General features: G+C 37.5%; 1 protein-coding gene across 3 annotated transcripts; it reads left to right on the forward strand.

Moving 5' to 3' along the window:
• Nucleotides 1-9,843: 9,843 nt before the first annotated feature.
• Nucleotides 9,844-27,160, forward strand: LOC102902947 (disintegrin and metalloproteinase domain-containing protein 26A-like). 3 transcript variants are annotated; one of them, XM_076553445.1, is made up of 4 exons: nucleotides 9,869-9,987; nucleotides 11,178-11,377; nucleotides 13,650-13,803; nucleotides 24,583-27,160. In XM_076553445.1, exon 4 carries the CDS (start codon nucleotides 24,721-24,723, stop codon nucleotides 26,998-27,000), a length of 2,280 nt encoding a protein of 759 aa, XP_076409560.1. In that variant the 5' UTR covers nucleotides 9,869-9,987; nucleotides 11,178-11,377; nucleotides 13,650-13,803; nucleotides 24,583-24,720; the 3' UTR covers nucleotides 27,001-27,160. The 3 variants fall into 3 exon arrangements, with proteins under 3 accessions (XP_042118393.1, XP_076409560.1, XP_076409561.1); XM_076553446.1 differs by lacking the exon at nucleotides 13,650-13,803; XM_042262459.2 differs by lacking the exons at nucleotides 11,178-11,377; nucleotides 13,650-13,803 and having other exon boundaries at nucleotides 9,844-9,987.
• Nucleotides 27,161-54,738: the final 27,578 nt, after the last annotated feature.

The raw sequence follows: 54,738 nt of genomic DNA on the forward strand, positions 1-54,738 counted from the left end.
AAAAAAATTAGATGTCCCTCAACTGAAGAGTGTGTAAAGAAAATGTGGTACATTTACATAATACATATAGTATTACTCAGCTGTTAAAAATGATATCATGAAGTTTGTAGGCACATTGATGCAACTAGAAAAAAATCATCATGAGTGAGGTAATAGGGACACAAAAGACAAATATGATATGTGTTAACTTATAAGTGTATATTGGTTGTTAAATAAATGCTAATCAAGATACAATCCACAGACCCAGAGAGATTAAATAAAGAGGAGGGCTCTAGTGGGGAGTCATGGATCTCCCTAGGAAGGGATAATAGAATAGATATTGTGAGTGGCTTCTAATCAGGTAAGTATGCAAACAGGAGGAATCAAAAAATAGTGGAAGGATGGAAGGAAAGTGTGTGGAAAGACATGTCTGCAATTGGAGAGCATCTGGGGGACAGTGTGGAAACCTACTGCAGCAGAAACTTCTTGGAATTTATGAGAGTGACCCTAGTGAGGACTTCTAGAAATGGAGGACATGGAGTCAGAACTATAGCTAGACAAGGCTTCCAGTGGTGGTATGGAGTTGGATTCAGTCAATTTGTTGGCTGAGGGAGACCTGTGGAGATCCCTAAACAACCCAGGCTCATTTTAGGGTAGAGAGTCACTCTCTGAAAATTGAATCTCATTGAATGTAGAGAGGTAGGGCTGGTGCCTGAATGGAGTCTTCACCACTATGTTCTAGTCTCCTTGATGCAGGACGATACTACAGACTACAGAAAGAGATACCTGAACACCAACCCAGCCACACAACCTTCGACCTACAATCTATCCTGCTTGCAAGATATGCTGGGGCAATGGTGAGGTGGAACTTTTGGGAGTGGCCAACCAAGGTCTGGTTTAGCTTGAGGCCTAGGCAACAAAAGGGAATACATTACTGAAGTAATTACTTCATGGATTGCCAGGAACCTAGGGTAGAAACAAATACAACTGGAAAAAAACCCCAAATCAATAAAATGATTTCTAATGATACTCTGCTATACTCATATATTGGCTCCTCTTCCAGGTTTCATCAGATAGGGTTCCTCGGGCAGAAGATAGGAGAAGGTGCAGTATCCAATAGCCAGACATATGTGGTGAGTGTCTAAATTGTAGGCCTATCAGATCCCTCCCCTCAGAGATTGGGGTATCCCAAACAAGACAGGGAAGAAAGATTAAAGGAGCCAGAGGAGTTGAGGACACCAGGAGAATACGACCAACCAATCAACTGATCAGAGATCATATGAGCTCACAGAGACTAAAGTAGCAAGCACAGAGCTTGCATGGGTCTGCATCAGATCCTCTGTGTGTATATTATGGCTGTTAGCTTCTTCTTCTTCTTCTTCTTCTTCTTCTTCTTCTTCTTCTTCTTCTTCTTCTTCTTCTTCTTCTTCTTCTTCTTCTTCTTCTTCTTCTTTCTCTTCTACTCCTTCTTCTTGTTCTTCTTGTTCTTGTTCTTCTTGTTCTTGTTCTTGTTCTTCTTCTTGTTCTTGTTCTTCTTCTTGTTCTTGTTCTTCTTGTTCTTGTTCTTCTTGTTCTTGTTCTTCTTGTTCTTCTTGTTCTTCTTGTTCTTGTTCTTCTTCTTGTTCTTCTTCTTCTTGTTCTTGTTCTTGTTCTTCTTCTTCTTCTTCTTCTTCTTCTTCTTCTTCTTCTTCTTCTTCTTCTTCTTCTTCTTCTTCTTCTTCTTTTCTTCTTCTTGTTCTTGTTCTTGTTCTTGTTCTTCTTCTTCTTCTTGTTCTTGTTCTTCTTCTTCTTGTTGTTGTTGTTCTTCTTCTTCTTCTACTTCTTTTTCTTTTCTTCTTTTCTTCTTCTTCTTGACTCCTAACAGAGGGAGCAAATGTGTCTCTGACTCCTTTACCTGCTCTCAGTAATTGTTTCCTCCTATTCAGTTGCCTTATTCAGCTGCAATATGTGTCTTGTCTCACTGGTTCTTGTTTTGTCATGTTTGGGGGTTGGCTCCTGGAGGTCTGCTCCTTTCTGAAGGGAAACAGAGGAGGGGTAATGGACCTAAGAGAGAGGAGAGATGAAAGGGTTCTGGGAATAGTGGAAGAAGGGAAACTGTGCTCTCAGTGGGTTATATATGAAAAGAATCTATTTTCAATTAAAAAAAAAGAAAATCATTGTCTTGTTCCTGATTTTAGTGAAAAAGCCTTCAGTTTCTCTCCACCTAGAATTATGTTGGCTGTGGGCCTCTTGTAACTTACCTTAATTATATTGAGATATGTTCCTTTTGTTCTTATTCTCTTCAGGGCTCTTATCATGAGTGGATGTTAGATTTTTTTTATTTTATTTTTTTTAGTAAATTTATTTTACAACATCATTTAGTTCAACATAATAGCCACAGATTCCCCTGTTTTCCCACTCTCGCCCCCCTCCCGCTCCCCCCACCCCACCCACCCCACCCCTCATTCCCACATCCTCCAGATCAAGGTTTTTGTTAAAGGCCTCCTGTTGTTAAGAGAATCACATGATTTCTGTCTTTAGGTGCCTTTACATGTTGGATTGTGTTCATTGGTTTATGTAAGTTGAATCTTGCCTACATCTGAAGGATCAAATCAATTTCATCATTAGATAGCCTTTTTAATCTTTACTTGAATTTTTACATCCTTGTTCACTAGAGCTTTTCCTTTTTGTTACTGAATCTTCAAATTTGGTAAGAGAAACTGTGGCTCCAAAAAAGTTGAAAAATATTCCTCTATTTTTTGTGTTATGAAATAAAATGAAGAGTAAACGTTAGTTATTTTTTTGAAGGTGACATAGAATACTGCACTAAATCCATCTAATCCTAGAGTTCTTTTAGTTGGGATTTTTTTTAATTAATAATTCTTTCCTCTTAAATTTCATGTGCCTATATAAATTGTTTCATTTTGCTTTCACTTTGGAAGATTGTATAGCTTGAGAAATTAATCTTTCATTTGTGTGGAACACACATTTTTTTTAATAGTTTCCTCTTATGATTGTCTGGATTTCTTCATTGTCTCTTATAATTTCTTCCTTTTGATATCTCATTCTGTCGATTCGGATCCTTTTTCTACCTCTTAATAAATTTGGGGAAAGATTTGCCAGTCTTCTTAATTTTAAAAGAAACAACTCTTTTTCATTGCTGTCCCTGTATTGTTTATCATTTGTATTTTATTAATTTCAGCATTGAATTTATATTTATTCCTATGTTTTATCTCTTTTTCCTAAAGCTTGCAATTTATATATGATCTCTCCAGTTTTTTTTTTTTTTTTTTATGTTGTCACTATATGCTATGAAACTGATTAACTGTGTCACTTAGATTTCAGCATACTGGGTTTTCATTTTTATTCATGTATACAAAATGTTTAGTTTCCTAAACTAAAAACATTTAGTTCAGTTTAATTTCTACCTACACCCAATTTTTTAGTATTGTTTTTTAGATTTAATGAAACATTACAATTTCTGTCACTTATTTTGTTGTTGATATCTAGCATTAATCTAGGTCAGATAGGATGAAGGATGTGATTTCAATTTTACACTCTCTGTTGAGTCTTTGTGTCGTAAAATAAGATCAATATGGAGAAATTTCCATGTGTTGCTGAGAAGAAAGTATATTCTTTAATGTCTAGGTAAAATGGTCAGTAGGTGTCTTGCTAGGTTGATTTCATTTATGATAAATAAAGTGCAGTGTTTCTCTATTTGGCTTTTGTCTGAATGACCTATCCATTGAAAAGAGTGGCTAATGAGTTCAACTACTATCATTGTATCACGATCAATATATGATATTATATCTAATAGTTTTTTATTTATGAAACAGGATGTTCTTGTGTTTGCCATGTAAATGTTTGGAATTGCCATATTAAATTCAATTTTTCTTTAATGATTAAATAGTATCCTTCACTATGATTTATGATTAATTTGGTTTAAAGTTCAGTTTGTTATAATTGCTTGAATTTATTTTTCCATTTTTTTAATCCTAAAATGATATTTGTTCTTGATGGTGAGATGTCTTTCTTGGAGGCAGCAAAAATATGAATCCTGTTTCTAATTTACTTTATTATTTTGTGTGCTTTCATTGGGCAAATGAGAACATTAATATTGATGATAGCATTTTAAAATATTAACTATTATTATATAAATTTGGGTCATATTTAGATTATTTTTGCCTAACTCTTTCAATATTATTTATTCCTAGTGTCTTCACGGGTGTAGAAAGCCTTCTTTTCAGACTGAAACAATACTTTCAGTACCCTCTGTAGAGTTGTCTCAGTGAGAATAGATTCCTTACATTTGTTTTCATCATGAAATCTTTTCTATCTCTTTGAATTATTATTGTCAGTAGTTTCCCTGGTTACATTTCCTCATACTATTTTCATTTGGCATCTATGTTCATTCAGAGCTTGTAGGTTATCAGTCCAGGCTCCCTTCTGGCTTTCAGTGCCTCAATTAAAAAGTTGGGTGTTACTCTAATGGGTCTGCCTTTTGTAGGATTTCAATCTCTCCCTTGGAGCTTTGAATATCCTTTACTTTTTCTATACAATTAGAGGCTTTGTTATCATATGACTTGGAGAGTTTATTTTCTGGTTCTGTTATTTGGTGTTCTGTAGAAGTCTCGAGTCTTGGTACATCTCTTCCTTTACAAACGGGAAATAAATTTTTCATCTATGATTTTGTTTAAAATATTTTTGTGCCTTTTACTTTGCTTTCTTCTCTATCCTAAACACTTATTTAAGATTTGCTTTTTCATACTGCCCCATACCTCCTGGATGTTGTGTGCCTGCATTTTGGAGCTTTTACTTAGTGATCCATTTATTCAAGTTTTCCTGTAAGATCTCGTGTTCTTTTTTCCACTTCATCCAAATTGTTGTAGAGTCTTTCCTCTGAGCATTTTGTTTAACTTCCTGGGTTTTCATTTCAGTTGAGCTTTTCTTCAAACGCTCTATCTCTTCATTAAAATCAATTTTAATATTTTGAATTGTTTTCCATTATGTCAACCAACTTTTTTCCCTCCCAGTCTTCATTTGGGCATGTATTCTTCCTCTCTGTCTTGAGCTCCATGAACATACTTATATTTGTTATTTTGAAGTCCTTGTCCTGAGCTTCAGCTACATCACTTTTCTAAAGAAATATTAAAAGAAAGTTGCCGGATTCTAGAAGAGGTATGTTGTCTTAAATGTTGATGTTTGTTTGGATGATGGGATCTAGGCATGAAGATTTAGAACATTTGTCATATTTCTTCATGTGAAAAGCTAATCTTGCCTATGTTGTGTTGATGTCAGATAATTATTTAAAATTACCCCAACATGTCAAATTGTGTATCAGCTAAATGATACTTGATTTTCAGTTGGGGGGACATACTGGGTTAATTTCAGAGTCCTAGGTGTCCTAATTTAGGACAGGAGGTCACATGGTTGGTAGAGGAAATGACATGTAGGAAGAGGATAAGCTATGCACATCTGTAACTGGGATTCTCGAGGTAGGTGGGCAGGCTCTTGGAGTTCCTTCCTGAATTTCAGGTTTAGACTCTAGATTGTATTCCAAACTACCCCAAATAGATGTGGTGGGTAGAGTTTGTGTGGTCAGCAGATGGTGACTAGGAGATAGGACTTTCTCCAAAGGTATTTTAGAAGGGTTCTGGAGAATACTTCCACACAAACCAGGACCCATTGGTGAGTGGGGTGGCTAACAGTAGGGTCAGTGAGGATTAGAACTAGAACTGTCTACAAAAAATTTCTGGTTTGAATTCAGGGTTCTGAAACCAAGCAGCCCCATAAGAGCATGGTAGGTGTGGTGCTGGGTAGGTGAACGGGCAGGGAGAAGGAACTGTCTCTAATGACCTCTAACGAGGCTTCTGAGTGTGGCTATATATGGTCTGATGTCTATTGGTGAGTGGGATGGCTGACAGTAGAGTGTCTGAAAGCAGCTCTAGAATTTCCTACCTGAGGTTTTGGGTTGAATTGCAGGGTCAGATTCCATGCATTCAAAAATTGCCATAGTGGGTCGGTGGCTTATTTTGTTCCATTATCTTTGATGTATCTATTACAAAATTTTGTAATTACCAGAAGCTTGCACAATCTCTTGGCTTTATCATGATCACTATATGGTTATAAGAACTTAATCTTTAAGAAAACCACACACTTAACATATTCTGTGTCTATGAAGTCACATTGATTACATTTAGTATGTATTCTTAGTTACTTTGTGGTTGCAATTTTGTCTAATATTTTTGTTTTTTACGATACAGTAAGTACCATTAATTTGTACAGCACCACTTAGTAATGATATTTTATACTCATCTATATATTTGCTTGCACCAATGAGATTTAAACATTCTTAAGCAAGTGTAATGTTGCCCAAGTGCATCTGATTTTGGTGTCTGGTAAAAAGTGTTCATATGACTCTTCTTGTTACAAGACTTTTTTGCCTAGTACAGCTTTTGTTACTATCATTTTATTTGATTCCCACTTTGACTAAAATCATTCAGAATCCCACTGAAAGTTTCAATGATAACCTTATGGAGTTTCCAGAGTACATAATGAGTTGCTTTTCTCTTATTAACCTCAAAATTCATTGTCTGCAACTTTTGAAAATATAATTATAATGTGTCTCAGCATAAAACATTTTTGGAAAATATCTTTTAGTATGCTTTTATTAGTATATTTGTATGATACATGTGTGCATGTGTTCCTATGTGACTGTTGGATGACATGTGGGTTATTCTTGAACCATATACGAGACAGAATCCTTTTGTTCACTATGGTTAGGGTAGGGGAGCTGGTCTTGGAGCTTCTGAGAAGGCACTGTCTATGCATCCCATTTACCTCAGGACTTTTGGGAATACAGATGCATGGCACGTTGCTGGTTTTGTGTAGGTTCTAAGGTTCCAAAAATTAGGTCCTCAGTCTTGAGCATCAGCTCATTCCCTTGCTAAGACATCTCTCCAGTGCAGTGTTGAGCTTTTAAAGACAATTGATTTACAAAACAAGTATCAGGTGGCATCATAATGCTATTAAGGCAAAGATGATAGAAAGCAAGGAAGGGAAAATTTACTTCCTAATTTTTATAGTGTTAATTGATCATTATGTAAAATAACTATCTCCCAAATTAATGACTTGAACTCACGTGTACATGACCTCAGCATCTCAATGAACCAAGAATTTCTTGGCATAACCTTGTTGAGTTTTTTCTCTAGGTCTCACTCAGCTGTAAGTGAGGTATTGTTCAGAAAATGGTCTCATGGAAACCAGGGCACAAATCCACTTAGTCACCTTTCCCATTCCTGGCATGACTGGTCTTCCGCTAGCAGTACATCTCAGAGTCTGGCTCTCTATTATCAGTAAACTCAGAGCCTACTACAGTTCTCTAACAACTTGGAAACTCAATGTCCTCTTATATTCAAGAGAAACTCAAAATATTTTTGCAAATTCAACACTAATGATTGGTTGAAAGACACAATGATGTTGATTATCATGTTAACATGATCGTTGCTATGTCCTTTAGTCAATGCTCTCCTGAACCCCATACATTTTTTGAGATTGTAATTTAATTACATTTCTTCTTTCACTTTCCTCCCTCTAAAGCCTCCCATATTCCCATCCCCACTTTCCTTCAAATTTATGGCCTCTTTTTCCCCTAACTCTTATTGATGCTTACAACCACTTTATTCCATTTAATGATGCTTGTATTTATGCTCTCAGGGCTGACCCTTTGCCACTGCACAATCAATCGATGTGATCTTCTATGGGGAAGATCACCTCTCCCTTCCAGTTCCCCTCCATTGCCTATAGTTCTTTCTATGGTACTGAGGCCTTGTGGACTTATCTCTGACATGCTTTACATGTTAACTGGTATCATCTTTCTTCAGCTCATATTTGGGCACTCATATGAACCCAGTACTTTTGTTTAAACTTTAAATCTTACACTCTTATGAAAAATTGTGAGTTTGATTCAAATTGGAATTTACAGAATGAATAATTTCTCGAGGAAATAAATACATTAAACTGTTCCTTTTCTCTCATATTTCAGAGACACAAATGCTTTATAGAAACATAAGCACTACACATACTCCTTTGTATAAAGGAGTCTTAAGAACTCCTAGAAGAATGCATTCTCATTAAGTTTACCAGTAGGAAAGTTGAGAATTAACAATCACCAGGTTAGTGGTCTTGTTACTGGATTATAAATTAGGAAGCAAAAATTAAATGTGAAATGAACACTTTGTAAGTCATGTAATATTTAATAGACTACACATATTGTAGTCCAAAAATTTAGCATACTATGTCTGATCAAGCTTTTCATTGCCATAACTGGATCTTGTATAGAATGTACTTTAAAAGAATAATGATATGGGATGAACAATGAATGACAGCAAACTATCATGGTACAGACAAATGAAGGTGCCACGATGAAACTTATTACTGTGAAACTAATAAAACTTGGTCAGATAAGATTGTTACTCCCTTACTAACTTTATGTTAATATTATTATGTATAAATAACTATACAAGGGAATATAGTAAATAAATTAATTCATAAGCATATAAAAATAAGTTAGTATCATATGTTAGCTATTTTGATTGCATGTTTGCTTCCTTTACATTTAAAATCAAATAAATTTATTTATTTTCTTTTACACACTGTAATTTGCTATTTTTATACTGACACAGAGTTGTACATCTTTTTGAGTATTCATGAAACCTGACACATTCATTTATAAAGTGTGACGACAAAATCTGGGTAATTTTCAATGTTATTCCCATAAGAATTGTTATTATTTATTTGGTACAGAAAATTTCTAACTCCACTAGTCTTCATAAAATATATAAAAATTATTGTAAAATCATTTGATATGGTTGTTCAAATTTGAAACTATTTGGCTAGAGGCTTTCTTCCTGTATATTCAATCTATTGGTGAAAGCTGGAGTTTTAAGCAACCTACATATATTAATCTGACAATATCTGCTTAGTATATGTATGTATCCTGATATATGATGTGTATTATGAATACATTTAAAGTTTCCCAAAATCCTGACATTTTTACCATATATGATTTTCACTGTTGAATTGGGATTTTCACTTATTTGTTGGCTCTTGTAAATGGTATAAAACTTAGAAACAGCCCATAGAAGCTGACAAATAGCATTGTGGTGCAAAGCCTGAACAACTATGAAGAGTCAAAGTAGTGTCCTGAAGATGGAAGGGTCAAAGAAGAACACTGGTGGGTGACAAGACAACTTTAATTAGTAAATAGACACGTTACCACCATATGTCCAAGTCATCCTGTTAAAAGCATTGGTTTCAGATTATTGTTTTCCCAAGAATCAGCTACTAATTGCCAACAAAATGTATCCATATTCTGCTATTTTATTCACGTCTCCTCTTCTAAGTTCGGTTTATGCCTTACTTTTTTATGACAGTTGTATGAACTAGATAAAGAACCTTGATGAGCAGATGCAGGGTCTGATGGGTCTGATATATTCATTGGCCATTGAAAGACAAGAAGTGACAGACACATGATTCCTTAGGCTATGCTGTAAAAGGTGTAGAAAAGTTCCTGTGGATTTGAATTATTTAAGAGTATTCCATAGTATTGTCCACTACTGAGGAAATGAACTGAGAGCAAGGGTATAATATGAACAAAAGGACAGAGTTCAGCTGATGTTTATGATTCATATATAGCAAAATAAAATGAATGTCATGAAATGGGGTTGGTCCATACTAGAGATACTGAAGGATATCAAATGACAGGGAGGAAGCAGACTTACTCACATGGAAGAAGTCCTAATAAGTTTGGTTGAGATGAAAAAGAACTAGATGAGAAGAACCTCATCAGTTGCCAGGTTCTGTGGACTAGGAAGCTTCTGTTGTTAGGCTCAGAATTCTAGAACCTTGTCCATGAGAGACAAAGGAGAGCCCTTGAGTTTCCTATATCATGAGTGGTTCAGAAGACACGTGTTACAAATGATTCCACAGCAGAGCCAGAACTAGAGCTATGGGCATCGCTCCATCATGGTAAGTCTTCTAGAGGACAGAAGGACAGATGATTACCAGGAGAATAAAAATACATCCCCTAATTCTTTGCCAATTTTTTAAAATTGGGGGGATGGCATTTCCTTTAAATATCTACTGCTTTTCTCTCTTTCTTTGATGACTCTGTAGAGTTTTTCTCATAGTTCTTGTTCTTTGTCATGACAACTGGCATTGTAGTAGATAGTTCTTCTCTAGGAAAATCAGCAATATTATTTTATCTGGTGATTAAAATTCATGATCATTTTTTTAAAAATATTTCTGCATTATATATGATGTTTGGCATTGGATACTTGTATCAAAGAAACTGCTAGGTAGTCTAAGTTTCACTAAATTCTTTTGAATTTTCATGGAAGTTCTTAACTTCATGACAGTATTCCGTCATTTAGCCAGAAGATGTTTGTTTTTAAACATGGTCTCATCTAGTTCAGGCTGGTCCTGTGCTTGCTATGTAGTTCTGAACTACTGATGCTCTTGCCTCCAGCCCCTGAGTGTTGAAATTATAGACCACAGAGTAAGAAGCACAGCTTAATTTGCAGTTGGTATATTGCCTGTGTAGTGTGTAGAGTGCTGCAGTGCTTTTAATGTGGTTTAATACTTTCTAGATAACGGAGCCTAAATGGTGAGTTTCTAGTTACTGATGAATTTGATGAAAATATAAGGGGGAAAAGCAATGGATAAAAGATGGTATTTTGGAGTTGCCTGGAAGACTCTGTTAATATCATTCTGCACCAGATTTTTAATGAAAATATTCAATTTTGTCAACACCTTTGGGCTCTAGAATCATTGTGTATGTAATTTAATGAATACAAAGTCAGACTTGCACAAGAATTCTTTCCAGTTTTTTTCCTGTTACATACTTTTGAAATATACTTATAACAGGGGATCTTGAGACTCACATTGACAGACCCTTAAGAGTGCTACACTAAAACACATATAATTCTTTTTGTTGTTGTTACAATACAAATCTAGGTACTCAAATAATTATGAAACATGAATCAAAACCAATAATGGGCAGAGACTTAGCATGTCAAATTTTTAATCACAAGTTAAGATATTGTCTTCAAAATCTGTTTTACAGAGAATATCTCCTATGGCCTTTTGGCACTATTGTGTTGCAGTTCTCTTCTCTTCTTAATTAGTTTTCTTCACCAATAGGACACTCTTGTTTCTAGGAAAATGTGCACACTGGATTGGAGAGAGAGCTGAGCTGGTAAAGGATATGCATCAGAAACTTGAAAACCTGAGTATGAACACCAGCATATTCTAACAGCAGGCATTAGCAGCATGTGCTTGGACGCCTAGCAGTGTCAGGAGGCAGACACAGGAGAATGGCTGGGACTGTCTGTCCAACCAGTTGAATCTTTAGTGAGCTGTAAGTCAATGCCAGACTCTATGTCAAAAGGGAGGTTGGATAACAACTTTGAAATGCTCCCTAAGATAGTCCTTGTCCTAAACTAAATACTAAATAAGTTTCTCTCTCTCTCTCTCTCTCTCTCTCTCTCTCTCTCTCTCTCTCTCTCTCTCTCTCTCTCTCTCCTTTTAAACACGCATAATGAATTGATACATTTTCCCACCTGTCTTCATGGCTTCCAAGTCCTATGTTGTAGCTCCCATACTGTCCAGTTGCTGACCTCATAATTTTCTACAAGACCATTTTGTTTTTCAAATCATGATTTTCATACCTAATATCTTCTCTGGAATATATTCATATTTTATAGTTAAATAACTACAGTTCCCTGGTATGTTTCACATTGACTAGTGGAAGTCAAACACCATTTAAAAAATAAGGGTCTTTCTGTCCCTCTCTTTGTCTCCCTCTCCCTCTCTGTCTCTCCCTCTTTCTCTCCCCCTCTATCGTACTCTCTCACTCTCACAAACAAAAAACCAAACACCCCCCACACACACATAGATACAATCTCACATACACACTCACACACATATCTAAATAAACACGCAAATATTCAAAAAACAACCAAAAATATAAAAGTGTAAAAAGTAAAACATAGAATCAATGTATATGCCTCCAGACAACCACCATTCTAGGATGAACTCCTTCCTACATACATGCAGAGAAGTACATGTACTATGAACATGCACACAAACCACAGAACTTTGGCATTCATGCCTAGAACACACATACACTAAAATCCAAATGAGAAAAATGTTTGTCTTGAAACAATTTCCTTTCTCCCATGGCAATAAAAAGGCATGGACTGGAATGAGCATCCAACCTGTACTTAATAAGCCAGAATTCAGTTTAGCTTTACATTGTAACTCACTGTTGTGGAATGATCTTTCTGTACACTGTGAAGATGTGTCTTTGTGAATCCACCTTCTGATTAGTTGGATAAAATGCTGAATGTCCACTAGGAAGGCAGGAAGAGGTGAGGTGGAAATTCAGAGAAGAGAGAAATGAAGAGGGGGTGAATCTTGGGGTGGGGTGGGGGGAGGACGACACCAGAGGAGCTGGAGAGGATGCAGGACATGCAGAAGGAGAGGTGAAAGCCACGAGCCATGTGACAGCAAGTAGATCAGTAGAAATGGGTTAATTTAAGTTATAAGAGTTAGATGCAAGCATATGCTAAGGTCAAGCTTTCATAATTAATAACAAGTCTTTGTGTCATGATTTTTGGACTGGCTACAAATCAACATGACAGAAATTCAATAATAAAAACTATAAACAAAAACAAAAACAGACAACACCCATTTTAGATGAGGATTCTTCCAGTTGTGGAATGTTATGAAATGATAACATTTAGAAACAACATGGAAAGGCAAAATAATTTTAAAATTGGGACTGTATAAAAAATGTACCTCTGGTCTGGAGAGATGGCTCAGAGGTTAAGAGCACTGGCTGTACTTCCAGAGGTCCTGAGTTCAATTCCCAGCAACCACATGATGGCTCACAACCATCTGTAATGAGATCTGGTGCCCTCTTCTGGCCTGCAGGCTGAACACTCACTGTATACATAATAAATAAATAAATCTTTTTAAAAAAATGTACCTCTATAGCAACAAAAATACTTTAATCAAACTTAACAGAAAATACAAGCACATGGTTCATATACCTTGAACTAATATCCAATCCATTTTAGTACATACTCGATAATTTTCTTCTACCTGACTTGCTCATACTTTACTCTACATGGGTGTGTCTTTCTTTGCCATGTGTCTTTTATTCATGATGCTCTGATATATAAACTCTTAAAAAATATATACCAGTAAAACATAAAAGGCAGACAATTTGAAGACATAGACTACAGGGATTTCTGCTCCTCATTGGTTCTCGCAAGGATATGGTGGCTCTGGCTAGGACACTGGTGCATGTGAGGATAACTTGCCTGCAGCTTTGGCTGTGAAGGTGGCTTTTCTTTTCTATATGGCTAAAAGCTTGATATGCTCAATGCAACACCCTCCCCCTAGTAGTGGTTATATATGCTCAAGGGTCATTAATATGAATAGAGATATAATTTTACAGGCTGGTTGTCTTATACCCTATATTTTGGAGGCCAGAGACACATTGTCACCATGAAGCCCAAAATATTCTTGATACCCAAATACTTCTCATGGTCTTTTTACACTGACCAAAGTTATGTCCTTGAGGAACAACCTAAGTACAGAAAGACTGCTATTACCATGACTAGGTGATGAAAACTCTGAATCCATGGTTGTTCTAACCACCCATTTGGAAGTTTTACAAGGCATGCTGGAGATAGCACGATTTATGACATCATGAAATCATGCCCAAGAACCCTTCTTCCATACTTCCAAAGTGAGGCAAAACAGTTATGAGAACCGGTAAGTTCATAAAAGGATTACTGAATATTTTGTGGTATTAGGTAATAAAAATTTGTTTACATTGGAAGTATTACATCTATCAGAATCAAGTATTTACAATTATCAGTGGAATGAGTGACTATTATGTACAAACAGATGTTTTTACTGATGTGTTTTTAGGCAAATCTTGATCTAGACTGAACAAAATATTGTATAAGTAAAAGGAAGTATATATCAAGTCTTAAAAGATTTTTGCAATTTGAATAGAAAAAACATGCAGCATCACTGGCATGATGTCATATATCTGTGGGCAAGACAAGGCTATCCTGGTTATTTAGTACTAGCCACTGTTGAAACAGTGTTCAAAATCAAAATTGTGGAGTCAACATTTTCCTCTCATACTCACTGGGTAATCTAGCCTACACTATAGTACTTGAGCTGGGTCATAATTTGGGCATAGGTCATGACAATAGTTATTGTAAATGTGGGAGAAAAACTGCACAATGGCCCCGGGGGGGGGGGGGGACATTGTCCAATAGATTCAGCAACAGCAGTTATGCTTGGTTATGGAACAACATTTTCAGAAGACATGTTTAAACAATTTAACAATTGAAGAAAGTCTACTGACATAGAAGCTCTGTGATATAGTTAGACTGAAGTCAGAGAGCAGTGCCTTCATGGATCATCTGAATCCTGAAAAAGTGACTTTTGTTGTCAGGAGGGCTGCCTTGGGGAACCTGATGCTCCCTTTACGGATGAGTTTGTTTATCAGTATCACGTTTACTGTGTTACCATAGCACTGTGGTTTAACTTAACATTGGGATTATGATACCTCCAGCAGGTTTTTGATGTTATTGTTATTCAGAATTATTTTGACGATATTTGGGTATTTTGTATTTTCACACAAAATTTAACATTGTTCTTCTAAATTTCTGTGACTAATTGCATTGAAATTTTGATGAGGAGAGCATAAAATTTGTTCATTGCTTTTTGTAAATTTAACATTTTCACAATATAATCCTCCCAATCCATGAGCATGGGAAGTCTTTTCATTTTCAAGTATCTTCTTCAAATTCTTTCCTTCATTGTATTAAAAGTATGTTTGTACAAGTGTTTTACTTCTTTGTTTAGATTTATCCCAAGATATATATAGAAAGATATAGAGCAGTAGATTAAGTTATTGTAAATGGTATTGTTTCCTTGACATTTTTTATGTGTTTGTGGTTTGTATATAATAAGTAGATCAAATTTTGTATGTAAATGAGGGGGTGGGGGAAAATAAAGGGGAAAGGATGGGGGATGAGAACATAAGGGAATGGGATGGACAAGATGGGAGAGGGATGGAGTGGAACAGCAAAGAAAGAGATATCTTGACAGAGACATAATGAGGGAAGGGAAAAACCTGGTGCTTGGGAAATTCCCAGGAACCCACACGGACACCCCCAGCTTAGACTACTATCAATAGCGGTAAAAGAGCCTAAACTGGCCAACCCTGGTAATCAGATTAGTGGATACCCTGTCATCATAGAGCCTTCATCCAGTAACTGGTGGAGTACAAGTTTTTAAACCATGTCCTTATGATTCTCTAGATTTCCTCAGTGACTTTTGTTATGTCCCCCTTTTCATCTCTAATTTTGCTAGTTTGGATTATCTCCCTGAGCCTTTCAGATAATTTGGCTAAAGGGTTGTCAATCTTACTGATTTTCTCAAAGAAATAACTCTTTGTTTAATTGATTTTTGTTGTTTTTTTGGGGGGGGGTTGCTTTTGTTATATTGATTCAGCTCTGGTTACTTCTTGACATCTAATCCTTTCGTGAACTCTTTCTTCCTTTTGTTCTAGAGCATTCAGGTTATGTAAGGACTTAGTGCTATGAACTTGTATCTTAGAACTGCCTCATTGTGTCCCATAAATTAGGATATGTTCTGTATTCATTTTCATTCAATTCTAAAATGTTTTAAATTTCTTTCTTAAATTTTGTCTCAACCCCTTTCATTCCTTAATGGGTAATTCAGTGTTCATGTGTTTGTAAGTTTTCTGTTCTTTCTGTTGTTGATACTCAGTTATAATCCATGGTAGTCAGATAAGATACAGAGTGCTATTTCAAATTCCTTCTTCCTATTGAGAGTTGATTTGTGTTTAGGTCCATATGCAATTTTGAAGTAAGTGCCATGAGCTGCTGAGGAGAAGGTATAGTATTTTGTGTTTGAGTGAAATGTTCTATGAATATCAGTTAGATCCATTTGGTTGCTAATGTCAGTTTTATCTAGATTTTCTCTGTTTAGTGTTTAGTGGTAAGAGTAGGGTATTGAAGTCATCCACTCTCACTGTATGGGGGTCACTGTGTGATTTTTTTTCTCTACTAGTGGATTCTTTTATAAACTTGTGTGTACTTGTGTTTGGTGCATAGATGTTTAGAATTGCAATATCATCTTCATGGAGTTCTCCTTTAATAAGTCCATATTGTCCTCCCTATTTCTTCTGATTAGTATGGGTTTGAAATCTATTTTGTCAGATATTAAAATGGCTATATCAGCTTGTTTCTCGGATCCATTTCCTTGGAATATCTTTTCCAATCCTTTTTCCCAAAAGTGATATCTATCCTTGATGTTAAAGATGGGGCAACCCTTCACTGTCCTGCTCCATCACACCATCAATTCCACTCATTCCCACCAGCAAATAAGCTGCAAATTGAAACCAATCAGAAGAGATTACTCATTAAAGAAAATTACAAAAAAGACACTAACATAGTCTCAATAAGCAAGCAATATCATATAAAAAATACAATTATACTTTTAATGACAGATTCACTATAACACAGTGATATTTGGCCATCTCAACCCCCTCTCACAATAGACACAGGTTATCTGAAGAGAAACTCCATATTTAAAGTGGGCCCTTATTCAAAAGTAACTTCAAGACAAATACAGAACTTTCCAACCCAAACATTAAAGAATTCTTGTTCCTCTCATCAGTTGGACGCTATAAATCTGAGTGGTCATCTCTAGTGGGTTCCTACAGCAATGGTAAGAGTCTAGACTCTTTGACCGGAGATGGATGGTAACCTTCCAGAGGATTGGTGGATGGAGTTACCAGAATGAGTGGGGCTCTCTACCGGAAAGGGTATGCCCAAACGGGGCACCGAACCACAGATATAAGACACATGTTCCTCAGGCAAGTAGATGGCTCTCCCTTGGTTTTTTTCAAAGATATCCCTTCTGACTGGAGGGAGATAGAATCAAAAAAGTATTAATTTTTGTTTCCGTGGTTACTAATGGTTTTGAACACTTTTTAAAATTTAGTAGATATTTAAATTTTTTATTTTGAAGATTTTCTATTCAGATGCTTGCCTTTGTATTTTGTTATATTAAAAAGTACTTTTACATTATTAGTTGATAATTTCAAACATTATAAAATAGATCTTATTTTCCTTTAATTGAAAATAGATATTTTTTCACAAAATAAATTCTAATTATGATTTCCCTTCATTCTACACCTCCAAGTTCTTCCCCTCTCACTCAAACCCACTCTCTTTTGGTCCCTTATTAGAAATGAACTGGCTTCTAAGATATATTAAAATAAAACTAAAAATGTAAAAAGATAAAACAAGACTGTCACATCAGAGTTGAACAAGATAAACACATAGAAGGAAAAATGAGCCCAAGAGAAGGCACAATATCATTTGCAGAAATCAAATCCAACCTATCTTTCCAGGATCCACTCCCACAGAACCTTCAAAAACACATCTATACCAACCTTCATGGCCTCTTTGTTTACTAATCTAGTAATAGTAGTGAGAATATGTGTGATATGTGGAGGCCAGAGTACAGCTTGCAAGACTCATTTCCTTCAACCTACCTAGGTATGGAACTAAGGTCATCCGGTGTAGCAGAAATTACTTTTACCAAATTAGAAATCTCTTTGTCCTTTTTCAAAAAGTGACTCAATAATTTCAGGTTGATGAGTCAATGTGTTTTATTGGAGTTATTCACAGGAGCATGGTTTAGTGGTATCATATATTGTTTGTATGTGATACTTGAGGATATCATGACTTCCACTGATAATCTGCTTTAAGGGCTTCCTTTTCATCTACAAATTTATTAATATGTGTCTTTCCTTTCTTTGTGGTTACTGTGACCAAGGGTTTTATTTACATTATCTATTCTTTCAAAGAACCAATTCTCATTTTTTTTAATTTTTGTTATTTCCATGTCATTCATTTCTGTCAAATCTTAATGATTTCTTTCTATCTCTAAATTTGGTCTTTGTATTTTTTCAAGTAATTTAAGTGTATTATTATTTATTTCATATCTGTCTGTTTTCTTAGTACATGCAGTTTTAGCTCTAAACTTCCCTTTTAGGACAGTTTTCATTACATACCATAGATTTCAGAATACTGTTTTAATCCATTTCTTTCTTGATGTCTCCAGTGACCCTATTCACTGTTCAATAATGGTCTTCTGGATGAGTGTGGATTCTAAGTTTACTGTTTACCGCAGATATCTCCACTGGCTTAGTAATTTCATTGACAGACATTGCTTCTTGCATGAAAAGCATTTACATATATTATCATCATTGTTTTCTTACATGAAGATTTGATACTGGGCATTCTGATTTGCATACTTTTTTTTTCCAAGACAGGGTTTCTCTTTGTAGCTTTGTGCCTGTAAACCAGGCTGGCCTCGAACTCACAAAGATCCACCTGGCTCTGCCTCCTGAATGCTGGGATTAAAGACATGTGCTGCCTGATTTGCATTCTTACCCAGGCCCCAGGGGATAATTTTTGATGGAAAGATTTGTTTTGTTGATGTTTAGTTTCTTGAGTTCTTTGCATAATCTGAACAGTAATCCCCTGTCAAGTATATAACACACAAAATATTTCTTATTCTACAGAAATTTGATTGATATTTTATTGTATAAAAGATTTTTGTTTTTATAGAGCTATATATGTAAACTACTGGTCGTATTTTCTGAGTAATCAGTCTAATTTACAAAATTCTTAACTCTGCCAGTGTCTTAAAGGTTACTTTCTGAAATTTAGTTCTAGTAGTTGCAGAGTTTTAGACACTCCAGGAAAACATTGCTCCATTTAGAGTGTTGTATTTTGGGTTTTATTTTAATGCAGTATGAGACATCAGGATTTTTTTCCAGTCCTATATAAATATATCTGTTGTTGTCAGAATCGTTTATTAAACATTCTGGCTTTTCTCCAGTGTTGTGAGTTTCAGCATCTGTTTCAAAAGCAAGTAGCCGTAGTTGTGGGAACACATCTTTGCCTCCTGTGCTATTAGAATATACTTCTGTTGTTCTCTCAGCAACACAGTGTTTTTGTCACTCTGGCTCTGTGATATAGTTTTAAATTAGGTATGATGATACCTCAGGCAATGTTGTTTTTACTTGGGTTTGCATTGGCTATCCGGGCTCTGCTGTGCTTCCATATCCATTTTAATTCTTTTGCCAGTTCTATAAAGAATTTCACTGAAATTTTAATGATAACTGCAATGAATTTGCAGGGGGCTTTTGGTTTGATGGTCATTCATGTTATGAATTATTTGAATCCATAATCATGAGAGGTCTAGAGAGGTGGAAACCTATCCTCCTCAATGTTTTTCTTCGTTTACAAAGTTGTTCATTGTAGAGGCATTTCACTACTGGCTAGAATTATTTCAAGCTGGTTTGGTCTTTTGAGGCTATTTTAAATGGAATCTTTGTGTGGTTTTCTTATTAGTGTGGTTGTCGTTTATAAAGGAGTTTGCATCAAGGCATATTGAAACACATTATCTGTCATTTTTGTCATGCTGATTCCTGTATTCACTTTCCCTTTGATCTTTTGAAGTTATATTATAGCATGTGATTGGATCATCATATTTTAGTTAAAATTCATTGGTGACTTTTGCTTTACTTTATCTGTGTAACAGGCCCCCAGACCTTAGTACCACACTCCTTGATTGAAGTGCCATTTAGATTGTAAAGCTCAGCATGTAGACAGCACCACCTGCCAAAATTAAAACAAAGACCTAATCCATGAAAGTCCATATACTTTTAGGAAAGTATCAAAATGTACTGATGTACTAAACTTGCTTTTTTTTAACTTCTGAAGTTCTGCTTCTGACTAACTGTTATTGTTAACTGGAATACGCCAACTCAGAAAAAGGGTTTTGTGCTTAAAAGCTTATTCTGATAGGGGCTCAGGATATACTGGGATCCTGAACACCCAGTGTAGTCACTGGTGGCAAATAGACTTTCTATTGGCTTAAGCCAATGTTCAAGCAGTTGTATCTGGTATATACCCCACAGCAATATGAATTTTTTCTTTTGGTTTAATATTTTGTTTTGTTTTCTTTTGTTTTGTTTTGAGAAGCCCTCTTGAATTCCATTGGGTGTTAGTAATGTCTGCAACATTTCCATTAGGTTTTGAGACAGGCTTTCTTTCTGAATTTTATTCAACCCATTTCTCCAAGAAATGCTGGCAAGAAACCCATAGAATCTGCCTGCTTTACCTAACTTCAAAGGGCTAGTGTACCAACTTCCTGTCTTGGTTCTGGAAATATAAATTCAGGCGTTTCTTGTATTGATATATTGATGTTGCAAACACTTCAACCACAGGCCCTGGTCTTGGTGAGAGTTGGTTTTTTTTTTCCTTTATTATACTCATACTTTGTATTTTGGTCACATTATTCCCCTTACTTAAACTAATTCCAGATTCCCTGAAGCACATGAAAATTCTTATTTTTCTCATAAAAAGTCAAAGTCAACACTAAAATATCTCTCTCTCTCTCTCTCTCTCTCTCTCTCTCTCTCTCTCTCTCTCTTTCCTCTCTCTATCTATCTTTCTATCTCATGCACACACACAGACACACAGACAAACACACACACACACACACACACACACACACACACACACACAAACCAAAGAAAACCCTGGAGTCATTTGGTGTTGTCCAGCTATGCCTGAGCATTTGTGCCTTTCTGAATGGTAGCTGACATACACAATGTCATTCTATTGATTTTGTTTTCTCTCCCAGAAGCTATTAATTGCAAATAGCTTCCTGGGTAGGGGTGGGACTTTGTACTCATTTCCCATTATTCCTGCTGAGATTTGGTTTATATGAAGTTGTGCAGAATTTTGGTGTGCTGTCTCCATCTCTGTAAGTTCTTGTGTGCACCAGACAAGCTGTGTCTATCTATAAACTGCTGATTCCTTGGAATCATCCACCTCCTCTAGTTCTTTTAATCTCTCTGCCTTCTGTTCTCTATAGGTCCCTGAACAGTGAGGGTAGGAGAATGATACAGATATCCCATCTATGTCTGTGTGCTCCATGGTCCCATACTTTCTACATGATGTCTAATCATGGGTCTCTCTGTTAATTGCCAGCTATTACAAGAAGAAGCTTCTCTGATGAAGGTTCAGTCATGTAGTGATCTACATACATAGGAGAGTATCATTGGGAGTCATTTTACTGCTATGTTCTTCAAGCATAATGTTTATTACAGGATTTCCCCTTGAACTCATGACCTATCTGGTCACAGGTTTTGACCACTTTAGCCATGTCAGAGTTTTTGAGAGTTTATATAGCATTGCCATATAATGAGGGATTCTCAAGAAGTGGGCCTTAAAGGCAATAAAAACTTGGGTGGTTTACACCTATAACATTTGTGGCTAGATTGCACCAGGGAATATATTGTGCCAGGAGGTTGCTATTGGAGCTCACGAGGTCCATAGCTGGAGATACTGGTGACTTCCAGCACTATGAACACTAGTCAAAAGGAGGAAAGATTCTAATTGAGTGTCACTCAACCCTCATCAAAGAACTTCATGCACTGGATGGTAAATAGCACAGAAATCCACAACAATAGAAAGCAATAAAGTTGGAAGTCTCAGTCCTAAAGGGGATATCTTTATCAAACCCCTCCGTTCAAGATTTAGAGATCTATGTGCAGAGGGAAATGGAAAGATTCTAAGAGCCATAAGTGATAGATGACTGTATGAAACTTGCATTCTCCATGTGCAATAAGACAGACACACATATGAACTCACAAAACTGTGAAAACAAGACTTACACAAGCTCAAGCCACAGAGAATCTCAACAGGAAGGAGAAGTGGGCTCAAAGTCCCATCACTAAAAATATATATAATTAAAAGATAGTTTCTGGAAAAAAATGAAATGAAAAATTGTGAAGCTCCACCCCTAAGCAGGAAGCTCTCTGCAAGTTGAAACTGCTAAGAGTAAGGAAATTAGTTTTATTCAATGGAGGGAAACAGGGGTATATTAACCCCACTCAATGACTCACTCAAGGGCAGACCTGATGATGGCGAGCATAAATTGGACTCCTGGTTTTCTGAAGTCTTTTTTTTATTTGTTTGTATTTATTAGAGAGAAATAACATGAAGTTGGGTAGATTGGAAGGGAGAAGGGATCTCAGAGAATTGAAGGGTGAGGAAGAATATGATATAAAGTGTAAAATCCTCAAAGAAATTAATAAGTAAAAATGATGGAAGAGTCAGTGCAGCACACTGGCAGGTCACCAAGCTTCCTGACACTGGCAACCTTAATTAATGAATACACTTGTTTCTACCATTTGCCTTCAACAATTTATAAAATATGCTGATCTCAGATTGATATTTTCTCAGCTAACAATGATATTTAATCCTACACAGTTACCCCTACAATTCTAAATTCATGAATTAGTTTTAATAGTTGTTTTATGAAGTAGACAAAGCATCTACATCTACATGAGCAAGTGTGCAATGTCTCAGAGATACTTATGACCTCAGAAAGGAAACTAATAGCAGACACTTGATTCTTTGGAAAAGAGGTTCTCAATGCGCCTAATGCTAAAGAGAAGATCTTGTAGCTAGACACAGGGATCTAGGGCCTTGTCCATGAGAGACAAAGAAAGAAAAGTATTCATGGTCTCTTATTCATTCTCAAACAAATGAAAAAGAACAAAAACAACAACAACAAAAACCCTTTGCTACTAAGATGGGCTTTACAAATGCTTCATTAGGAAGGACATAACTAGAAGTAACCATGGGCATCACTTTATCTGGTGGTAAATCTTTTATGACATTTATTGTAAAGGATAGAAGCAAAAAAATTCCCTTAATTCCTTGCCAGTTGTTCAAAGCTGAAGACAGCATTTCCTTTAATTATTTCCAAAAGCTTCAATTTTATCATGGTGACTCTAGAGTGTTTACTGTGATAATTACATCCCAAACTGTACAGAACTTGTGTGGTAAATGGTTAGCTATTGGTGAATTTGATGAAGCTATGGGGAGAAAAAAAGGTAGGGTAAAAGATGACTTCTGAGAGTCAACTTGAAATCTCTGTTGTTATAGATGTGCCATATTTTGGATGAAAATGTTATCATTTCTCCATACTTCTGCATGCTGGAATTATTGCTAACAGGAACTAAATTAATACAAGTCTATGCTTTCTGAATTATTCCTTAATGTGTTTGTGTTAACCTTCTGTTGGTTACTCGAGTTTTAGTCATTAATTCTGACATACATTTGTTGGTAGGATCTTAATATTTCTATATTAGGAATAAATAATTCCTTTCCACATATCATTAACCTACATGTTATAAGAATTATTAAGTGTAAATTAAAACTTTTATGGATAATGAATATTCATGTTGGGATTTTAGATATAATTCCACAATATTTTCCTTAAATATCTTTATAAATGATTTTTCTGTTGTAGGCTCTTGGCACTGCAGTTGGTAACACAGTTTGTTCCCTACTTGACTACTGTTTTCAAATAATTATGCACTAAGATGAGAACCCAGGACAGTGTAGATAGTTCGATTGGTAAAGTGAATGCTTCACAAGCAGAGGAACGTGAGACTGATCCTCGGCAACAATATAAAAGCCTGGTTTAGTGGTCTGTACATGCCGAGCCAACAATGGAGAGGCAGAGACATGCAGATTACTAAGGCTTGCTGAACAGCTAGCCTCCCCTCTTTAGTGAGTGCCAGGTAAAAGATGAACATTGTATCAGAAACCAAGGTGAAGAGTGACATAGGAAAGATATCCAAGACTAACTCTTGAACTCTACATTAATACACACCACACACACACACACACACAGACACACACAGACACAGACACACACACACACACACACATACAACTATATGTACTCACACACATCAATTCAAAATTATAACAACTGGATAAAATATTAAAATGTGAAAAATAAAATCATAAACAAGGTATATGATTTTGAGGAACCAATTTAGGATGAACTATGGCCTCCACACATATGTTAACAGGCACACAAGCTTCACTTCACTACTGTACACACTCACATTCAGTAATAATAATACCTAAGAAAGAAAATGAAAAATACACATGAGAAAACTGTTCAGTGTGAGAGAGGCTTCTGACACCCATGGCTATGCCAAAGCAATGATAGAAAGGAGCATAAATGTACTCAAAAAGCAGGAAAAGGTTTAGTGTTTTCTAATTTAAATTAATATCATTGAACTATAAGAGCTAATATAAAATTATTTTTCAGCTTATGAAATCGTTAACTGCTGTTGAGGAAAATTTGAAAATTAAAACATTCAGAAACAATGTGGAATAGAGGATAAGATATTAAAAGCTGGTAGTGTATTAGAAATCAATTTGCACAAGAACAAGTATACTTTACAACAATCAATCAGAATCCCCATGAACCCTGTTGACATACCTTGGAATATAAATTGATGTAAGCCCAATTTTTGCTATTTTATTTTCTAACCTGACTTTGTCATGATTTACTTATACTTGCCCTTTGTTTAACTATTTCCTTTAGTCCTAATGCTCTGATTGATCAATTCTGCCAGAAGACACACCTTTAAAGACCAGTGCTGCATGCAACCAGACAAAGTGAGGACTAAGAGAGCAAAGCCCTTTGGTGTCTGTGGGTGAGGCCCTGGTCCATGAGAGAATCATGTTCCTTCAGCTCTGCCTGTGGATGTTGCTCTTACTCTCTGCATGGTCACCAAATGCACATGCTAGGTACAGTAGCCCTCCAGAAGTAGTGATACCCTTGAGGGTCACTGACCCTAGTACACATGATGTTTCCCCAGACTGGCTCTGCTATAGCCTGCGCTTTGGAGGAGAGAGACATATTATCACCATGAAACCCACAAAATACTTCATATCCAGGAACTTCCTACTGTTCACTTATACTGACCAAGATGATCTCCTCGTAGAACAGCCTTTTGTTCAGAATGACTGCTACTACCATGGATATGTAGACAAAGAACCTGAATCCATGCTCATTATTAACACCTGTTTTGGGAGTTTGCAAGGCATAATAGAGATAAATGGCACAGTTTATGAAATCATGCCCAAGAACCAAACATCCACATTTGAACATCTGGTATACAAAATAGACAGTGAGGACTCAGAATCTATGAGATGTGGGTTAACAGAAGAAGAGATAGCACGACAAATGAAGATTCAAGAAAGCAAAGACTCCACACTTTTGCAAAGCCAATATGAGAATTGGTGGACCCACCACAAGTATCTTGAATATTATGTGGCAGTAGATAATCAACGATATGTTTATAAAAATAATAATGCCACAGCTTGTTTGCAGGAAGTGTTGCAAGTTGTCAATGGAATAAATGGTTATTATCTTCAGATAGATGTTGAGGTGGTTTTAACTACACTGGAAATTTGGACTCAAACAAACCATATCAATGTATCACAATCTATAGGTATTGTCCTATCCACATTTTGTGCTTGGAAGAGGAGTAACGTTGACAATCGCATTAGAAATGATATTGCACATCTTTTTGCCAGGCAAGGATATGGTGGCACTTTAGGGTTAGCTTATGTAGGTACAGTTTGCACAAATGGAAATTGTGCAGTTAACAGTTTTATGACAGATTCAACTCAAGTAATAGCATTCATTATAGCACATGAGATGGGTCATAATTTGGGTATGTCTCATGATAAGAATTACTGTACTTGTGGGTTATCAGAGTGCATAATGGCTGCATATCAATCTAATTCCCCGAGATTCAGCAACTGCAGTTATAATGAAATGTATTCAGTGATTAACAGAAGAAATTGTTTATACAATATTCCAGATATACAAGTAAAAGCAAACTTCTCCGTGTGTGGGAATAGTATAGTTGAGGAAGGAGAGCAGTGTGACTGTGGATCCTCTGAATCATGTCAGAGTGATCTATGCTGTAGCGAAGACTGTGTGTTCAAACCTGATGCTGAATGTGCTTTTGGACTTTGTTGCAAAGATTGCAAGCTCATGTCAGCAGGTACCTTGTGTAGAGAAAAGAATAATGAATGTGACCTTCCGGAGTGGTGTAATGGAACTTCAGGTAAGTGTCCAGAAGATGTATACTTGGAAGATGGAAGTTCTTGTGGAGAAGATGTTTACTGCTATAAAAAGGTATGTCCTAAACGCGAAGAACACTGTCAGAGCATTTTTGGTGAGAGTGCCAAGAGTGCAGATGAGTCTTGCTACATGGAAATGAACAGAAGGGGTGACCGTTTTGGTAACTGTGGTAACGAAAGCCATAACTACAGAAGATGTAATAATGCTGATGTACTCTGTGGACGAATTCAGTGTCAAAATGTGGAAGAGATCCCACAGAGGAAAAACCATGAAACAGTTCATTGGACTCACTTCAATGATGTTACCTGCTGGAGTACGGACTATCATTTTGGAATTACCACAGAGGACGTCGGAGCAGTGATAGATGGCACAACTTGTGGTACAAACAATATGTGCATTGGTAGGAAGTGTATCCCTAACCCTTTTTTGTTTAATAACTGTTCAGCCCAATGCAATAACAAAGGAGTCTGCAACAATAAACAACACTGCCATTGCGATGAGGAATGGGAGCCACCAGACTGTCTACTAAGTGGCTATGGAGGTAGTGTAGACAGTGGACCACCACCAAAGATAGAACGTAGGAGAAAGCGCAAGAGTAGGATGTTAATGTTACCTCTTTTACTTCTTTTTTTGGTTTTGTTTTTTTTATTTCTCTTGATTTGTCTACTCCCAAGAAGGAAATCAGACCAAGAAATTGAACCAGAACGAATGTCAGAGCCACAAGCTGAACCTGATGAAGCTGAATCTGAGATGGAAGGTGACACTAAAAATAAACATAAGGCTTCAACTAAGAAACGTGAGAAAAGTGAAAAGCGAAAAAGTGAGAAACAGAAAAGTAAAAAAGACAAAAAAAAGAAAAAATAAGAAAATATTTACTCTCTGGGAGATCCATCATTTATTAACTTGTAGACTTCTGAACCTAGTATCACTGTGTGTGTAAGATATCCAAGGCCAGAAATTATGGAGACCTCCTTGTTCGGATATCAAAACCATTCACCATCAAATAAAAGGAGGTCCTACCACACTCATATTTTATTTTATTTTAATCATTTTGTTGCTGTATTTTTAATGGAATTGATGTCTGCTGGCCATTAGCATACATCCAACCCATGGTCTTCTGTATGTGTTTCTTTGCTTTGTTTTCTCTCAGCACTAAAGCCCTTCCCCTTTTCAGTCTGCTTTGTCACATAGCAAGAAGGAACCTGCAAATACCATTTCCTCATGGCAATTCCTGTCTGCTAGAACCTGACCCTTAGGAGAGCCAGAGTGAGATCTGAAACTTGAGGGAATGGTTTGAGGTTCTGAGGATGGTTGCTGTAGTCTCCGCTCACACCTTGATGGAATCAGAGACTCTCAGTATGCAGGCAATTTTAACACAGATTTGAAAACTCACCAACAGACCTGTCCTAGTTAAGTAATTATTGTTATTATGAAACACCATTACCAAAGCAAATCAGAGTGGAAAGTGTAACACAAATTGGTAAAAAGTTTTATTAATAAAAAACCTGGAGCCAGATATTGGGGTGAAAGCTGAAAGATCACAGAAATAGAACAAGCCAGCCACGAGTTCTTACTGCTACTTGGAATCCTCACCCAAGAGAGGTACTTCCTGTTCATTCACACCTTATATACCATTCTGTGCCCTCACATCTTTCTTCCTCTCTCCGCTCAACTACATTACTTCTTCTTTCTGTCCAGCTCTATCACTTCCTGTCTGTCTCTACAGACCTTTAGACCTCTAAAACAGCTGTAACCAAATCGTTCCAATCTTTAGGGATAATTCTATTACAAGTTGACCACAAATTTAACGTCTGCTTTACAGAGAATGCATACCATTTGAGACTATAGCTTCCTTGAATCTCCTCAAATCTAACATTTGCACAGGAGTCCAACCAGCTCGTACACTTTTTGAACATTTGACAGTTCCTGTAGGTTTACTAGATAGATTAAGGTTGGATGTTCGAAAGCCTTAGGCTGTTTCTCAGTAACCATATAATGCAATGCTGAGATAGATTCACATTTAAATTCTTCTCTCAGGGTCTGAATACCTCTATGATCTATTTTAACAAGTTTTTCTAAAACTTCTATTTTGACACTCATTTCAACTGACCTTTTTAATGATAAAAATTGATCAAACAAATAATATTCATTATTGACATTATATAAATCCCATCAACACTAATTACCGTCTATTTATTAGTTCCATTTTCAGACCAACTAATGTGTTATCAAACAGAGACCAAATTCTCTCCATTGTAAAAATGTTTCCAATTTTTTAATGTGGGAAAAAAATTCCCTTTTAACTAATTTCTCCCTTTAAGAAATCTTAATTGACTCACCAACTCTGCCAACTGTGTAGAACAGTAGAACCCTGAGGGAGTTTGAAAGCAGCTACCTAGTGTGGTAGCAGTCTGAGATGGGGTCCAGAGAGAGCCCCCAACCCATCAGGAGAGAAGAAGCCAAAGAAACTCTGGCCCACGTGGGGTGGAGACTTTGGTTGTGGGCAGTTCAGGCCTGAGCCTCAGGCCTCTGCAGGTGATTTTAACACATATTTGAAAACTCACCAACAGGCCTGTCCTAGTTAAGATTATTATTGTTATTATAAAACACCATTATCAAAGCAAGTTGGGTGGAAAGGATTGATTTGGTTCTCATTTCCTTATTCATCTCTATCGTCTACAGAAGTCAGGACAGGAACTCTAACTGGGCAAGATCCTGGAGGCAGGAATTGAGGCAGAGGCAATGGAGGGGTGCTGCTTCTTGCCTTAGTCCTCCCGGCTTGTTCAGCCTGCTTTCTTATAGAACTAAGGATGTACAGCCCAGAAATGGCACCACCAAAAAGGGCATGGACTTCCCCCATTAATCATTAAGTGAGAAAATGTTCTATAGACTTGTCCACAGCCTAACCTTATGGGGGGATTTTCTAAATCAAAGATTTCTCTGCTCAGATGACTCTACTTTGTTTCAGGTTAATGGAAATCTTGCCAGCAGAACATTATCGGTTCTAGAGATTAAGCACAACTATGAAACATCACACCAAGTATTGTGATCTCAAGTCTCTGAGCCCTCTACTGTTTTCAGAAAGCCTCCAACAAATTTCTCCATTGAGATTATCCTCCCACAGTCTGGTAACAGTGTTCATAGCCATGAACGACTATCCACATTTATTTACCTTTGATCTCTAATCCCAGTGTTGAGAGCCACCCATTCCAGTTAGCATGCTTGGTCAACTCAAGGATGAGTGTTTCTAATGATGGAGAAATGCCACACTTTATTCCTATTTGAAATCTGACTCTCACCATTTCCTATTTGGGGTAAAGAAGGGAATCAGCATAGCAAAAAAAAAAATTGTGAATATAAATATAACACAAAGTACCACTGAGAACACAATCAACATCATCCAATATCAACAACACAATGATCACAATTAACACATACAGCAAAGTTTGACTGAATAGATCAAGAAACAAAATCTATTTATCTGATGTCTATAAGAAATGCATTTTAGCTTTAAAGATAGATTCTGCCTTAGAGTTCAAGGGTTGAAAAAAGTATACCAATCAATTGAGGGCAGGAAGCAAGTATGCTGTGGGATGTTCTGTATGTCCTATGGGAGCCCGTTGTCGGGTTCCTCTGGCTTTACCCAGCAGGTCCGCATAGAGGATGATTACTACCATGGGCCTGAGTGCAGGTGTCTGAGATGGTCTGCACCTGGCTGTGCTGGAGGATGGTCTGTATGTCAAGTTGCTCTGATTGGTCAATAAATAAAGCACTGACTGGCCAGTGGCTAGGCAGGAAGTATAGGCGGTACTAACAGAGAGGAGAAATAAAAGAACAGGAAGGCAAAAGGAGTCACTGCCAGCCACCACCTTGACAAGCAGCATGAAAAGATGCCGGTAAGCCAAGAGCCGTGTGGCAGGGTATAGATTTGTGGAAATGGATTAATTTAAGCTATAAGAACAGTTAGCAAGAAGCCTGCCACGGCCATACAGTTTGTAAGCAATATAAGACTCTGTGTTTACTTGGTAGGGTCTGAGCCGCTGTGGGACTGGCGGATGACAAAGATTTGTCCTGACTGTGGGCAAGGCAGGAAAACTCTAGCTACACAAGTAGGCTTAACTTTCACAACATCTGACAAAGTAAACTTCAGTAAATCTAACCAAGGAGATCAAGTGGGACACTTCATTCTTATCAAGGGAATCAAGGACATCTTACTATCTTCAACATACATGCATCATATTCTGGTGCTCTCTATCTTGTAACAGAATTTACTACTGGGTTTAAGGCACAGGTTAACATCAATCCATTATTAGAAGATGATTTCATTACTCTACTTTCTCCGGTACACATGTGATCTAGACAAAAATAAATATACAAGGAAATAACAAAAATAATTGACATGAATTGATCATGAATCTTCATAGATGATATTAGCTACAGAATACTGTACCAATACAGGAAAGAATACACACATTCCTCTCATTGGCACATGAAAGCATTGGGGCCTCTCTGAAAGGTCCTGATGAAAAGATAAAGAGAACTTAAGTTTGGTATCCTTGCCCAGCTGGGCGGGGTCCAGGACCTTGAGGAAGTTAAGTTTTCAGTTCTTAGGAACTGAACTTTCCCCATGAAAGTCTATGGTTATCAGTCCCAAGACTGTTGTGTGCTTGGTTTGTGACACACTTGAGATAGCCTATGTTCTCTTTCCACTACATTGTTTGATACTCTTCCTGTTGACTCTGTGCCATTATGTGATAGTGTTTTTCTGATTCTGTCCATGTAGTGCAAATAGCACTTGAATCAGTGTGGTTAAATAGACTTGCAGGCATGAGACATCAGCTGATGTAGTCCTCCTGACCCCAGCTTTCTGTCCTGTTCACTTTCTCATCCATGACCTTCCCCACTGAAACCTTGTAGTTAGAACCCCCACTTGTGCAGATACAAGTCACTGAAGCTGCTCTAAAATTGGGGGACACAAAGCAAAAAGCTACAAATTCAAAGAGATGGGATAACTCTTTGTATCTTATCTGTGATGATGCAATAAAACTGAAAACTCACAGACAACAAATCTTTCAAATATATGCTAGTTCATAGAGATTAACCAAATCATCACTGAATGATGGGTGAGTCTAGGAAGAAGTCGATATTTTAAAAAGTTTTTTTCTGAAACTATTGAAACTGAAAACACAATGCAGCCAAACTTCTGGGATACATAAAATGCAGTCACAGTTCTAAGAACCTTCATTAAAAAAACAGAAAGACGTCTAGGAAATGACCTAATGATACAATGCAAAAACTTGAAAAACAGTAGCAACCTTAAGCAATAGCAAAAAATCATACAAATCAGAGCAGAATCCAACAAAATATAAACAAAGAAAACAACACAAAAAATCAATTATTCTCAGAGCTGGTTCTTTGAGAAGATAAGCAAAATTATCAAGACCTTCATCCAACTAATTCAAGAAAGTAAGATAGGACCCAAATTAACTGAATCAGAAATGAAGAGGGAAATGTTACAGCATACATAGTAAACACTTTTATTCATTTATCTTTACTTGAAAGTGTTTATTGCAAAGAGTCATTAGTCTGGTTCGAGGCATCTCCTCTCTGCTACACTATCCATGCTGAGCCCTCACTGGAACTCCCCTTTGTTACTCATTTTTCCTCTTTCATCTTTTGTTTCTCTTAAGTTTTATTTGGTGAGGGGAGAATTTGCAAGGGCAGAGGATTGGCACAAAGGGACAGGGAAATGAATGGGATGATTATGCATGATGTAAAAGCACAAAGAAAGAAATAAAAGAGAAACTTTTAAAAAGTACTCCATTAAGCTGTAAAACCTGAAAGAAAAATAAAAGGATGGAAGAAGTTTTCCATCTAAGAAGAAGTTAACAATCTAAAAAGACCCATTAAAAATTAAAAGATTGAAAAAATAATTAAAGACCTTCCAGCTGAAAAAAATAAAAAATGGTCCAGTGCAAGTTAGATTCGCAACAGAATTTTAACAGACTTTCAGGGAAGATTTACAGCCAATCATTTTTAATACTCAAGGAGATAGTAAAAGATGGAACATGCACAAATTTGTTAGAACCTGATGACACACTTATACAAAAGCATGACACAACTACAAACCTACAAGCCAATAACCATGATGAACATAGATTCAAAATGCTCAATAAAATACTTATAAGCAGAATACAGACATATATCAAAAAGACTCACTCCCATGAACAAGTTATCTTCATTCCTGAAATGCCAGCATCATTCAACATACACAATGGAATCTATGTAATAAACCACATGAATGGATTTTACATGAAAGCCACATGATCATCTCAATAGACATAGAAAATACCTTTGACTAAACCCAATATGATGTTATGGTGAAAGTCCTAGATCATGTAGACTGAAGGGAACATAGCTCAACACACAAAAGTCTGCATATGAGAAACCTGCAGTGAACATCAACCTAAATGGAAAAAAACTTAAGGCAATTCCACTGAAATCAGGAATGAAACAGATTCCTACTATGCCCACTCCTTTTCAACATTATGCCAGAAGTATTGGCTAGAGTAATAAGGGATGAGAAGTAAATATAGGAATACAAAAGAGGAAAGAAGAAATGAAACTGTACGTGCAGATACCATAAACCATACATTAGAAATACAGTAGTGAGGGTGCCTGAACTGGCCTACCCTGGTAACCTGTTTGGTGAATGCCCTAACTGTCATCATAGTGCTTTCATTCAGTAACTGACTTAAACAGGTACAGAGAGCCCACAACCATACTCCCGTCCAGTCGAAGAGAGGGAAGAGGAATTACATGAGCAAGGGGAGGTCAAGATCACGATGGGGAAATCTAAAGAGACAACTGAACCAAGCTCAAAGAACTCAAGAACTTTAGACCAACAGCCGTGGAATCTACATGGGACCAGACTAGACCCTCTGCATACAGGAGACAATTTTATAGCTAGGTCTGTCTGAGGGGACCATGGCAGTGTGATCAGGATCTATTCCTGGTGCATGAGCCAGTTTTCTAGATGCCATTACCTATGGTCAAACACCTTGCTCACCCCTGATAAAGTGGGGAGGAGCTTTTTCCTGCCTCAACTGAATGTATTAATCTTAGCTGTCCCACCTATGGGAGAATTTACAATGTTGGAGGAGGGGCTGAGAGGTGGGGCGGTGGGGGAAATGTAGAAGGGAATGGGAGGAGGGATGAAAGGGGGATCTGTGGTTGGCAGGTAAAATGAAAAAATATATACCAAAAACTCTACCTAAAAATTGTAGAAATGATTAAACAGATACAACAGTGTGGTAGGATAAGGAATAACTTTATACAAATCAACAGCATTCCTATGAACTAAGGTCAAACATTGAGAAAAATCACAGACTGTCAGGATCTGTGCAGCCTCGTCTAGTATCAGCATATGCCTACATGCCCAGTGGCTTGCCTCAGGTCAAGGCATCTGTGGAAATGGACTCTCACTAGGCAAGGACCAGTAGTCCATGGGACAGTCTATGAATTTGCAAAATCTGGGCAGATTACAGATTCTTTTCTCTCTCATTATATTGGTGATTCATTGTTAATTTTTGTATAAACATAAGTTTTTCAAATTTTTTCACTTGCAATTCAGTAAATTTTCTTAAAATCTTTACTTTTAATTTATTCTCTGACAAATCATCAACCCACATCTGTGTATCACTGAGAATGCAATGTCTCAAAAGTGTACAAAAGGAAACTATAACCATCATTTTAAAGTGGCTGAATGCTCATCATTTTCTTCCACACATTGATATGGTTGTACTTGACTCTGGGACCTAGAATGAAAGACATTCTAAGTAGCAGAATCATGTATGAAACAGGTCACTAGGTCCTAGTGAATTTTACCAATAAAGATAAACAACCTGGTCAGGTGGTGGTGACAATCACCCTTAATCCCAGCACTAAGGAGGCAGAGACAGATCTCTATTAGTTCCAGGCCAGCCTGGTCTACAGAGTGAGATCCAGGACAGACAACTACACAGAAAAACCCTTTCTCGAAAAACAAACAAACAAACAAAAAAGATAGCCTTATAAACACACTTGCCATAATGGTGCCCATCTGCTATTAAAGCATGCATATGGTGCATTGAGCCTAGCCCATTTTGGAGCCACATGTGATTTTATTTATAAGTATATGTTTTCAAAGATAAATATTTGCCTCAATGGCACAAATAGACTGTGAGGTGGGTTGAATTTCAAAGTCTCTTCATCAGGTCCTGTCACCAATTCCCTGCCTTTATTTCCTACCCAGATTTCTTGGATTGTGGGCTATAAGCTGCAAGATGAAATAAACTCTTTCCTTCCCAAGCATCAAGTATTTTTAACTTTGTCAAGTGACTGACTTCAAAAAATCAGCTTTTCAGCTTTGTTTACTCACAGAGGAAATAAAAGAAAATTTTCACATGGATATGCTTCAAGGCTCTATAACTACAGTGTATACAACAAAAGATTTCTATTCATTTTAAACACTGTATGCATTCAATAAAGTGAAGTATTTTTTATCACCAAATGAGCTGTTTGTACTAATGTATTATATATGCACACATGTGTACAACAATAATTAAAAACTTAAAATATTTTTTAAAAGGTCACAAATATGAAAAAGAGCAAGGAGGGATGTGTGGAGGGTTTGTACAGAAGAAATAAAAGTGGAAGTGAAGTCATTATAATCTTAAAAGTAAAGTAGATAAATATATTGAAGAAGAAACAGAAACTCTGAGTACAGTCAATATAATCAAAAGAATATATGCACTAAAGAAAAAGCTGTCATCAATGCATTTGAAAAAGGAGGAATACATGCAAAACATAAGACAACAATGAAGAATGCTGAACAAGTTTAAAAGAAGAAAATGGATTTATAAAATGATTTCATCAGTCGGAGTGCACTGTATGTCATTGTGGAGAATGTACACACACAGATTTCACTAGAAAATCTCAGGGGTTAGTTTTCTTTTTCTATTTCATCCCAGATTGTCAGGCTTCATGGCAAGTGAAAAGATGTCCATCCACTTGAGACATATCACTGTCTTCCAAGTGAAGTTTCTAGAACTACTGATTACAATATAGTGCAAGATCACAGTAGAGACACTGAACCAATCACACCACAGAATTTCTGAACTAGAAGACTGATTAATGGGCAAGTCCTTACAACAAAGCACATGAAAGTAAGTAAATATGAAAAGTAATAGAGCAGGAGTACACAACACATCAAGTTGTAACATAATATTGCAGTCACAAAGCAAAAACTGTTCATTGAATGTTAAGACTATTCAGTTACTTGAGCTAAGATTTTCAAGAATTTTTTTCAGAATTTCCTACCTGTACATTATATTCCCAATTCTACTCCACATTCTCCCCCTTAAACTCCTCCCATGTCTTCCAAACCCCTCTCAGAGTTATGATCTCTTCTTTAATTGTTGTTACATGTACACTACAATATTTTTGTTGCTCTATATGTTACAGTACATGGAAGTTTTATAATATGTATCATAACATGTTTCTATAATTTACATATATGCATTTGACTTGCAACCTGCTGAGTTGATTTAGTGTTGCTCATATATATTTATACATATATATTAATATGTACATGCATATATATGCAATATGTAGATATATACATATGTATATATCTATACATATATATATATATATATATATATATATATATATATATATATATACTTAGTTTTCACCACTAGGGAATGGATAACCTATTAGAGGGTTTGTCCATGAAGAAGACAGATTCTCCTCTCTCAGTAGCTATTAATTTTCTGTAGATCTCCAAGTAATGTAGAGACTTGTGAGATTTCCGCAACCTGTGCTCTCATGTCAAATGGTGCTGACATTTAAATATATATATTATAAAAAACCCTACAACCATCACCAAATTTAAAAGTCACAAATGAAAAATGTCAATCAAATTTAAAAATTGAAAGAGTGTAGGTGCCAACTATGAGACCTGTTTACAATTAAAGAATTTCACATACACAGAGGCACAGATATCTTTCAAGGTGATTAATAATTTATCCTTCTTAATTGATTCTTTTCTTCTAATTGTGGTATTGGGTAGTCTGCATTTCAGTCATTCACTTTTGCCTGAGCTCTTCAGGGAAAATTTTCATTTTGTGCACTTATATGTACTTACATTCTTCATGGATGGAATTGCCATTTCGTTCCTTGCTATAACAGGTAGATAGATAGACAGACAGAAAGAAAGAAAGATAGATAGATAGATAGATAGATAGATAGATAGATAGATAGATAGATAGATAGATAGATATAGATATGTATAGATTTTGTATGTAAGCACTGATTTTGATCAGAAGCTATATGGAATCTCTGTAAATAAATCAAATTTATTTGATAGTTGTTAACTTCTTTGTGTCATCTTTATTATTTTCCATATTAATGGCTATGTCATCTAACAGAATATTTTACTTCCTTCTTTCTAATTTGAGTAGTTTTTTATTTCCATTCATTTATAACTACACTATTGATGATTGTCAGTACCATATTCAATAAAAGTAAGGACAGTGGATATTCTTGATTTGTTTCTTATCAGATAGTGAATGTTTCAGTATTTTAGCATCACCTGAAATATTAGGTATGTTCTTTACAGGGTGTTATGGTGTTAGTAACAGATGCTCCCATTATGTTTGCCAACATTTCTTTCATGTTTTTAATTATTTGTTTTCTTTTGATAGCATTTAATTTTATCAATAAATTATTAATAATTTATCATAGTATATAACTATAAATATAATAAATAATTTATTCTTTGAGTACTTAATATGATACCTTTTGATCATACTCAGTCCAATATTTATCCCCAACTTCTGCTAGACTCACAGTTTCCTTCCTAGATTCTCCACTTCTTTTTCTCTGTATTTTTATGAACAGAAATATTTTATAAAACATTTTTTCACATTTCATTTTTGAATTTATAATATATTACATCTTTTCTCTTTTTCCTTTGCTCCCTCCAAAATCACACATATAATCCTTTTTGCTATTTTTCAAATTTGTGTCCCATTTTATCATGAATTGTTACAGGCATCATATAAGTGTCCATATGCATATATATTCTTGAACTTCACCTGCTAGTATTTATAATGTAACTCGTATGTATGTTTTAAAAGACATTGTCTTGCAACAGGTCTGATCTTATGACTTTCTTGTGTGGCAAACCTCCTGTTCTTAGAGGAATGAAACAGACCCATCAATCTATTGCCACACTGCTTGGTTTCCTTACAGACAAAGAAGTTAAGAGTCTAATGTTGACAACACCACAGACTTGGGACACAGGACTAGAAAGAATTGATCAAGATGTAACATGGAAACCTCCTCCCTAAGGACTGACTAGCTCTCAAAGATCTGAAGGAGCTCTACAGGCTGCTGAGGGAGAAATGCCATCAACAACACTATATAGCTGTGATGCCTATAAATTACTCTGCTGGTGAGGCCATTGCACTTGGAGGAGAACCAGCTTCTGCCATTTTCTTTAAACCATGAAATTTCTAACAGCATTCTAAATACTTACAGCTATAGTAATTATAAAAGCCTAAATATAGGAACAGCCCATGAATCCATCAGCTGATGAAAGTATCATGAAAATATGACACATTTCCACAACAAGATATTATTCCACTGTTAAGAAAAAATAAAAATTTCAATTTTCAGGTAAATTAGTTGAGCTAGAAACAATTATTCTGATTAAGGTATCCATGACCCTTATATCTGGAGATAAGTAGCTCACTGCTCAACAAAGGAGCTTCTATTTGTAGCAGATGGAGACCATTACAGAAAGTCACAACTTGTCAAAATTCAAAGAACAATTAATGTGAAGTACACATCTATAGTACATCTGTGTAAAGAAAAGCTACTATTTTCAGTGTTTTGAATTCTGCTACATCGATTAATATGTTTATCAGCTGTACAAGGTTCCTGGAGTAGTCTTTATGGTGTTTTGTGTAAAAAAAAAAAAATTGTACAATCTCTCACTAAGGACACTTCCTTTCCTATTTCTGTCCCTTAACTTTACTTTGTCTTATAGCTCTAAGATTTCCAGCCCCATATTTATCAAAAATCCTTGCTGTACATAAATCCACACTCTTAATACAAGTGACTTTTGATAAAGAATCCAGAAATACACTGGAAAGAAAGGAAGCATCTTCAACAAATGGCAGTGGTCAAACTGGGTGTCTGATTGTAGAAGAACGTAAATAGATCCATATTTAGCATCCTGCATAAAACTCAACTCCAAGTGGATCAAACACTTCAGCATAAAACCAAAGACACTGAACCTGGTAGAAGAGAAAGTAAAGATTAACTTCAAACACATTTGCACAAGAGGCAACATTCTGAACAAGGCACTAACAATGCAGGTACGAAGATCAACAATAACATCATGAACTGGAAGTTTCTGATACAGCAACGGATTAAATCAATTAGACAAAACAGCAGCCTACCTAATGGAAAAAAGATTTTTTCAATTCCACATATGACAGAAGACCAATATCCAAAGTATATAGAGAACTCAAGAAACTAGATAACAAAAAACCTCAAATAATCCAAATTTTTAAAAAATGGTGTATAGATCTAAACAGAGAATTCTTTTTTTTTTTTTTTCACCACCCAGCTATACCACTCTTGAGCATATGCCTCAATGAGACTTCATTCTACCACAAGGACACTTGCCCAACTATGATCATTGTGGCTTTATTCATTATAGCCAGAAACTGGGAAAAAAAAAAAACTACCTTAGATGTCCCTCAACTGAAGAGTGTGTAAAAAAATGTGGTACATTTACATAATATATATAATATTACTCAGCTGTTAAAAAAATGATATGAAATTTGCCGGCACATTGGTGCGACTAGAAAAAAATCATCACGAGTGAGGTAATATAGACACAAAAAGACAAATATGATACATATTAACTTATAAGTGTATATTGGTTGTTAAATAAATTCTAATCAAGCTACAACCCACAGACCCAGGGAGATTAAATAAAGAGGAGGGCTCTAGGAGGGACTCATGGGACTCCCTGGGAAGGGATAATAGAATAGATATTGTGAGTGGACTCGAATCAGGTAGGTATGCAAGCAGGAGGAATCAAAAAATGGTGGAACAATGGATGGAAAGTGTGTGGGAAGATATGTCTGCAGTTGGAGGGCATCTGGGGGACAGTGTGGAAACCTACTGCAGCAGAAACTTGTTGGGATTTATGAGAGTGAACCTAGTGAGGACTCCTAATGGAGGATATGAAGTCTGAACTGGTCATCTATAGCCAGACAAGACTTCCAGTGGTGGGACAGAGTTGTATTCAGTCAATTTGTTGCCTGAGGGAGACCTGTGGAGATCTCTAAACAACCCAGGCTCATTTTAGGGCAGAGGGTCACAGTCTGAAAATTGACATCTCATCTCATTGAATGTAGAGAGGTAGGGCTGGTCTGAATGGAGTCTTTACCCCATTTAGTCTCATTGGTACAGGATGATACTACAGACTACAGAAAGAGATACCTGGACAACAACCCAGCCATACAACCTTCGACCTACAATCTATCCTGCTTACAAGATGTGCTGGGGCAATGGTGATATGGAACTTGCAGGAGTGGCCAACCAGTGTCTGGTTTAGCTTGAGGTCTAGGCACCAGAAGGGAGTCCATTCCTGACACTTTGTGGATTGCCTGGAACATAGGGTAGAACCAAATACAAATGGCAAAAAAAATCAATGTAATGATTTCTAATGATGCTCTGCTATACTCATATAATGGCTCCTGTACCAGGTTTCATCAGAGAGGGCTCCTGTGGCAGAAGATAGGATAAGGTGCAGATACCAACAGCCAGACATATGTGGTGAGTGTCTAAATTGTAGGCCTATCAGGTCCCTCCCCTTAGATATTGGGTACCCCAAGCAAGACAGGGAGGGAAGATTAAAGGAGCCAGAGAAGTTGAAGACACCGAGAGAATATGACCAACCAAATCAACTGATCAGAGCTTATATGAGCTTACAAAGACTGAAGTAGCAAACACAGAGCTTTCATGAGTCTGCTTCAGATCCTCTGTGTGTATATTATGGCTGTTCGCTTTTTTTTTTTTTTTTTTTTTTTTTTGACTCCTAAGAGCCAGAGCAAATGTGTCTCTGACTCCTTTACCTGCTCTCAGTAATTGTTTCCTCCTATTGGGTTGCCTTATTCAGCATCAATATGTGTCTTGTCTCACTGGTTCTTGTTTTGTTGTGTTTGGGGCTTGGCTCCTGGAGGTTTGCTCCTTTCTGAAGGGAAACAGAGGAGGGGCAGTGGACCTAAGAGAGAGGGGAGATGAAAGGGTTCTGGGAATAGTGGAAGGAGGGAAACTGTGCTCTCAGTGGGTTATATGTGAAAATAATCTATTTTCAATTAAAAAAAAAAAAGAAAATCATTGTCTTGTTCCTGATTTTAGTGAAAAAGCCTTCAGTTTCTCTCCATCTAGAATTATGTTGGCTGTGGGCCTCTTGTAACTTACCTTAATTATATTGAGATATGTTCCTTTTGTTCTTATTCTCTTCAGGGCTCTTATCATGAGTGGATGTTAGATTTTTGTTAAAGGCCTCCTGTTGTTAAGAGAATCACATGATTTCTGTCCTTAGGTGCCTTTACATGTTGGATTGTGTTCATTGGTTTATGTAAGTTGAATCTTGCCTACATCTGAAGGATCAAATCAATTTCATCATTAGATAGCCTTTTTATTCTTTTCTTGAATTTTTACATCCTTGTTCACTAGAGCTATTGGTTCATAATTTTCCTTTTTGTTACTGAATCATCAAATTTGGTAAGAGAAACTGTGGCTCCAAAATTGTTGAAAAATATTCCTCTATTTTTTGTGTTATGAAATAAAATGAAGAGTAAACGTTAGTTATTTTTTTGAAGGTGACATAGAATACTGCACTAAATCCATCTAATCCTAGAGTTCTTTTAGTTGGGATTTTTTTAATTAATAATTCTTATCTCTTAAATTTCATGTGCCTATTTAAATTGTTTCATTTTGCTTTCACTTTGGAAGATTGTATAGCTTGAGAAATTAATATTTTCTTTTGTGTGGAACACATATTTTTACAGTGTGCTCTTAGGATTCTCTGAATTTCTTCAGTGTCTCTTATAATGTCTCCCTTTTGATATCTCATTCTATCAATTTGGATCCTCTTTTCTTTCATTTTTTAAATTTATTTATTAAATTTAATTTTACATATCAGCCACGGATTCCCTTGTTCTCCCCTTCCCGCCCCCCACCCCCGCCTTCCCCCAAGCCCACCCCCTATTCCCATCTCCTCCAGGGCAAAGACTCCCCCAAGGATTGAGTTCAACCTGGTAGATTCAGTCCAGGCAGGTCCAATCCCCTCCTCCCAGGCTGAGCCAAGTGTCCCTGTATAAGCCCCAGGTTCCAAACTGCCAGTTCATGCACTGAGGACAGGACCTGGTCCCACTGTCTAAATGCCTCCCAAGCAGATCAAGCTAATCAACTGTCTTATTTATCAAGAGGGTCTGATCCAGTTGGGGGATTCTCAGCTATTGGTTCATAGTTCATGTGTTTTCATTCGTTTGTATATTTGTCCCTGTGCTTTTTCAAACCTTGGTCTCAACAATTCTCGCTCATACAAACCCTCCTCTTTCTCACCAATTGGACTCCTGGAGCTCTACCTGGGGCCTGACCATGGATCTCTGCATCCGGTTCCCTCAGTCATTGGATGGGGTTTCTAGCATGACAATTAGGATGTTTGGCCAGGTGGCCTTCGAATATTTCAGAGATCTATTCAGAGGGCCTGATCCAGTTGGGGGTCCCCTCAGCCTTTGGTTCATAGTTCATGTGTTTCCATTCCTTTGGCTCTTTGTCCCTGTGCTTTATCCAATCTTGGTTTCAACAATTCTCGCTCATATAAACCCTTCTCTTTCTCGATAATTGAACTCCCGGAGCTCCACCCGGGGACTAGCCGTGGACCTCTGCATCCAGATTCCTCAGTCCTTGGATGGGGTTTCTGGCATGACTATTAGGGTGTTTGGCCATCCCATCACCAGAGTAGGTCAGTTCCGGCTGTCTCTCGATCATTGCCAACCATCTATTGTGGGGGTATCTTTGTGGATTTTTGTGGGCCTCTCTAGCACTTTGTTTCTTCCTTTTCTCATGTGGTCTTCATTTACCATGGTCTCCTATTCCTTGATCTCCCTTGCTGTTCTTGATCCAGCTGGGATCTCCCGCTCCCACAGGCTTTCTTTCCCTTGACTCTCACCCTTCATGACTCCCACTCATGTCCAGGTTGTTCATGTAGATCTCAGCCATTTCTCCATCATTGGGTGATCCTCGTGTCTTCCTTGGGGTCCTGTTTTGCAGATAGCCTCCCTAGTGATGTGAGTAGCAGTCCGGTCATCCTTGTTCCACCTCCAGTATCCTCCTATGAGTGAGTACATATCATATTTGTCTTTCTGAGTCTGGATTACCTCACTCAGGATGATTTTTTCTAGATCCATCCATTTGCCTGCAAACCTCATGATGTCATTGTTTTTCTCTGCTGAATAGTATTCCATTGTGTATATGTGCCATAATTTGTTTATCCATTCTTCCATTGAAGGGCATCTAGGTTGTTTCCAGGTTTGGGCTATTACAAACAATGCTGATATGAACATAGCTGAGCAAGTGCTCTTGTGGTATGATTGAGCATTCCTTGGGTATATGCCCAAGAGTGGTATAGCTGGATCTTGGGGGAGATTGATTCCCAATTTTCTAAGAAAGCGCCATATTGATTTCCAAAGTGGTTGTACGAGCTTGCATTCCCACCAGCAGTGGAGGAGAGTTCCCCTAGTTCCACATCCTCTCCAGCATACATTGTCTTCAGTGTTTTTGATCTTAGCCATTCTGACAGGAGTAAGGTGGTATCTCAGAGTTGTTTTGATTTGCATTTCCTTGATGATTAGAGATGGTGAGCAATTCCTTAAATGTCTTTCAGCCATTTGAGTTTCCTCTGTTGATAATTCTCTGTTTAGTTCTATAGCCCATTTCTTAATTGGACTGTTGGGCATTTTGATGTCTAATTTCTTGAGTTCCTTATATATTCTGGATGTCAGTCCTCTGTCAGATGTGGGGATGGTGAAGACCTTTTCCCATTCTGTAGGCTGTCGCTTTGCCTCGTTGACCATATCCTTTGCTCTACAAAAGCTTCTCAGTTTCAAGAGGTCCCATTGATTGATTGTTTCTCTCAGTGTCTGTACTTAAGGTGTTATATTTAGGAAGTGATCTCCTATGCCAATGCATTCAAGACTACTTCCTACTTTCCCTTCTAGCAGGTTCAGAGTAGCTTGATTTATGTTAAGGTCCTTGATCCACTTGGACTTAATTTTCGTGCGCAGTGACAGATATAGATCTATTTGCAGCCTTCAACACTTTGATATCCAGTTATGCCAGCACCATTTGTTGAAGATGCTTTCTTTTTTCCATTGTACACTTTTGGCTTCTTTGTCAAAAATTATATGTTCATAGGTGTGTGGGTTAATGTCAGGGTCTTCAATTCGATTCCATTGGTCCACATGTCACTTTTTATGCCAATACCAAGCTGTTTTTATTACTGTAGCTCTATAGTAGAGCTTAAAGTCAGGGATCGTGATGCCTTCAGAAATGTTTTATTGTGCAGGATTCTTTTGGCTATCCTGGGTTTTTTGTTTTTCCATATGAAGTTGAGTATTATTCTTTCCAGGTCTGTGAAGAATTGTGTTGGTATTTTGATGGGGATTGCATTGAATTTGTAGATTGCTTTTGGTAAAATTGCCATTTTTACTCTGTTGGTTCTGCCTATCCATGAGCATGGGAGATCTTTACATTTTCTGATAGCTTCTTCAATTTCTTTTTTCAGGGACTTAAAGTTCTTGTCACATAGGTCCTTCACTTGCTTGGTCAGCATTACCCCAAAGTATTTTATGTCATTTGTGGCTATTGTAAAAGGTGATATCCTGATTTCCTTCTCAGCTTCTTTGTTCATTGTATATAGGAGGGCTACTGATTTTTTTGAGTTGATCTTGTATCCTGCTATGTTGCTGAAGGTGTTTATAAGCTTTATCAGTTCCTTGGTGGAATCTTTGGGGTCACTCAAGTAAACTATCATGTCATCTGCAAATAGGGAAAGCTTGACTTCTTCCTTTCCAATTTGTATCCACTTTATCTCCTTATGTTGTCTTATTGCTCTGGCTTGAACTTCAAGTACTATATTGAATATGTATGGGGAGAGTGGACAGCCTTGCCTCATTCTTGATTTTAGTGGAATTGCTTTGAGTTTCTCTCCATTTAATTTGATGTTGGCTGTTAGCTTGATGTAAATTGCCTTTATTATGTTTCAGTATGTTCCCTGTATTCCTGATCACTCCATGACTTTTATCATGAAGGGGTGTTGGATTTTGTCAAATGCCTTCTCTGCATCTAATGAGATGATCATGTGGGGTTTTTTTCTTTGAGTTTGTTTATATGGTGTATTATATTGAGGGACTTTCGTATGTTGAACCACCCTTGTATCCCTGGGATGAAGCCTACTTGATCATGGTGGATAATTGCTTTGATGTGTTCTTGGAGTCTGTTTGCCAGTATTTTATTGAGTATTTTTGCATCAATATTCATGAGGGGGATTAGTCTGTAGTTCTCTTTCTTTGTTGCCTCTTTGTTTGGTTTAGGAATCAGGGTAATTGCAGCCACATAGAAGGAGTTTTATAATGTTCCTTCTGTTTCTATTGTGTGTAGCAAATTAAAGAGTATTGGTATTAACTATTCTTTGAAGATCTGGTAGAATTCTGCGGTGAAACCAACTGTTCCTGGGATTTTTTGGTTGGTAGACTTTTAATGACTGTTTCTATTTCCTTAAGGGTTATTGGACTATTTAAATAGTATATCTGGTCTTGATTTAACTTCGGTATGCAGTGCCTATCCAGAAAATTGTCCATTTCTTTTAGGTTTTCCAGTTTTGTGGAGTAGAGATTTTTGAAATATGACCTGATAATTCTCTGGATTTCCTCAATGTCAGTTGTTATGTCCCCCTTTTCATTTCTGAATTTGTTGATTTGGATTCTCTCTCTGTCTTTTGGTTAGTTTGGATAAGGGCTTGTCTATCTTGTTGATTTTGTCAAAGAACCAACTCTTTGTTTGATTAATTTTTTGTATTGTTCTCTTAGTTTCTATTTTATTGATTTCACCTCACACTTTGATAATTTCCTGGCATCTATTCTTCCTGGGAGACTTTGCTTCTTGTTCTAGAGCTTTCAGGTGTGCTGTTAAGTCACTAGTGTGGGATTTCTCCAACTTCTTTATGTGGGCATTTAGTGCTATGAATTTCCCTCTTAGCACTGCTTTCATAGTGTCCCATAAGTTTGGGTATGTGGTGTCTTCATTTTAGTTAATCTCTATGAAGTCTTTAATTTCTTTTTTTATTTCTTCCTTAACCCATTCATGATTCAGTTGAGCATTATTCAGTTTCCATGAGATTGTAGGTTTTCTGTAGTTTTTGGTGTTGTTGAAATCTAACTTTAAACCATGGTGGTCTGATAGAACACAGGAGGTTATTGCAATTGTTTTGTATCTGTTGAGATTTGCTTTGTGGCCAAGTATGTGGTCAATTTTAGAGAAAGTTCCATGGGGTACTGAGAAGAAGGTATATTCTTTCTTGTTAGGATGGAATGTTCTGTAGATATCTATTAGGTCCATTTGGGTCATGATATCAGTTAAGTCCTTTATTTCTCTGTTAAGTTTCGATTTGGGAGATCTGTCCAGTGGTGAAAGTGGGGTGTTGAGATCTCCCACTATTAATGTGTGGAGTTTTATATGTGGTTTAAGATTTAGTAATGTTTCTTTTACATATGTGGGTGCCCTTGTGTTTGGGGCATAAATGTTCAGAATTGAAACTTCATCTTGGTGGATCTTTCCTGTGATGAGTATGTAGTGCCCTTCTTGATCTCTTTTGATTGATTTTAGTTTGAAGTCTATTTTTTTGGATATCAGGATAGCTACACCCGCTTGTTTCTTAAGACCGTTTGATTGGAAAGTCTTTTCCCAGCCTTTTATTCTTAGGTAGTGTCTGTCTTTGAATTTGAGATGTGTTTCTTGTATGTAGCAGAAAGATGGGTTCTGTTTTCATATCCATTCTGTAAGCCTATGTCTTTTTATAGGTGAATTAAGTCCATTGATACTAAGGGATATTAATGACCAGTGATTGTTCATCCCTGTTATTTTTTCGTGGTAGTGTGTGTGTACTTCTCTTCTTTGGGGTTTACTGCTGTGGCTTTATCTATTGCCTGTGTTTTTGAGGGTGTATCTGAATTCCTTCGGTTGGATTTTTTTTTCTAGTGCTTTCTGTAGGGCTGGGTTTGTGGATAAGTATTGTTTAAATCTGGCTTTGTCTTGGAATGTCTTGTTCATTTTGTCTATGATGACTGAAAGTTTTGCTGGGTATATTAGTCTGGACTGACATCCATGGTCTCTTAGTGTCTGCATTACATCTGTCCAGGTTCTTCTGGCTTTCAAAGTCTCCATTGAGAAATCGGGTGTTATTCTGATGGGTTTACCTTGGCCTTTTTCCATTGTTGCTCTTAATATTTTTTCTTTTTTCTGTACGTTTAGTTGTCTAATTATTATGTGGCAAAGGGATTTGGGGGGGGGGGTCTAGTCTGTTTGGTGTTCTATAGGCTTCTTGTATCTTCATAGGCATTTCCTTCTTTAAGTTGGGAAAGTTTTCTTCTATGATCTTGTTGAATATATTTTCTGTGCCTTTGAGTTGGTATTCTTCTCCTTCCTCTATCCCTATAATTCTTAGGTTTGGTCTTTTCATGGGTCCCAAATTTCTTGGACATTTTGGGTCATGACTTTGTTGGCTTTAGTGTTTTCTTTGACTGATGAATCTATTTCTTCTACTGTATCTTCAACACCAGAGATCCTCTCTTCCATCTCTTGCATTCTGTTGGTTATACTTGCATCTGAAGTTCCTGTTCATTTACTCAGATTTTCTATTTCCAGCATTCCCTCTGTTTGTGTCTTCTTTATTTTTTCTATTTCCCTTTTCAGGTCTTGGACTGTTTCCTTTATTTGTTTCATTGCTTTTTCATGGTTTTCTTTCAGTGCTTTATTGTTTTCTTCCAGGACTTTATTGTTTTCTTCTAATTTGTTTGCCCTTTCCTCTAGTTGTTTATAGAGTTCTTCCTTTTTTGTCTTTTCCTCTACACAAGCCTCTACCTTCTTCATGATGTTATTCATAAGGCTGTTTTCTTCTGCTTCTTCCAATTTTTGATGTTCAGATCTAGATGTTGGAGGCCAGCTAGGTTCTGGTGATGCTGTATTGCTCTTCATTTTGTTGTATGTACTTCTGCCTTGACGTCTGCCCTTGTGGTTCGTTCTTGGTCTTATCAGCACACTTGGTTCAGACAGAGCTGACAGATTCAGGAAGTCTCCGTCTCTTGTCCAGATGGAACTCTCTTGTCCAAATGGGAACTCCGGGGCTGGATGGAAGCTCTTATCTAGACGGGAAGTCCAGGGCAGGATGGATGCTCTTGTCCAGAAGGGAAGTCCGGGGCAGGATGGGAGCTCTTGTCCAGAGGGGAAGTCTGGGGCAGAATGGGAGCTCTCTCTCTGGTCCAGAAGGGAAGTCCAGGGCAGGATGGGAGGTGGGGCCCAGTCTCTAAGTCTCAGGAAGTGGCTGGGGTCTTGGGGTGGATGGGCATGGGGGCAGGGCGTGGAGATTGCAGGGTCTGCTGGGGGTCTTGTAGAAGGGGATCCTTCTTGATGGGGCTGGAAGGGAACTTGCCTGGTGGTCAGAACCTGGGGCCAAGTTGGACAGGTCTTCCCCGGAGTGGCTGGTGCCCAGGGATGGGGTCCGGGCTAAGCTAGGACCCTCACCTCTGGTCCAGAAGGGAAGTCCAGGGCCTGGATCCTCTTTCTACCTCTTGATAAATTTGGGTAAAGATTTGCCAGTTTTCTTAATTTTTTTAAAGACACAACTCTGTTTCATTGCTATCTTTGTATTGATTATCATTTTTATTTTATTAATTTCAGCCCTGAATTTATATTTCTTCCTATGTACACTTTTCATATGTTGTTTTATCTCATTTTCCTAAAGCTTACAATTTACATATGATCTCTTCAGGTTTTTTTTTTAATGTTGGAACTTTATGCTATGAAATTGCTTCACTGTGTCACTTAAATTTCAGCATGCTGGGTTTTCATTTTTATCCAAGTCTCCAAATGGTTTAGTTTCCTACTTAATTTCTACTTAAACCCATTTTTTAGTAGTATTTTTTAGATTTAATGAAACATTACAATTTGTCACTTATTTTGTTGTTGATATCAAGATTTAATCTAGGTCAGATAGGATGAGGGATGTGATTTCAATTTTACACTCTCTGTTGAGTCTTTATGTTATAATATGTGATCAATATGGAGAAATTTTCATGTGTTGCTAAGAAGAAAGTATATTCTTTAATGTCTAGGTAGAATGTTTGGTAGGTATCTTGTTAGGTTGATTTCATTTCTGATACATGAAGTGCAGTGTCTCTCTATTTGGCTTTTGTCTGAATGACCTATCCATTGATACGAGTACCTAATGAGGTCATGTAGCTAGTGTTTTCCTGCCTTACCCAGAGTCAGGACAAATCTTTGTCACCTGCCAGTCCCACAGCCATTCAGACCCAACCAAGTAAACACAGACACTTATATTGCTTCAAACTGTATGGCTGTGGCAGGCTTCTTGCTAACTGTTCTTATAGCTTAAATTAATCCATTTCCACAAATCTATACCCTGCCATGTGGCTTATGGCTTACCGGCATCTTTTCATGCTGCTTGTCAGGGTGGTGGCTGGCAGTGACTCCTTCTGCCTTCCTCTTCTTTTATTTCTCCTCTCTGTTAGTCCTGCCTATACTTCCTGCCTAGCCACTGGCCAGTCAGTGTTTTATTTATTGACCAATCAGAGCAACTTGACATACAGACCATCCCCCAGCACAGCCAAGTGCAGACCATCTCAGAGACCTGCACTCAGGCCCGTGGTCGTAATCATCCTCTATGCGGACCTGCTGGGTAAAGCCACGAGGAACCCAAGAAGGGGCTCCTACAGGACATACTGAACATCCCACAGCACCCCACATCCTAATACAATAATAACTATTATTATTGTATTAGTATCAATATATGATTATATATCTAATAGTTTTTATTTATGAAACAGGATGTTCTTGTGTTTCCTATGTAAATGTTTGGATTTGCAATATTGAATTCAATTTTTCTTTAATGATTAAATAGTATCCTTCACTATGATTTATGATTAATTATGGCCTTATGGCCTTCAGTGCCTCCATTAAAAAGTTGGGTGTTCTGTCAGAATGGCTACCATCAAAGACACCAATGACAGTCAGTGTTGGAGAGGATGTGGAACAAAGAGAACACTCCTCCACTGTTGGTGGGAATGTAAACTTGTACAACCACTGTGGAAATCAGTATGGTGGTTTCTCAGAAAATTAGGAATCAAACTACCTCAAGACCTAGCCATCCCACTCTTGGGCATATACCCAAGGAATGCTGATTCATACCATAAAGATACATGCTCAGCTATGTTCATAGCAGCACTATTCATAATAGCCAGAACCTGGAAACAACCTAGATGCCCGTCAATGGAAGAATGGATGAAAAAAATGTGGTACATATACACAATGGAGTACTACTCAGCAGAGAAAAACAATGAAAGCATGAAATTTGCAGGCAAATGGATGGAACTAAAAAAAATCATCCTGAGTGAGGTAACCCAAACCCAGAAAGAGTCATGGAATGTACTCACTCATAAGTGGATTCTAGATATAAAATAAAGAACAATCAGGCCACAACCCATAGAACCATGAAGGCTATATATATAGCATGGAGGCCCCTAGGATGACTGTGGCTTATAATAAATTTTGGTTTTACTCAATTATTGAAAAAAATAGCCAAATGAATGGAAACACATGAACTATGAACCAAAGGCTGAGGGGCCCCCAGCTGGATCAGACCCTCTGAATAGGTGTGACAGTTGATTGACTTGATCAGTTTGGGAAGCAACTAGGCAGTGTGACCAAGTCCTGTGCTCATTGCATGAGTTGGCTGTTTGAAACCTGGAGCTTATGCAGGGACACTTGGCTCAGTCTGGGAGGAAGGGACTGGACCTGCCTGGACTGAGTCTACCAGGTTGATCACAGTCCTTGGGGGAGGATTTGCCCTGGAGGAGGTGGGAATAGGGGGTGGACTGGGGGTAAGGGGAGGGAGTGGGATGGGGGAGAATAGGGGAACATGTGGCTGATATGTAGAACTGAATGGTATTGTAAAATGAAATAAATAAAATTTTAAAAAAAGTTGGGTGTTACTCTAATGGGTCTGCCTTTTGTAGGATTTCAATCTCTCCCTTGGAGCTTTGAATATCCTTTACTTTTTCTATACAATTAGAGGCTTTGTTATCATATGACTTGGAGAGTTTATTTTCTGGTTCTGTTATTTGGTGTTCTGTAGAAGTCTCGAGTCTTGGTACATCTCTTCCTTTACAAATGGGAAATAAATTTTTCATCTATGATTTCGTTTAAAATATTTTTGTGCCTTTTACTTTGCTTTCTTCTCTATCCTAAACACTTATTTGAAGGTTTGCTCTTTCATATTGCCCCATACCTCCTGGATGTTGTGTGCCTGAATTTTGGAGCTTTTACTTAGTGATCCATTTATTCAAGTTTTCCTGTAAGATCTCATGTTCTTTTTTCCACTTCATCCAAATTGTTGTAGAGTTTTTCCTCTGAGCATTTTGTTTCACTTCCTGGGTTTTCATTTCAGTTTAGCTTTTCTTCAAAGGCTTTATTTCTTCATTAAAATCAATTTTAATATTTTGAATTGTTTTCCATTATGTCAACCAACTGTTTCTCCCTCCCAGTCTTCATTTGGGCATGTATTCTCTCTTTCCATCTTGAGCTCCATGAACATACTTACATTTGTTATTTTGAAGTCCTTGTCCTGAGCTTCAGCTACATCACTTTTCCAAAGAAATATTAAAAGAAAGTTGCTGGATTCTAGAAGAGGCATGTTGTTCTAAATGTTGATGTTTGTTTGGATGAAGGGATCTAGGCAACAAGAGTTAGGACATTTGTGGTATTTCTCCATGTGAAAAGCTAATCTTGCCTAAGAGGGTGGATGTCAGATAATTATTTAATATTACCCCCAACATGTCAAATTGTGTATCAGCTAAATGATACTTGATTCTCGGTTGGGGAGCACTCTGGATTAATTTCAGAGTCCTGGTTGTCCTAATTTAGGACAGGAGGTCACATGGTTGGTAGAGGAAATGACATGTAGGAAGAGGATAAGCTATGCACATCTGTAACTGGGATTCTCGAGGTAGGTGGGCAGGCTCTTGGAGCTCCTTCCTGAATTTCAGGTTTAGACTCTAGGTTTGCATTCCAAACTACCCCAGATTGATGTGATGGGTAGGGTTCTTGTGGTCAGCAGATGGTGACTAGGAGATAGAACTCTCTCCAGAGTAGGGTTTGGGGAATACTTCCACCCAGGGCCCATTGGTGAGTGGGGTGGCTAACAGTAGGAACAGTGAGGATTAGACCTAAAATTGTCTACAAAAAGTTCTGGTTTGAATTCAGGGTTCTGAAACCAAGCAGCCCCATATGAGCATGGTAGGTGTGGTACTGGGTAGGTAGGTGAACAGGCAGGGAGAGGGACCTGACTCTAATGACCTCTAACGAGGCTTCTGAGTGTGGCTATATATGGTCTGGTGTCTATTGGTGAGTGGGATGGCTGACAGTAGAGTGTCTGAAAGCAGCTCTAGAATTTCCTACCTGAGGTTTTGGGTTGAAGTGCAGGGTCAGATTCCATGCATTCAAAAATTGCCATAGTGGGTCGGTGGCTTATTTTGTTCCTTTATCTTTGATGTATCTATTACAAAATTTTGTTATTACCAGAAGCTTGCACAGTATCTTGTGTTCATAATGATCTCTATATGGTTATAAAAACTTAATCTTTAAGAAAACCACACACTTCACATATTCTGTGTCTATGAAGTCACATTGATTACATTTAGTGTATATTCTTACTCTGTGGTTGCACTTTTGCCTAATATTTTTGTTTTTTACCATACAATAAGTACCATTAATTTGTACAGCACCACTTAGTAAAGATATTTTATACTTGCTGTGCCTCTCTCAGCAATTGAGCCCAAAACCTGGCAAGGGAAGTCGGGATGAACACAGAACACACCAGTCAAGCTGCAAGCATCAGGACTCTTTTATTCTTTCTTCCCCATCTTATATACCCTTCCAGGAGGAAACAAACAAATTTGTTTATCAAGCACCCAGGGTCAAGGAACGGTGGTCAGCTTGCCCCAGGAAGCCCCCGCTGCCAAGCCACGAGATATACCAAACAGGAAAACATCCGCAGAACAGCCTGACCTCAGCGCACTCAGAACAGGGGAGGTGGGAGCAATCTTAGAGGGGTCAGAGCCATTCTGATCCCAACATCTCCTCCTTTTTTATTTATTTAAGCAGCACCTGTCTTAGGTCAACCCAGTAGCATGAACTTACCCATCATAGGAAAGTGCCCTCCATACTTCCTGTCTTAGGTGCCCATGCTATCTTAGGAAGTTACCCGTCTCTGGTTACCGTTTATCAAGCTTCTGAATCCACGGGACTTGTGTGGATTCAGTATGTGCTGAGACAGCTAGCGGGGCCTGTCGGGTGACACCTGCATGAGTGGTAAATCACGTTTTAAGTTGGCAGAGGGCCCAGAAGCATACCCCAATTCCAAGACATCCTAGGACTGCCATAGCAAGCAATCCTGACCATTTTTGAAACCAGCCTCCAACCTGGGCCACCCAACCCCACCATCCAATATCCGAAATTGGAACAACTCCGGCATCATCAATGGCCTGTATGGCATGAAAAAGCTGCATAGTAAAATTTACAAATGTCATATTCCAGGACCCTGAAACATACCCACTCAGCCTCCAAACTTCATGAGAGGCATCAACAACCCTCCCAAGGGTCACACACATAGATATGTACATCTGAGAACAGGTCGATTGTTGTTGAGTCCATAACAAATCAAATTGTTCTTGTACCAACACCATCTGTTGATTAAGTGTTGGCAGTCCGGAATGTACATGTCCATTTATCTGATTTTTGAAATGTCCAAAGTATTAGAGACTCTACCACATCAGCTTGCTGGGTATTTTGAGAAAGGGCCATTCCTGCAGTAGCAGCAGCAACAGCAGAAACAGCAAAGGTGTAACAATGGCAGCAGTGATTCCAAAACCTCTTTGTTCTATACAATTGTACAGGAAACTGGGAAGTTGTTTCCATTGGTATCGGAATGGCAGCAGGAATTTTTTATAACTAACGCATTATCTTCATCAAGCCAGCAACTGCTAAGGCTGCAATTCTGAACAGAACAATTTTAATAAAGCACCCCCTCCCACCCAGTATCATTCCACACCGCAAAAAAGAAAGGAGCAAAAAAACAGGGAAAGGAGGAAATGCTAAAAAAATTTTTAATGCAAGAGCACCTGATTTTTGGAAGGCTACTCCTCGATACTCTTTTACATTTGGCCATTTCCAATCCTCCTCCTCATAGGCTGGAGGTAGAGGTGGCACAGACGGCTGAGTGCCGACAGCATCCTCTTTGCCTGAACTGTTTTTTGGTTTCACTTTACATTGTTTTATTTTTTTTTTTCTTTAACTCCTTGATTTCTCACTCTAATCTCTCCTCCTGAGTCCTCTCCTTCTGATTCTGACAACTTGGTCTCCATGACCCATAACACGTCTGATTTCTCATCAACAGCGCTTACGGATTTCTTAGTTTCTTCCTCTTGAACCTCATTAAAAAGTCTAGTAGCCTCAGCTAATTGTTCTTGTACTTTAACTTTCTCTGTTAGCAAAGCATCTTTAACTAATATTCATAAGGAATATGTAGCTATAGGTAAGTTATCTGGGCCCCTCTCATGAAGGGCCCTTTTCAAGTCCTGTTTCACTTGTTTCCAATCAGGGATATTCAATCCCCCTCCTGTTAAAAACCAAGGACTGGCCGGGCGTTGGTGGCGCACGCCTTTAATCCCAGCACTCGGGAGGCAGAGCCAGGCGGATCTCTGTGAGTTCGAGGCCAGCCTGGGCTACCAAGTGAGCTCCAGGAAAGGCACAAAGCTACACAGAGAAACCCTGTCTCAAAAAAAAAAAAAAAAAAAAAAAAAAAAAAAAAAAAACCAAGGACTGACTTCTGTAACAATTGTAACAAATGCGGCTGTGGTACTTCGCTTAATTTCTGTTCCTTGTTGTTTTAAAACCTTAGTGATCTCAGTGGTCATCTGAGATTTACTTGTAGCGTTCCCCATGGTACTTACCTTAATTACTCGTATCCCCAATTCACTCCTTTTGCTAGCCGAGGAGTGACCCCGTCCTTCAAACCCCTCTTTCCAGGTCTAGGTGAGACCTCCACTTGCCTCACCTGCACAGCAATTGAGCCCTAAACCTGGCAAGGGAAGTCGGGATGAACACAGCACACAC

The sequence above is a fragment of the Peromyscus maniculatus genome, chromosome 17, assembly GCF_049852395.1.
Source record: "Peromyscus maniculatus bairdii isolate BWxNUB_F1_BW_parent chromosome 17, HU_Pman_BW_mat_3.1, whole genome shotgun sequence".
NCBI classification, from domain to species: Eukaryota; Metazoa; Chordata; class Mammalia; order Rodentia; family Cricetidae; genus Peromyscus; species Peromyscus maniculatus.

Bases quoted from the DNA above. Each gene is read 5' to 3' on its own strand.
- LOC102902947 (XM_042262459.2), top strand. From the start codon at position 24,721: ATGTTCCTTCAGCTCTGCCTGTGGATGTTGCTCTTACTCTCTGCATGG.